Here is a 72,089-nt window from a genome sequence, read left to right as displayed (position 1 = left end):
TGAATTTTTGCTTCATTATCTATGTCCCTTTTTTTTTATTTATTTATTTTTATTTATTTATTATATATATATATTTATTTATTTATATATATATATAATTTAATTTTTATTTAGAGAAGAGAGAAGTGGCTTCTTCTTCTCTTCCCCATGATCAAAAACAGGGGACCCGAGCTCTTCCCGAGCACCTCCCCCCTCATCCGGTCAGGTAGGCCATCTCCGGCCACCCTCCCCGGCAACCTCAACGACGGCGAGGCCACCGTCCCTGTGGCAGCCCCACCCCTCCTTGCTGCCGGCGATGGAAGGAGAAAATCAATGCAAACAGGGGTGTCCCTGTTTGAGCCCGAACCCGCATCTCGCCGGCTTCCAAGCACACCGATGGTCGGAGAATCGATTCAAAAAGAAGGGAGAAGGAACATACCTTGTTCCGACGGCCAAAAACAGCTCCGACGACCCTTCTCTTCCGATCAACGCTCACGGTGCTTTCTTTGAGAAAATCCCACAAATCCCTCAAATTTCTTCGAAATTTTTTTGTTGAAAGATCCTAAGGGAGAAAAGGAGTCTTTATAGTGAAGGTTTCCTACCCTAGCCAGACTCTTCGAGTCTGATTTTGCCGAAAACGGAAGGAAGAAGACTCTGATTAGGAGTCTTCCTTCTTCTGTAAATTTTTTTTTTTGTTGGGCTGCCAAAGGTTTACAGGCCCAAGTAACTGGGCCGTTACAAAAAGGGCATCAAAGATTTGCATCCACACAGAGGTATGTCCAATGTTCGCTCTTTATTCGTGTTTGACATGACTATTTTCTCTTCGGGTGGTCTTCTCACCTCCCTTCAGCTCAAAAAAGAACCAAAAGACATGACTAATTTCTCTTGGGAGTCAAGGACTTCAATTACAACTAGCTTTAGACTTTTGAGGGTTTTGGATCTGGAAGGCTTTCCTTGAGAGGGTTCTAGACGAAGTGACCATTTTATTCAACTTGCATTACCTGGGTTTAAGGAGAACCTTGGTGAAGGAGCTTCCCAGATCCTTGGGAAGGCTGCGAAACCTACGAACCTTAGATCTTAACGATAGTAAAATTGAGAGGCTGCCTAATGGGATAACTCAACTCAAGAATCTGCGGCATTTGTTCGCATGGAGAATCCATGATCGAGCATTCGCCGAGCTGGCTAGTAATCCTGGTGTTAAAGCACCTGAAGGGATATGGAATTTGAAGAACTTGCAGGCTCTGAAGTCGGTTGAAGCAGATGAAGACATGGTTTGACACATAGGTAATTTGACACAACTGGACATTACAACTAGTGGAGCTGTGTTCCTCCATATCAAAGATGAGCCACCTGGTCAACCTGGACATTACAACCAGCAACGAAGGAGAGGCACTACAGCTGGAAGCTCTAAAGCCACCATCATTCCTCTATCAGAAGCTGGAGCTACGAGGGCAGCTAGAATACGGGGTGCTTCCTCACTGGTTCAGTTCTCTGTCAGGCCTTCGGCAATTGGGATTGTCTTGATCTAGGTTGAGAGAAGACCCGCTACCGTGCCTGCATGCGCTGCCTAATTTGGCTATTCTAGGCATGTACAATGCCTATGACGGACAGGAGTTGCGCTTCCATGCAGGAGGGTTCCCTAAACTCAAATTCCTAATGTTGGGTGGTTCGAACCGGCTCGATTCAATAAGCATGGAGGAAGGGGCATTGCCACGCCTGTCTGAGTTGTTGCTGCTGCGCTGCACAGGGATGAAGCTGCTACCTCAGGGCATTGAACATATAAAAGCCTCCAAGTTTTGTACTTGATGGCGATGCCGCTGGAATTCGTTGACAGAATGCGTGGAGGAAATGGGAACATGGAGGAGAGACAGAAGGTTCGACACATCCCCCTAATCAAACATATATTCCAGAGTGGAGACAAGTGGACAGCAGAGACTCTTTCCTGAAACCCTCTTCAATGAAACTATACGTTGGCAGATGGAAGGTTAGTTTCTTATTCATCTTTTCTTTTCCGGTGTCTAGGCACGCTTTCCAGTTGAGCATTTCGCAATATTTGTTATATTTTCCGAACATTAGTTGTTGAGGCCGACTGTTGCTCTAGTGATTCATTTGAAGCCCTGTTTTAAAAACAAAGATAATCATGGATGATAATCTAAAGACTGTATTTCATCCTTAACATGAGTGGTTAGTTGACATAGGTATTAAATGTGATGAAAATAATTATCGTTAATTCTAATCGGACGGGTGTATATAACGAAATACTAACTAGTAGGAGTCAATTGGAATGTGCCCATGAGCTTAACAAACACATGGCAAACATAAGAGATCTTCAAACTAGAGGAAACCATGCAGTTGGAACTTGGTCCAAACGCATGTCCACTGACGTGCACAGATATATATGCATGGATGCACGCATGCATGCGTGGAGCCATATATGGATGCATTTACACATATATGTACTTTTATTTGTATGTACGTATGTATTTATATGTATGTATATATGTTCTACATTCTATTCTTTGCATTTCATCATGATTCAGTCGTTGCATCGTGTAGAGGTATAAAGGAGTTTCTACTTTGCATATATTGGTGAAGTGAAATTCATGAGGAACTTTTTCATTGGTGTTCTGATATTCTGGTGTCGTAATTTCTACCATGGATATTTTAGATGACATCTGGCTCGCCATTTGGTGTTCTGGTGTCTTAATTTGTTAGATCTGACATGCTTCCTCAATCAGAAGAGTCAGAGACTATGTAAAAAAGATTTAAAATTTTGCTAAAACTAGTTGATAAATTTCACTTTTTTTTTTATTCTTTGCTAGGTTCAAACTGGGGATGGAAAATGATGGATGCCTCTCGCTGGAAAGGGCAATGACTATGCCATCTTGAGGAGTCCACCAAGCAAGTTGGTTCATTCATCATTGCACTGCAAGCAAATTTGAGCAGTCCTGAATTGGCCGCATGTGTCTCCAAAATCCAACAGTCATAATTTCTATTGCCATGTGTGGGTGCGCATGTTTGTTTGTGTTTCTATATCTATTATTGTTTCTGTATGCGAGTTTGTGCATGTGCATGTTTGTGTATCTTTACGTGTATATGCGTATGCTAGAAAGTAAAATGTCACAACATATTATTGTACTTGGTGAGATCACCAATAAAGTTGCACTTGTATGGACATTATAGCTTGTCATGTGGTATTGCTATTAAACAGCTTGGAATTGTAATTTTCTGGTAAAGTTGGAATTGTTATTTATTTAACCATCTTATCTGTCAATTTAAATACGCATACTCCAACTGACTGACTTGAATTCCCTTTTTTTTTTTTTTTTGAGGTTTCAAGGAGGCAGCTGAAGACTGCCACCAATCCTTTTTTATTAGAAGAAGAATACATGTACACAGCATAGTCTAAAGGCGATACAGAGGCTCAGTCAATGCCTGTTAATAGAACAGAAACAATAATGAAAACAAACAAAACAGAGAGCTCAACTTCGTCTTTTATCCACGACAGATTCCCAAGCTTAAGTACACAATATTCAGGATTCATCAGAACCATTCCTGTGCCAACCGGTGCGCTCTGAAACTCTTTGAGACAGAGCACGCAGGGTGTATCGGCTTCTATGAAACCCATCCAGCATCCGTGGCGGCCTTTCGAACAGGTTCCAGATTCTTGCATGCTCACTCTGCAGCTTTGTGGTGCCAAGGTTGGTCCATGTGGAGAACAAGCGCAGGCTTTCGGCAGCCACAGAGCTTACAGATGATCGTTTATTTAGGAAGATACGGCTATTATTTCTTTCCTAAACCTCCATTCCAAACACAGCCCTTCAAAGTTCCTAAAGGATTGCAGTACACCAGTCAATTGATGGAACAATCTCCATATTGCAAGAATAAATGGTCCACCGATTCTGGATTGTGCTGACATAAAACGCATCCACCCAGCTGTTTTCCAAGTTTTCTTCCCAAAATATGTCTTGAATCGAGTCTTTTCTTCCAGCACAACCATAAAAAATTAAACACTCTACCTTCAGCGGCACGGTGAGGTTCCAAAGAGAGGAAGCGAATTTGCACTTCATCCCACGAGAACTGCAATCAACAAAATAGAACTGCAGAGAGAGAAGCATAATGTGCTTTAAACCAGATCGGATCTGCCGGTTCGACTGGTTGGATCAGGATCCGATCGTCTATCCGGCGAATTAATCCTTGAAGGCACCTTATAGTCCAAGTTCCTTCCCAATCTCGGCCGCCATCCCAAGTCCCCACAACCAACTGGTTGAAAAAGCACCTACAGCACCTTTTTTTCCACGATATGGAGATGGCGGAAATTTTGTGCGGGATGAGTGTGGAGGAGAAGATTAATAACCCACCTCTACTGCAATATCTCAGTTAGCGAGGACTTTTTTTTTTTTTGGGTAACAAGTCAGCGAGGCCTTTGTCATGGGGGTCTACGGCTTTTTCTCCATTGATGCCATTGCAACATCGAACAAAGACCTCCACGAGCACCATAATGATTGGCCTGGCTAGCAGACCGGTCGAACTTGTCGACTCGAGAACTAGATAGCTTGCCAATTTGCCGTCCGATCCAATTCTAAAAATCTTGGAGGGGCAGGGTGACGCGTAATGCTCCATTCATGATGTCATGATGCTTCAAGAAGAATAGATCTACATAGCGTTTCTTTTTCAAATATTTACATTAAGACCTATCCTTTCACCAGTATCTGGAGTGAATTGATTGATTGAAAAAATAAATCACAGCCATCCAGTGTAATTGTAATATGAATGGCTTAAATAAAAAGTTATTAGATACTGAGGCACGTATAATGATCTTGAACTTCCAAGTATATATATTGTCCGACCTAGCCTCCACTATTCAGCACACAAACAAAATAAGGGAAAAACAACAATAACAACAAAAGCAACAGGGAGTGACTAATACAAGTGCTCAATTTTCAAACTTGAAAGTAGCATTGTTTGAAAATCCTAAAATCCCTTAGAGTCTGCTTAGATGAGTGGGCTCAAAATCTCATAGAATTCATGGGCTGAGCCAATACAACCGTCCAAATCAGGTTAAGCTAGGGTATATTCAACAAAATCCAGAATGCCTCTAGCATAGGCTAGCTCAAAGTACATAATATCTCAAATCTTTTTGTCACATCCCAAACCTGTCACTTAGGTCAATCACGTGACACATCCGTATAAATCCTACGGCAAGCACTAGAGATCATGCAAGGCCTATAAGATGATTCTATCATTCAAACTCCATGATCAAACCCATCTAATAATATACATCTTACAACTTTGAAAGAAAAGAAAAAATTGGGATTGTGAGCTTTGCAATCTGATAAAAATCCAATCACACTTAGATCAATATAATAACACAATTCAAAATAATGAACGAGCAATTTCAAAGAGAAATCATCAGTCATAAATCTCATGTCAGACATCTAATATAACTCAATAATTATATAAATATATATTATAAATCATATACTATTGCAAATCCATCGTAATTATCATTAGTGGGTTCATATAACTTACAATTCATATTTCATTAACACGATCCAAGTTAATAGTTGCTTTTCAGTTTTAGACTAAATATCTTCATACTTTGGCCTATGACGGACAAACCATAAACCACACTTCGGCCAATGATGATAAACCAAAATATCCATACTTCGACTCACAGTGGCAAACTAAGATTTCTATACTTTAATCTACGGTGGCAAACCAAAATATCTATGCTTCAGCTCGTGGTGGCAAATCACAATATACATGCTTCGATCCAAAATATCATGATTTGGCTATAACTAGTAATCCAAGGTGTCACATTCAGCTCATTACGAACAATCCACATCATGACTAGCCCAAATCCTCTTATATGGTCAATACACTATTCAATAATTTCATATTATATTTTTTGCTCAATTTTAAACATTTGATATTTTATTCTCAACAATCAGAATAGCCACCATATGGTATAAATATAATAAGAAATCATATATTCAACATGAAACCAAAAATCATCATATAATACAAAAAAATCAGATATATGAGTGATTATATAAAAGAATCCTCACCTCTACTAGTTTTTGACTCATGTATAATGATCAATCAACTCCTTGACACCTTCTTATGCGGATAGTTGTACATCCATATACTAAGAATCAAATATAAAAATCATAGATGTTTATAGATATATAGTAAAAAAATGACCATAACATTACAGGTCCAATACCCCTCTCAAGGTCAATTGGTCAATCAAAATTTACCTCAACATCTAGACTCTCTAATGGTCTATATAGATTTTTAGAAAGAAAAATTTATGAAGAGAGAGAAATAATTTAGAGAAAAAAAGTTATAGAGAGAGAAATTAAAAGAGAAAATGGAGAGAGAAACTAAGAAAAGCAAGTGAAGAGAGGAAGCGAGAGAAAAAATCTCTCTTTTTCTTTTTCTTAATTTCCTTTCTTGTTTATGTTTCTTTCTTTCTTCTTTTTTCTCTCCTTTTCTTTCTCTTGCTTTCTGCTTCTTCTTCATGAAAAACAAGAGAAGGGGGACTCTGTGCCAGTTACCTCCCATGGTGGTGACCCACGATGGTAGTGCCCTGATGGCTCCGACAGCGACCCTTTGGGGAAGACCATGGTGGCGATGATGGCCATGATGACCAGCAGTGGATAAAGAAAAAAATAAGGTGGAGCCCAAAATAAGGGACTCTCCTATGCTAGAACTAGCAACCAACTGATGGTAATCAGGCCATCAATGGTGGCCAAGAGACCCAAAGATATGGATGGAAGAGAGGTAGGGGTTGATTACCTTGTTCTAGTGAGGGAATCAATGGCGACTCATCAAGAGATCTCACTAGAAAATCAAGGAAAATCCCATGTGTGTTTTGGTGGCGGATTGATCAAGGATGTGGGGCAATGCTTAAAGAGAATAGGTCGCATTCTTTTTATAGAGAGCATCTTAGGGTATCACTGAAATCCGACAAGCCCTAAGATTTCCTTTCCATCAAATTCGAAAGAGGAGGTGGACTTTTCCATGGAGAGTCCTTCTCTTCCACCTCATATACCTATCATGTGAGGTTCTAAAATTTATTTTTCTATCTACTTTAAAAATTGTGCGAACAAAAACTAAGTCTTGACATTCTTGTCCCTTAAAATAATTTCATCCTCGAAATTAGCATACTATAAAGTAGAAATATTAAGGGTACAAAATTTTTATTTTATCATCAAGCTCTTAAATATTCAAGTCTCCTATAAGAATATTCTCTAAATTAAAACTAATATTTTCAATCAAATTTAAATGACTTGACCACTACACTTTTGTCGTGCACTGTGATTTAAACTAACCAAAGTTATCTAAGTTCACTAATAACTTCCGACTAAGAGACCATTCTATACTAGAAATTGAAAAGATCCAAAATGACTCAAGACTAAGTCGGGCCGACTAATCTTATCTTGAGACACAAAAGATTCAACCTTCTATTACTCCACCCTAACTATACTCATTTCTTATCATGTTCCTTCACAATCTTAAACTGATGCTCTAATACCACTTTTGTCACACCCTAAAACTATCACCTAGGTCGACCACGTACTTGACATGGCTGCATGAATTCTAGGACAAGTCCTAGAGATCATGTAAAGCCTATAAGAAGACTCTAATGCTCGAACTCCATGGTCAAATTCATTTAATATTGTGTCCGACTCTGAAAGGGAAGAAAGAATTTGGGTTAACTTTTACAATCTAGTAAGAATCCTATCGCACTTACACTAATATAATAATATAATTCAAAATAATAAGTAAGCAATATCAAAGAGAAATCATATGTGACAAAATCTTATATTAGGTACCCAATATAACTCAATAATTATATAAACATATATCAGAAATCATGTACTATTGCAAATCTAATGTAATTATAATCAAGAGGTTCATGTGACTTACAATTCACATTTCATTAATATGATCCAAATTAATAGTTATCTGTCAGTTTTGGGAGCTAATCATTGTCATGCTTTGGTCCATGATTAACAAACCATAAACTACGCTTCGGCCCATAGTAGTGACAAATCAAAATATTTATGCTTCGACTAATATTGATAAACCAAGATATCCGTACTTTAGTCCATGGTGGCAAATCAGAATATTTGTGCTCCAGTCCACGATGACAAATCGAGGCATCATGATTTGGCCCATAACTAGCAACCTAAGGTGTCATAATTCAGCCCCTTTTTAGCAATATTCTACATATTCTGCATCATAGCTGGCCCAAATCTCCTTATACAATCAAAACACTGTTTCTTGCTCAATTCAAAGCACTCAATATTTTATTCTCAATAACCAAAATAGTCAACACACAATACAAATATAATAAGAAATCATATATTCGATGTGAAACTAGAAATCATCATGTATAACACAAAAAAATCATATATATAGATGATCATGTAAAGAAATTCTAATCGCTATTGGTTTTCGACTCAAATATAATGATCAATCAACTCCTTGACTCCTTGTACAGATAACTGCATCTCCATATAATCACGATCAAACAAAAAAATCATGGATGATAATAGAGAGTAAAAAAAATGATCATAATATTATATATCCAAGATCCCTCTTAGGATCAATTGGTTGATCTGCATCTATCTAAATATCTAGACCCTCTACTGGTCCATAAAACTTCTAGAGAGAAATTTATGAAGAGAGAGAGAAAGATATAGAGAGAGAAACTAAGGAAAGCAAGTGAAGAGAGGAAAAGAAAAGTGATGGAAGAGAGAGAAACTCTCTCTCTCCTTTACTTTTTCTTTTTTTCTTGTTTTCATTTCTTTTTTATTTTTCTTTCTTTCTGCTTCTTTTTCTTCTCATTCTTTTTCTCTTGTTTTCTGTTTCTTCTTTGTGGAGAATAGGAGAAGGGAGACTTTATGCTGGCCACCTCCCATGGTGGCGAACCACAGTGGAAGTGGGCCAGCAGCTCTAGCAGTGACCCCCAGTGAAGATCATGGCAGCAATAATGACCACAGTGACCGGCGGTGGATGAAAGAAAGAATAAGCAAAATGGAGCCTGAAATATGGGACACTTTCTGACTAGAATCAATGACCAGCGGATGACAATCAAACCATCAACAGTAGCCAAGAGATCTAGAGATATAGATGGAAGAGAGGTAGGGGCTGATTATCTTGTTCTGGTGAGGGAATCAACGGTAGCCCCCCAAAAGATCTCAATGAAAATTTAAGGGAAATCCCATGTGTTTCGATGGCAGATTGATCAAGGATAAGGGGCAATACCTAAAGGGAAGAGGTGGCATTCTTTTTATTTGGAACATCCCAGGATATCACCGAAATCCGATGAGCCTAGGATTTTCTTTTCCATCAGAGTCGGGAGAGGAAGTGGACTCCCATCATTTTTTTTGTTTTGTCGGATTTGAACATGTTGGAATGAGCTGTAGATCCCTGTAATTGGGAATGTAGTCTTCTTAATTAAAGAAAAATATGGTTGTATATAGTTGTAAAATTTTTAAATTGAGATTTTAAAAATTAATAAAAAGGATCCTATAGACCCTAGAGGAAATCAATTCCTCATTCCTTCGAAATCCCATCTTCCTTGCTTCCTCTATCTCTCTTCTTCCATCTCTGTTTGTTAATATGATATCAGAGCCTTAACCCATATATCCCTCTGCAACCTCCACTGATCCTCTGCAACCTCTTCTCCTTTCTGACCCACCCTCCTAGGACCCTTCTCCTCCTACCCAATGATCCTAGCCTCCGCCGTTGCCAATCTCCTTGCATCCGCCTCCTCTCCGGCACTGTCGAGATCTTCGGCATTGAGATCTTCAACGTCGGCACCTCGCCCTTCAGTCCCGCATCGCCTATACTTTCACCATCAATATCCACCCCACCGACCTCCTCGCTGTTTGCCACCGTGATGACCATATAGCACACATCTTTTGACTCCAGCAGTGCCAGTCCTTCACCCTCTCCGGCCCACCTGTTACTCCCATGTCGCTGATGTCTTCACCATCGACATCCATCCCGTCAGCCGTGGCCTCCTGCTGTCTGCGATCCGAAGAAGCTGATGAGAAGATGAACAGTGAAATCTTCTGTTGATTTTCTGTGAGAAAAAAAAACTAAACTAAATTGGAGCAACTACCACATTTGCCTTCAATCCCAGGATGCTGAGGCTTGTTCTGGAGCATCTTCCTTGGGGGTTTCTGAATATATTGAAGTGCCTTTCATGAGAGTAGGTATTTGACGCTTTTTATTCATCATCTGAGTCTATCTCACATCGTTGGTGAGAAATTCTTTCCTCAAGATTGCATTTGTTTACTTGTGAAATATCATTTGAGTGTTCTTTGGCAATGGATAATAAAACTCCTTTAACCATGGAGGATTTGAAAAAGTTAATGATTAGGATGATGGAGTCTCATATCTCGAGTGGTGAGTCTTCAAAGATCACCTTAGAAGCTAACCCGATCAAATTGGATGGATCGGGTACCTACTTAAGTTGGATGTGACATGTTCATCTAATTTTGGATTCTCACAATCTTGAGAGGTTCATAAGTGGTATTGAAAAAAGACCAAAAGGAGATGGGATAGCTATCAGATAGTGAAATTTTAATAACTTTCGGATGGTAGCATGGCTCTTTGCCTCTATGGTATCAAGTGTTGCTCACACGGTAGAAGCACTGACGAATGCTTATGAGTTGTGGTAGGTCGTGGCCACAACTTATTTCTATAAAGGTAATAATATGGATGCCCATAAGATTCAGCAAGAGCTTTGGGGACTTACTCAGGGTGCTCGATCTATAATAGAGTATGTTGGTGAGTTAAAGAAGTTGTGGAATGATTTTGATTTTTATAATCCCTTTACTCCTACTCATCCTGGTGATGTTGATGTGTTCGGCAAATGGATAGAGCATCAATTCCTTATGGATATTTTGGATGGACTTAATCTGGAGTTTGAGTTTCAATGTTCTTCTATTCTTAGTACACAGGAGTAGCCAACTCTAGATAAAGCTATTTCCTTGGTTCTCAGTGAAGAAACTCGATTAGCCACTATGTCTTCTTCTACGAACATAGCTATGCGCTCTGCACTTGTGGTACAGTCAACTACTCTCAAAAGCTCTTCTCCTCTCAATTCTGCCTAAGAGATTCAGTCTCGACCTCGCGGGGTCAAGATTTGTGACCACTGTTATAAGCTGGGCCACATCAAAGCTTTCTGCTATGAGCTGCATGATCGTCCGACTAGAAGCCATGGTTGTAGAGGTGGTCGTTCTGGTAGAGACCGAGGCCAGCATAATCAGGCCCATTTTTCATCTATGGGAGAATTATCAGTCGAAGAAATGCAACTTCTGAAGAAATTCAGATCTAGCATAAATATTTCTGAAAGCAATGCTTCCATAGAGGATTCTCCGGATCAACCAACCAGTTCTCTCTATCAGGGTAATTTTGCCCAAACAAGTATTAGTGATCAAGTTCATGCTCTCAACTGTAGTAACTCTTTTCCATAGATAGTTGACTCTGGAGCATCCAATCATATGACTGGATCCTTTAAAAATTTTATATCTTATATTCTCTATTTCGATCGTGATAAAGTTCATCTTGCTGATGGCTCCTTTACCCTTATTTTTGGGAAAGGATCTATCAAATATACTTTTGAATTATCTTTATTATCTGTTCTACATGTCTCTAGATTTCCTATCAATCTCCTATCCATTAGTGCTATTACAAATGATCTTGATTTTGCCGTAACTTTTTTCAAAACACATTATGTTTTTCAGGAGCCAAAGGTAGAAAGAAAACTTGGGGCTGGTATAATGCATAATGGGCTCTACTATTTGGAGGAAGGAGTTTTCGGAGGCTACTCAGAGACCAGTTTGATAGTGTCATCTTCATAAAAAAGAGACTTGTTACTCCAGTATCGCAGGCTTGGTCATCTTCCATTTACTCTTTTAGCTCGTATGTTTTCAACTACTTTTGAATCATATAATAAAGAGAAGCTAATTTGTGATGCCAATGAACTAGCTAAACACACTAGAAGTACTTATCCAAGCTCTGGCCTACATAATAAAATAATGTTTAAGGTAGTTTACTCTGATGTGTGGGGACCTTGTGGGACCACTACTATTTTTGGTCATCGGTGGTTCATTATTTTTATTGATTGTTTCAGTCATTGTATTTGGGTTTATCTATTAAAAAATAAGAATGAAGTATTTTAGTCATTTAGAGATTTTTATAAAATGATTGACACTCAATATGGAGCAACTCTTAAGATTTTTCGCTCTGATAATGGGACAGAGTATCTTAATAAAGAATTTGAAGAGTATACACATAATAATGGTATTATACATCAAACGACCTGTGTTGACACACCGGCTCAAAATGAAGTTACTAAAAGGAAGAATAGGCACTTGCTTGAAGTTACAAGGTGTTTGATATTTTTTATGAATGTTCCTAAGTTTTTATGGAGAGAAGCAGTACTAACTGCAATGTATCTGATTAATCGAATGCCTCTTCGAACTTTGAACTATAAATCACCTCTTGAATGCCTACAGGGAACTAATTCTTTCATAGTTCCCCCAAGGTATTTGGTTGTGTTTGTTTTATTCAGGATCATCGACCTTCAGTTGGTAAGCTTGATGCTTGTGCCCTCAAGTACATTTTTATAGGCTATTCTTCCACACAGAAAGGGTACAAATATTGGTGTCCAACAAAGCGGAAGTTGCTTATCATTATGGATGTAACATTTCGAGAGTTTGAGCCATTCTATATATCTTCTGCATCCTCTTCTGTCACCTCTGGTGCTGGTCGAGAGGAAGAGTTCTCTACTGAAGGAGGTTCGATTACTATGGATGTTAACAGTTCTACTACTACAGATGGTGGTTCTAACACTCGGGGAGAACCTAGTTCTGAGCCTAGTTCTGCTGGCTCTGACACTCCAGGGGAAGATAGCCTGTTACTCCAGATTCACCTATTTTACCTTTCCTTTCAGAGCCTGTTACTCAAGATTCACCTATTTCACCTTCCCTCTCAGAGCCTATTGCGCATTCTCCAATCTCCAGGTCTTCCTCTTCTATCCCAACAGCTTCATCTTCTACGTCCCCTTCCAAGATGAATGGTAATTCTCCCGTATCTCCCATTCATTTTATATTAGATAATGATGATTTGAATGTTCCTATTGCTTTACATAAGCCTACTCGTCATGCTAGTATTCTCGCTCGACTTAAGGATGGAGTGGGGTATAAATATAACATCACTAATTTTGTATCTTATCAGTCTCTCTCTCCATCTTATCAGAATTTCATAGCTTCTCTGTCTTCTATCTCCATACCCGAGAATTAAAAAGTTGCTAAGGAAGACCCCAAGTGGAAAGCCGCCATGCTTGAAGAGATACGAGCACTAGAAAAAAATGATACATGGGAACTTGTATCTTTGCCGGTCGGAAAACAAACTGTGGGATGTAAATAGGTTTTCACAGTTAAGCAGACACCTGAGGGAACTATTGAATATTACAAAGCTCGTTTGGTAACAAAAGGATATACACAGACTTATGGCATCGATTATGATGAAACTTTTGCATCCATTACAAAAATAAACTCTATAAGGACCTTCATATCGTGTGCTACTAACTTTGGATGGGATCTGTTCCAGCTCGATGTAAAGAATACTTTTCTTCATGAAAAACTTCAGGAGGAGGTGTATATGGATATTCCACTAGGGTTTGCTACTGCTCAGACAGCGGGCAAAATATGCCGGTTACGACGTACTCTTTATGGTCTAAAGCAGTCACCTCATGCTTGGTTCGATCACTTCCGACAGGCAATTATTCAGATGAGGTATAAACGGAGCAATACTGATCACATACTCTTCTTTCGGCACAATAAGGGTAAAATTACTATTTTGATTGTCTATGTTGATGATATTGTGATCACAGGAGATGATTCTGAGGAGATAACTCGTTTGAAGGATCAGCTGGCATAGGTATTTGAGGTGAAGGATCTTAGGCATCTTTGATATTTTCTTGGGATAGAGACTGCCCGTTCTTCAAAAAGAATTTCTCTCCCAAACAAAATATATTCTGGATCTTCTTACAGAGATCAGTATGTTAGGATGTCGACCTATTGCCACTCCTATTAAGCAAAATCATCGGCTAGTAGCTGATGCCGGTGTTCCTGTTAATCGAGAACGTTGCCAACGGTTGGTGGGGCGTTTGATTTATCTGTCTCATACACGGTCGGATATTGTATTCGCCGTTAGTGTGGTAAGTCAGTTTATGCATGACCCACGTTCTGTTCATATGGATGCTGTGATACGAATACTTCGATATCTTAAAAGTTGTCCTGGCCATGGTTTGCTTTATTCTTATCATGGCAACCTATGGGTAGAGTGCTACACAAATGCTGACTAAGCTGGGTCACTTGATGACCATCGCTCTACTTCATGTTACTGTACTTTTGTTGGAAGTAATCTAATTACTTGACGAAGCAAGAAACAGAATATGGTTGCTCGATCTACTGCAGAGGCAGAGTATCGAGCTATGGCAAATGGCGTGTGTGAGATTTTGTGGTTGCGGATCTTGTTATTGGAACTAGATCTTTAGCGGTTGTCACCCCTTATGCTGTATTGTGACAACAAGGCAGCAATCAATATTGCTAATAATCCAGTTCAGCATGATCGGACGAAACACATTGAGATCAATCAACATTTTATCAAGGACAAGCTTGATGCCAGAATCATTTGTATGCCTTATGTGCGATCTGTTGGTCAACTGGCAGATATTTTGACTAAAGATCTTAGTTTACAGTTTTTTTCATTTATTTGTGACAAGATGGATCTTTATGATATCTATAACCCATCTTGAGAGGGAGTGTTGGAATGAGTTATAGATCCCTCTAATTGAGAATGTAATCTTCTTAATTAGAGGGAAATATAGTAGTATATAGTTATAAAATTTCTAAATTGAGATTCTGAAAATTAATAAAAAAGATCCTGTAGATCCTAGAGGAAATCAATTCCTCATTTCTTCAAAATTCCATCTTTTTTTCTTCCTCAATCTCTCTTCTTCCGTCTCTGTCTGTCAACAGAACAAAACTCAGGTTCTTACACATTTTTTCTCCCAATGAAATTCAGGCAGCTCACTTCAGTGGCATTCTTGGCTTTTGTAAATATAGTCTAGCTAGTCTGATTTGGATGGTTATATTGGTTTATTCCATGAATGGAATTTTGGATCCATCCAGCTAAAGGGATCCTTATTTGAATTGTCCTACCTTAAATAAATATAGACATCTCGAGGAAGATTGCTTGCTTATGAAACTTGGTAGTGTAGTCTTGGACAGATTGTTCATACTTCTGCCATAAGTACTACCACTTGATCTACCGATCCTCTCCATAGCCAATTAGATAAAATTGCCTCTTGATTAGGCTCTCGAATTTGCTCTACATTAGATTAGAAACTTCATTGTTTCTCATGTACAAATTCCACCATATGAGAGCATTGATAAAAAGTTGAGACAGACAAAAGCTACTTTCTGGATACTAGCTAAAGTATCCATAGATACTGAAGTAGGACTTTAATTAGTCTAGCCAGTTATCTAGCTTTTCTATGTCAACAGTCCCATCATAAATGCAGATATCGACTTGAGCTTCAATCTAAAATGATTGAATAGAAAGATTTTTCGTACCTCTAGGTTGTTCATCCTCTTTGCTGGATGGAGGATCGTCATCTCCAAATGTTGGAGATACTTTCACCATCAGAGTTATTAGCACTTGTGCTTACATTGAAGGTGTCACCAATCTTGAGACGATCTCGATGAGTTAGATAATCTTATTCTCTAATTGTGTGAGATCCTTTCATCGCATCATCCATTGAGGAAGAAGTAGCAACCATACTTGTCTTTGTCCTCTAATGTAGTTGAAGCATGGATAACCCTTCTCCTGATTGTTTGTATTGATCACATATCTAGACTATGAACTAAGGCACCTATAGATGTAGAGGACTGACTCTTTGATACCAATTTGATCCAATTGGAAAGAAGGAAGATTTCTTTCAACCCACTCAACTCGAATCTCTCAAAGAAAAGATAGAAGAAGAGGAGAATTTTCAAAAATAGAGATCAAGTCTCTTTTCTTTTTTATTTTATTTTTTTATTAATTAAAAATAAGATACATATCCTTTATTTATAATAATGAGATCCATCCTAGCATAAATTAGATTAGATTCCTTTTCTAGTTCTAAAGAGACTCTTTCATCTAAAATAGATGCATCTAACAAATCCCAATGAATCAAGTGGGATTTTTAGCCATTTTATTCTATTTCTTCCAGGGTGAAGTACACAGCAAAATGAAATCGATAAAGCATGAGTTCGAACTCATGGAAGCCTACATAAGATACGTGGATACAAGGAAAGATGTTGACAAACGATGGGAAGGATGGGTGAAAATCCTAAGGGATCTGGTCCACCAACTCGAAGACATCATCGACGAATATGCTTTTCTAGTGGGAGAGCAACATCGGCGTGGATTCTATGATTCCCTCTTTAGAACTTTCAGACACTTCAAGTATATCAAGGCTTGGCGTGGTATCCGAAGGAAGTTACAGGATGTTGAGGCCATACTTGACGACCTCTCAATGCAGAAAGTGCGTTACGGCGTCCAAGAGGGTACAACTTACACTGATGACTCTGCTGGAAGATGTCAACATGGTAAAGAGCCTCCTTATGCCTTCGATGAAGATGAGATTGTGGGTTTTGAGACATACAAGAGCCTACTAGTAGGATGGCTGACTGATGAGGAACCACTGCGCACCATAATGTCAGTATGGGGAATGGGGGGTCTGGGAAAGACCACTCTCGTCAATGATGTCTACAGAAGCCAAGAAGTCAAGCGGTATTTTGATCGCAGAGCATGGGTGCGCGTCTCCCAGAAATGTACGGCCGAAGATCTAATGAGAAGACTCATCGAAGACCTCTACAATGAAAATCGTGATATTCTTCCAGGCAACATTGACACAATGCCTTGCGACACTATGGCGGAGGTACTTCATGCTTATTTGCAGCAAAAGAGGTATCTGATCATCCTAGATGATATGTGGCATATAAATGGTTGGTTTGTTGAATTAAGTCCAGTGCTGGTAGATAGTAAATGTAGAAGTAGAATTGTTATAACAACTCGGAATCATGATGTAGCTTCCATAATAAAGCATTCTGGAAATATAAAGATAGAAGTTGTCCTTCAGATCTAGAGTACTGGTCTAGAAAAATCTTGCAGAGGTGCCACGGCTTGCCTCTAGCTATTATGGCTGCAGGAAGCTCGCTGTCATACCGAGAGATGGAAGAGTTGGAATGGAGGAAATTCTGTGAGGGTCTCGATTGGGAAGAGACTAATATGCTAATGTCCGAAAGGGTAAGAAATATATTGAAGCTCAGTTTCGAAGATCTGTCGTATCATTTACGGAACTGCTTTTTATATTGCACCATCTTTCTAGAGGATTATCTCATAAAGAGGAAGAGGCTAATCCGGTTATGGGTTGCAGAAGATTTTGTTGAGAAAAGGGAAGGAATATCAAAAGAAGAGGTTGTAGAGGAGAACCTCAATGAGCTCATTCGTCGATGTATGCTTCAGGTTGTGACAAGGAATCGTTTTGGCAGACCAAAGTTGTGCAGAATGCATGATATTGTGAGAGAGTTAACTCGGAAAATATCTGAACAAGAATACTTCTGCATGGTTTACAAAGGTGAAGAAACTGAATCGATCGGCAAAACTTGCCGCTTATCCGTTCAAAAGTATCACGACCCAAACCCAGCACCTGAGTTGGGCACGTGACACGGCCACACAAACCCTAGAGCAGCGCCCTGAGGATCATGTAAGGCCTAATAATTTAACACTTCAAAATTTTAAATAACCAAGTAAATACCAAATCAATCAACCGAGTCACAACTTCAAATCAAATATAAACTTGTTCAATACAATTATTCAAATGTTCATTGGTATCAGAGAATTTAAGCTAACTGAATTACTAAAGGCTTGAGTTCTCATTTGCTCTCGTCCAAACCATCCAAACTAAGCATCCTGTGAGTCTGAAAAAAAAATAAGAAGGAAATATGAGCTTCTCCAGCTCAGTAAGAATCACTGCACATGTACATCAAGCCAGTAGATAAAAATAATATTTCTGAAATCAATACAATTTGTGAAGACTGATATGTATATAATAACTGAAATATTATCATAAATATGTATTTAATAATATGGATCATCATATATCATCAAGTGAAGTCTTCATTCATTGTTGAATTACATATTATATGTTGCATCTTTTCACATTTTCGGTTTGTCAATCTTTTATCCCTTTTTGGCTTTGGACTGACCCAGACCATACCTCAATCTCTTTCCAATCCAATTTTTCTTTCATATAAGCCTTTCAAGACTGTCCCAGGATGAGCTCCTGGCTGGCTGTCCCATGTATGAAAGCTCGTGAGAGGCTGTCCCAGGCATAAGCTCCTGACGGACTATCCCAGGCATGAGCTCCTGGCCGGCTGATCCATTTGTCGAGGCTAGTCCAAACCATATCCTTTTTATTTAATTCTTGATTTTATCAAATTATTTTAAATTACAGAATGATGAAATTGATATGTCATATCCATAACACTCATACCATCAATCAAAAAAATCTTTTAATAACATACTCATATTTTAAAAAAAATCATATAAACCATATATCAATATCTTGAGCATAGAAAACTCATCGATTATAAATTCAATATTGCAAATTCAACATATAAGACTAACAAATAAATAACATATATATAGTGATGATCATGTATAGAATTCTTACCTCGATCAATGAGAAATCAAATTCACAGCCTTATAATCTAAAAATCAAAACCCTACTCGTTGTCCCCCTGGTCGTTGGACTGTTCTCCTATCAAACAAATTAATTTAAGCAAATTAATTTCTAAAAAAAATTGTATATTGAGGTTTATCGAAACTCTTACCTATGTCTCCCTTTTTTTTATTTATTTATTTTTATTTATTTTTATTTATTTATTATATATATATATATTTATATATATATAATTTAATTTTTATTTAGAGAAGAGAGAAGAGGTTTCTTCTTCTCTTCCCCATGATCAAAAATAGGGGACCCGTGCTCTTCCCGAGCGCCTCCCCCCTCATCCGGCAAGGTAGGCCATCTCCGGCCACCCTCCCCGACAACCTCAATGACGGCGAGGCCATCGTCCCTATGGCAGCCCCACCCCTCCTTGCTGCCGGCGATGGAAGGAGAAAATCAATGCAAACAGGGGTGTCCCTATTTGAGCCCGAACCGGCATCTCGCCGGCTTCCAAGCACACCGATGGCCAGAGAATCAATTCGAAAAGAATGGAGAAAAAACATACCTTGTTCCGACGGCCAAAAACAGCTCCGACGGCCCTTCTCTTCTGATCAACGCTCATGGTGCTTCCTTTGAGAAAATCCCACAAATCCCTCAAATTTCTTCGAAATTTTTTTGTTGAAAGATCCTAAGGGAGGAAGGGGGTCTTTATAGTGAAGGTTTCCTACCCTAGCCGGACTCTTCGAGTTCGATTTCGCCGAAAACGGAAGGAAGAAGACTCTGATTAGGAGTCTTCCTTCTTCTGTAATTTTTTTTTTTGTTGGGCTGCCAAAGGTTTACAGGCCCAAGTAACTGGGCCGTTACAATCTCCCCTCCTTAAAATAATTTCATCCTCAAAATTTACATACCTGAGTTTTCGAAGAGTTGTGGATACTGGATCTTCATTTCTATCTCAAGTTCCCATGTAGCCTCTCTCTCACTATGATTGCTCCATTGGATCTTCACATAAGGAATACTTCGATGCCGTAACACTTGATCCTTCTTGTCAACAATCCGTACTGGATATTCTTCATAAGTCAGATCTTTCTGAAGATGCAAGGGTTCATAACTCACCACATGACTTAGATCTGAAATATACTTTCTCAACATTGATACATGAAACACATTATGTACACCACATAAAGCCGACGGTAATGCTAACCGATATGCAACCTCTCCAACTCTGTCTAAAATTTCAAAAGGACCAATATACTTTGGACTCAACTTACCACGAACTCCAAATCTCATTACACCCTTAGTAGGAGAAACTCTTAGAAAAACATGATCGCCTACTTGAAATTCCAGCTCCCTTCTTCTATTATCAGCGTAGCTCTTTTGCCTGCTCTGAGCTGTACGAAGTCGTTTCTGGATTATGTGTACTTTTTCCACTATCTGTTGTACTATTTCTGGTCCCAATAGTTTTCTTTCTCCCATCTCATCCCAACAAATAGGCGATCTACACTTCCTTCCATATAATGCCTCGAAAGGAGCCATCTGAATGCTTGCTTGGTAACTATTATTATAAGCGAACTCAACCAATGATAAGTGATTATCCCATGCTCCACCTAAGTCCATAACACAAGCCCTCAACATATCCTCTAGGATCTGTATGGTTCGTTTTGATTGTCCGTCAGTTTGAGGATGAAAAGCTGTACTGAAATTTAACTTGGTACCAAGGGCTTTATGAAGACTCTTCCAAAATTGAGAAACAAATCTACTATCTTGATCTGACACAATAGTAACTGATACTCCATGCAGTCATACTATCTGCTCTATATACAAGCCTGCCAATCTTTCTAAGAAAAGACCAATCCGAAAGGATAAGAAATGCGCTGATTTCGTCAATCGGTCAATAATTACCCATACAATATTATTATTTCGAAGTGTTTTAGGTAACCCAGTTACAAAATCCATAGTAATATGCTCTCATTTCCACTGAGGAATAAGAAGAGACTATAATGGTCCTGCTGGTCTTTGATGTTCGGCTTTTACTTGTTGACATACCAAACATTGGGCAACAAATTGTGCAATATCCCTTTTCATACCAGACCATCAAAAATTTCTTTTCAAATCTTGATACATTTTTGTGCTTCCAGGATGCATGGTGTAAGCCGAAGAGTGAGCCTCCTCCAGGATCTCGTCCCTTAATCCAAGAATCATGGGAACACATAGTCTGTTATCAACCCTCAATGACCCATCCTCATGTGTCCAAAATTTTGTCTGTATACCGGATTCCACTACTTCTATGACCTTTTGTAACTCTGAATCCTCCTTTTGAGCTGCCTTAATCTTTTCAATCAAAGTAGGCTGTTGTACAAGATTTGCAAGCTAAACTTGAGAATCATGTAGTCGTATTTCAATTCCTGATTTCTCCAAATCTAGCAATATAGGCTTTTGTGAGGTAATTAGAGCAGCCAATTCACCAAAAAATTTTTTACTTAGAGCGTCGGCTACAACATTCGCCTTCCTGGGATGATAATTTATTGTCAAGTCATAGTCCTTCAATAGTTCCAACCACCTTTTTTGTCTCAAATTTAACTTCTTCTGAGTAAAGATATATTTTAAACTTTTATGATCTGTGAAAATCTTGCAATGCTCTCCATATAAATAATGCCTCCATATTTTTAAAGCAAAAACCACAGCTGCTAATTCTAAGTCATGAGTAGGATAATTTCGCTCATATGACTTCAATTGTCGAGAGGCATAAGCTATCACCTTTCTTTTTTGCATCAAAACACAACCGAGACCTTTACAAGAAGCATCGCTATATATAGTGAAACCTTCTGTCCCGGATGGAATGGTTAAGATTGGAGCAGTCACCAATCATCTTTTTAACTCTTGAAAGCTTTGCTCACATTCATTTGTCCATTCAAACTTTACTTGTTTCTGTGTAAGACGAGATAGAGACATGGCAATACAAGAGAAACCTTCCACAAACCTTCGATAGTAGCCAGCCAACCCCAAAAAGCTACGTACCTCTGATACATTAGTAGGTCAGCTCCAATCAACTACTGCCTCCACTTTTCTTGGGTCAATCGAAATACCATCCTTGGAGATGATATGTCCGAGGAAAGTAACACTGTTCATCCAAAATTCATATTTTTGTAGCTTTGCATACAGCTTCTTTTTCCTCAGAGTTTGTAATACAATCCTCAAATGTTCTTCATGCTCGAGTGAGCTTTTCGAGTAAATCAAAATATTATCAATAAATATAACTACAAATCAATCCAAGTATAATGCAAACACTCGATTCATAAGATCCATAAAGGCTGCCGATGCATTGGTCAAACCAAATGGCATGACTAAAAACTCATAATGACCATATCTAGTCCGAAAGGTTGTTTTTGATATATCTCTAGGCTGTATCTTCAACTGTTGGTAGCCAGAATGAAGATCAATTTTTGAGAAGACCTGTGCCCCTTGCAACTGATCAAATAAATCATCGATTCATGGTAAAGGATATTTATTTCGCACTGTTACCTTGTTTAATTCTCGATAGTCTATGCAAAGTCGAAGGCTACCATCTTTCTTCTTCACAAAAAGTATTAGAGCTCCCCAAGGTGATACACTAGGTCTAATGAATCCTTTGTCCAACAGCTCTTGTAATTGCTTTTGTAATTCCTTCAATTCTGCTGGAGCCATTCGATAAGGGGCTTTAGAAACTGAACTCGTATCAGGAATCAAGTCAATAGAAAACTCAATCTCTCGATCAGGAGATAGTCCAGGCAGGTCATATGGAAAAACATCAGTAAATTTCTTCACGATAGGAATATCCTGTAACTTGAGCTTATTATCTTGAGTGTCTAATACAGTGGCTAGAAGTCCTTCACATCTTTTTCTAAGAAATTTCTGGGCATAGATAGCAGAGATGAACTTCTGGTGAAAGAAGGATTTGGTATTCATGAAACTAAACTCTGACTGATCTAAAATTTGAAATCTTATTATCTTTTTGAAGCAATCAACTGTAGCATGATATGCTGCTAACCAATCCATCCCCAGGATTAGGTCAAAGTCCTTCATCTCTAAGACTAATAAGTCTGCTTTCATCTTCCTATCTTCAATACTCAGTATACAATCTTTGCAAATTGAATTAACCAAGATCACCTCTCCACTTGGTGTGCAGACACAAAGATCATTTTCTAAAGGTGTAGGAGATATCTCATCGGTCTTCTTAATAAAACTAGTTGCTATAAAAGAGTGGGTAGCTCCAGGGTTAAATAGGGCATAGACATCGTTGGATGCTATTTTAATCATATCTGTCAGATATTTACATAATATACATTTATCATTCAGGGCTATATGTCCATATATATCTAAGCATATAATATTTTATGACATATATAAAAGAACTTTTAGGAGATCGGTTCAGTACCTGTCACCACTGAGTTAGAAGCATTAGCATCCTGTTGTATAAGTGCATAGACTCGTCCTTGGATCTTTGATTTTTATTGTCCCGCATCTTATCTTTGTACATCTTGGGGTGCCCGATTTACGGGGGTATTCTGATAATTTTGAGGCATCTGCTGTCTCTGTGATTCTCCTCCACTGCGGTATACAACTGCTTTGTGGCCATCTCGTCCATATTTGTAACATTGTCCCCCAGGCCATGTGCAATCTCGTTTAAGATGGGATCCTCCACATCTATAACATATAATGCTCCCCTGAGATTGAATTTTACTTTCAATGGCAGTCTGGCTTTGTTTTGGGGTCTTTGGTTTGAAGGCTTTGATACTTTGATCTTGAGAATCAATTGCTTGACCTCTTTTCTTCATACTTTTCTCTCCTGTTGCTTGAGCATCATTGAGTCTTTTTCTATTATTAAGCTTTTGTTTACAACTTCCTTATAAGTGGGCAGCTCAAAAATAGTCACTAGTTGTTGGATTCTCTCCCTTAATTCAATCTCAAATTTTCTGGCTTGAATATTTTCCTCAGCTATCAATGTTGGGGCATATCTCAATAATTCTTCAAATTTGGCTGCATATTAAGCAATTGTTATGTGGCCCTGAACCAGTCAGTCGAACTCTCAAAATTTCTGGAGTCGGATACTCTGAGGAAAATACTTCTCATAGAAGATCTTTCTAAATTCTTCCCATGTAAAAGGTACATCATTTGGCCCCAACTTTCTAATTTCCATCTCCCACCAATCGGCTGCCTCACCTTGTAACATAAAAGTGGTAAAAGTGACCTTATCTTCAGCAGGACATCTCAAAGCATGGAAAACTTTCTCTATTGCTTTTCGCCAGCTTTCAGCTTTCATAGGATCTGAGGTCCCTGAGAATGCCGGTGGTGCATACTTTTTGAAATCTAATAAATTGATTTGACGTTCATACTGATTTTCAGCTTCTTGTTGCTGCTGGGACTGTCGCTTCTGAAATATTTGTTGTATGATCTGCTGTTGTTGTCCTTGCTGCACCTTTAATATCCTCCTCATATCTTCCCTTGCAGCCACTTGTTGTTGAACCAGTACTTGCATTAACTGAGCTGCAGTAACTTGTTCCCCAAATTGAATTTCAGGTTCTCCTAGAGTTTCTTCCCCGGGAGTGACCTCTGCAGGCTCAGTAGGATGTTCTTGTTGTGGTGCATCATCATCCGATGAGGGTGGAGCATTTTCTTGTTGCATAGCTGGCTCCCAAGCATTAGAGCCATCTGCAAATCGAGTAGGTCTTCGATTTCGCCCACAGTCAGTCCCTCGTGCCATGACAACCTACACAGTTTCACTTTAGTCAGGAACTTAAGAAAAATATCTCATATTAGTCAATTTCCATCTAAAAATCTACCCATATACTCTTTCTCTAAAATGAACCTTAGGATTTCTAAACCTAGGCTCTGATACCACTCTGTCATGACCCAAACCCAGCACCTGAGTTGGGCACGTGACACGGCCACACAAACCCCAGAGCAGCACCCTGAGGATCATGTAAGGCCTAATAATTTAACACTTCAAAATTTTAAATAACCAAGTAAATACCAAATCAATCAACCGAGTCACAACTTCAAATCAAATGTAAACTTGTTCAATACAATTATTCAAATGTTTATTGGTATCAGAGAATTTAAGCTAATTGAATTACTAAAGGCTTCAGTTCTCATTTGCTCTCGCCCAAACCATCCAAACTAAGCATCCTGTGAGTCTCTAAAAAAAAATAAGAAAAAAATATGAGCTTCTCTAGCTCAGTAAGAATCACTGCACATGTACATCAAGCCAATAGATAAAAATAATATTTCTGAAATCAATAAAATTTGTGAAGACTCATATGTATATAATAACTGAAATATTATCATAAATATACATTTAATAATATGGATCATCATATATCATCAAGTGAAGTCTTCATTCATTATTGAATTACATATTATATGTTGCATCTTTTCACATTTTCGGTTTGTCAATCTTTTATCCCTTTTTGGCTTTGGACTGACCCAGACCATACCTTAATCTCTTTCCAATCCAATTTTTCTTTCATATAAACCTTTCAAGGCTGTCTCAGGATGAGCTCCTGACCGGCTGTCCCACGTACGAAAGCCCGTGAGAGGCTGTCCTAGGCATAAGCTCCTGGCGGGCTGTCCCAGGCATGAGCTCCTAACCGACTTATCCATATATCAGGCTAGTCCAAACCATATCTTTTTCATTTAATTCTTGATTTTATCAAATTATTTTAAATTACAGAATGATGAAATTGATATGTCATATCCATAACACTCATACCATCAATCATAAAAATCTTTTCATAACATACTCATATTTAAAAAAAATTTCATATAAACCATATATCAATGTCTCGAGCATAGAAAACTCATCGATTATAAATTCAATATTGCAAATTCAACATATAAGACTAACAAATAAATAACATATATATAGTGATGATCATGTACAGAATTCTTACCTCGATCAATGAGAAATCAAATTCACAGCCTTATAGTCTGAAAATCAAAACCCTACTCGTTGTCCCCCTGGTCGTTGGACTGTTCTCCTATCAAACAAATTAATTTAAGCAAATTAATTTCTAAAAAAAAATTATATATTGAGGTTTATCAGAACTCTTATCTGTTGGAAATAGTGTCCCAAAGTCAATCATCAGTCTGTTGATGGTTGTGCTCCTTTTGTATTAGTACATGAATTATAAATAAATAAAAGTTATTTTGGTATTTTTTCATCATAAATGTTTCATCTTCTAATGAACTCCTGTGTTGTGGTGAAGTCCTTAGGACTATTTAGACTCGACAAAGGAGGATTTGTCGCTTAGTCCTTAAACCTGTTTGCGACCAAATGATACGTTGTTACCAAGGACGATAATGTTTATCGAGCATAGGTCGTTGTGTGCCATATGGGTTGGTTGTCCTCATAACCAAGGAGTGTGGAGATACTGGTATGGCATATAGATGAGATATAATGGTACATCTGCACTGAACGTGATCGACTCTGGAGCTATTTCTGCTGTCAAGATTTGCTCCGATGGGATATGGGTATAAATGTCCCTCCGACCTGAGACCGCCACGGTGACTTGCAAGCAACTCACTGCACTTAGGCACTGGACTACCTGAATTTCTAATTCAGTGATGGAAGGCTGCTGGGTGTAGTCAAGTACTTTACTTGTCGGTGCGTGTGTCAAGATGAGATTGACCACTCCAGTTTAGGAGCTGTGTACAGTCATGTTTCAATTTAGCAAAACTTTGACTAGGATAGTCCTAGTGAGGAGTCACAGGACTAATTGAGTTGAGCACGATTCGGATGATCTCATCAGGGTTGGCAGTTTAACCCTGAGTCATCCTAAACACAGGGGTCAAAAGGGATGAATTATACGGTAACCATATTCACGTAGGTTCTGAATGTTGCGATTGCAACTATTCAACCTATCTGGTCGTCGGGTACCATTGCTAGATGGTCACTTCGATTAGTACAGGAATTGGTTCCTGTGCTACCGGCTTAGGTTCGAACCTGCGGGGTCACACACATTAGAGGTTCCTTTCTGATCTGATGGATAATTATGAGTCTTATGTGTCTGGGACTCTATGATTGAGAACTAGGATTCTCTGATCATGAGTTCCACACATTTTGGATATCGGGGACAAAATTTTGAATTTCAAATTTTGAATTTGAAATTTGAACTCTTTGATCAGGGTTTCATAACGATGGTCTTTGATGCCTAATTGCCCATCAGATTTGGACTCAATATTTATGAGAGGTTTAATTAGTGATTTGATCACTAATTAACTCAATTTGATTAAATAATTATTTTTAGATCAAGTCCAATTGAATTGGATTCAGTTTGGATTGACCCGATTAGGTTAAGTGTTGATCTAATCGCTAAGGTGGCTTAGTCCCTGATTTGATCAGGGGTTAGGTTTAGTTAATTTCTGATTTGATTAGGATTTTATTGAGCCTAATTAAGCCTAATTGTGTTGGGTTTAATCAGGTCTAATTGTGCTTAACCTATTTTAATTAGGTTGGCTCAATTTGAATCAAACCACCTTGTTTTAAATTCCTTACGCCACCCAACTTTCTTGCGCCCATTTGAATTCATGAGAAGAAATTTTCTCATGAATTTTCTCCCACGCAAACCTCTCTCACGTCCATATTTCTGTGCGTCAATTATTTGGATTAACTTGGTTTGTTACCCATCCAAATTCAAAGGGGTTTTGAATTTGAATGGATAACCAAATAACCATGCGCAAGCTTATCCTCTTTTGTGCACCCCATATTCCACACGAGAAATGGTTTCTTGTGAAAGTCTCCACGCACAAAAAAGGAAAAAAAAGGGCCACGCCATCTCTTCTTTCTCGCACAAATGGATGAGGATAAGATTGGTTGACACTTGAATTCAAATTTGATTTGAATTTAAGTGAGCAACCACCGCTTCTTATCCACTAACACGCTTTCAACATCTCTTGCGATGTTTTATAAAATGAGAAAGGGAGGGGGCATGGGCAATGAAAGAAAGAAGAGATAAGGGGCGTGGGGAGGTTCTGGAAAAATTTTGAAGTGTTCAAAATTTATCGAGAGGAGAGAAAAAGGAGAGAGAAGTGGGCGCAGGGTTTTTGGTGTGTACCCTAGGGTTTCTACCTAGGGTTCGAGAAGTGAGATTGGTGTGCCACGAGTGTCGTGAGTCCACCAAATTTCAGGAAGAAATCCATCAGCCTCTCAACCAACCGTGCAAATGATCCAGAGCATCCGAGGAGTCGGCACACATCAATCGAAGGAGTTTGATCAATATCAGCCATCAAAAGGGTGAAATCACGAACTAGTGTGACTGTGACGTGACGATCAAAGCCCTCCGATGGTGATCAGATTACGGTGATCGACTACCCGCAAAAGGTGATGTGTTTTGAACACACTACAGTAAAAAGTTTACTATTTCAAATTTGAATTTTAAATTTAAATGCATGCTGTTGTATCATATTTAGATCATAGTGTAGGATTAATTAATATTAATTAATGAGATTAATTAATAATTCCACTGTAAAATAATAATTTTGAAAAAATTTTAAAATTATCATTTTGCCCCTACACTGAATTTTCGCTTCAAATGGTATCAGAGCATGGTTCTAGAATATGATATGCATATGCATGTGTAGATTAAGGTGTAATCTATAAGTTTAAATTTAAAATTTAAAATTTAAAATTTAAAATTTGTTAGAAGTTTCAAATTTGAAATTCAAAATTTGAAATTTGAATTTTGAAATTTGAATTTTGAAATTTGAAATTTGAAATTTGAAATTTGAAATTTGAAATTTGTTTGAAATTTTAAATTTGAAATTTAAAATTCAAAATTTAAAATTTGAAATTCAAAATTCAAAATTTAAAATTCAAAGATTGAAAATTCAAAATTTGAAATTTGGTTGAAATCTCAAATTTGAAATTTGAAATTTGAAATTCAAAATTTAAATTTTGAAATTGATATATTTAGATATACTTGATCCAAGTAGCAAGTAATCTAATTGGGTTGGTTGCCATGACCGTCCGGTCATAGGAGAAAAGTAGGGTTTAAAGGCCCTCTCTTCCCATTCGATGGGGTCTCCTATGGCGGTAGGGGTGCTGATGCAATTATATCCCATGTCGATGAAGCAGCAAAAGGACTTAATTATAAAATTTATCATGAATGTGTTAGATTAGATCTAAAAAAAAATTATGATTTATTTTGAGTTATTTTCTGTTATGAAATGAGCAATAGGATTGCTGTTTATGAAATGTGCTGACCCGTTTGTGAAATGAGTCAACACATTTGGTGAACAGAAAATAAAATCTTTCAAAATTTGAAAATTATTTTCGAAATACCAAACCCTGACCCATCAGTCCAAGTACTTAATTAAAAGAATTAAGTGTTGTCTAGTAGGTCTAGAATTGTGAATTAAGACCTAAGACAATTGCATAAACTTGTGGGTCAATGGGTTAGATGAATTAGGTCCATAATTGGGTTAAACCTAAGGTTAGCTTAAAAAATGGACTAAATGGAGTAATTGATCAAATCTAATCAAAAGTTGAATTAGATTAGGTCAAGGATACTCTAGACTCAACTTCAATAGTTGTAGTTGAATGGGTCTATGTCTTTAACTAGACCAAGATGGACTTAATTCATGGCTACGAGGTGGAACCCTATTTACTAAGTTGATCAAAATTAAAACTAATGAATCGGTTGGTGTCTAAGGTAAGTTCGGCAGTTTTGACCAGTGGTTCTTAAGCGGGAGCTACTCGCATTGATTCGATCATGGACGAATTAATGGCAAATCCCCACCACTGATCTCACTTACCTGGACAATCTGGTAAGTTAGATTTTGATTAGATCACTTGGTGATTAGAGCTCACCCATGTCATTAGGTAAATCAGTGTGACTGATTTAGGTGCTCCTAATGCCAGCTTTAATTAAATTTTTTTTTAATCTAACTTGGTGAAGTCAGTGGGAGGATTGAAATTGGCTGGATGATTTCTTCTCTACTATCCTTTAATAAAATCTTCAAAAATTATTAGGTCCCTAAAATGATTAAGTTATAATGATAACTAAGTCAATGCCTCCCATTAAGTGAGTGATAATGAGTCCATTAGTTCAATGATCATTGGAGGCCGAAAGGCCTGGTGCTCATTGGCTAATGGAATTATCATTCATAATATGATAATTTGGTTGAGTCTTTCTGATGGTGGTTAGGTTGGCCGGCGAAAGTCGGGCCTGATCATTTATTGGTCTGATTCACCAAATTAAGTCATGTTAATGGTTGGACCTAACCAGATCTTTTCAGTGGAGGCCAAAGCCTACTGATTAGGTTCTGGGGCAAAATCAATTACTAGAAGTTGTTTAGAGAAACAACTGGTTAAGAACCTATCCATAGATGCACATGGATTGACCAACCAAAGTTGGGCTCGTGTGTAGTCTGTGTGGATTCTAGTACCCATTAAGGAATTAAAGTAATTTCTTGAATTGGAGGTTGAGGCTATCAGTTCATAAAAATATTGGAAAAAATTTTAGACTAAAGTTCAAGTCTTTAGTATTAATTTATGTACTAATAGAGGTCTGGTTTTTCTTTATACAGCTATGGCCACTACCCTGTCGCTCCGGTCATTATTAGATAATGACAAGCTCATGGGACCTAATTTCGATAGCTGGTATCGAAAATTGAAAATCGTCCTTGAGCATGAGCGGATCCTTTATGTAGTAACGGATCCAGCACCTGAGGAGCCAGCTCCGAATGCTAGTAAGACAATCCGAGATACTTACCAGAAGTGGCTCAATGACCGCACCACCATCCGATGTATTATGCTGGTAGCAATGAATGACGAGTTCAGCCGCAGGTTTGAGAATGCCCAGCCACAGGAGATGCTTCAAATGTTGAACGACTCCTTTGGCACGCCTGACGACGTTGAAAGGCACAAAACTAGTTGTGCCATTTTCAATGCTTGAATGAGAGATGGGGCCTCAGTCACTGATCATGTACTGTACATGATCGAGATGATTGAGTGCCTAAGCAAATTGGGTTTTCCTCTGCATGAGCAGCTCGGTAAGGATGCGATCCTTAATTTCTTGCCCAAGTCCTTCCTTCCATTCCTTACTCATTTTCAAATGACAAAGCCTGTAGTAAACTACCACGGGTTGTTGGGGTTGCTGCAGAACTTTGAGAAGGATCACCAGCTCCATAAGGAGTCGATGAATGTAGTGGGAGGGTCTTCTTCTCGTCGTCGACCCTTTGGAAAAGGGAAGAAGAACAAGAAGAAAAAGAACAAGAAGGTGCAGCCTCATGCTGGGACGGTTGCATAGGGTCAGACCAAGAAGCGCAAGCCCGACCAAAGTCAGGCGGAGTACTTTTTTTGCAAGAAGCAGGGGCATTGGAAGAGGAACTATCCTCAATACATTGCCTCCCTAGACCCGAACAGGCCAAAGAAGAAGCAAGGTAATTATATGATAACTCCTTGCAACTTTTCCATTTGTGATACTACTGCCTGGGTATTGGATACTGGAAGCCCTTATCATATTTGTAATTCGATGCAGGGTCTGCAGGTCAGTAGGAGATTTGATGAAGGCGAGAGGTTCCTGAACGTTGGAGATGGAAGCAAAGTTCCAGTTCTAGCTTTAGGAATCATGAGTCTTATAATCAATTCTCGTAATGTAATTCTGAGTGAATGTCACTATTGTCTAAGTTTTTTATTAAATATTATTTCTGTAGGCCTTTTGGCCATGTACGGTTATGATTTTTTAATAAAAAAAAATATTTGCAATATCATTTTGAATGGTATTACAATATTTGTTGGATAATTAAATAATAAAATTTACTTACTATTACAGTCTGTTAATGTGGTTCAAAACTTCGGTAAACATCCTAGAATAGATAATGTGTCAGAAGTCTACCTTTGGCACTGTAGGCTAGGTCATATCAATAAGAACAGGATAAACAGGTTGGCTCAAGAAGGAATTCTTGAACTTGGTGATTGTGAATCACTTCCAACCTGTGAGTCTTGTCTTCTTGGAAAGATGACCAAATCACCTTTTACTGGAAAAGGTGAGTGAGCCAGTGAACTCTTGGGTCTGGTACATTCTGATGTATGTGGACCTATGAGCTCAAGTGCAAAAGGTGGATATTTCTACTTCATAACCTTCACAGATGACCTATCGAGGTATGGGTATATCTACTAAATGAAGCATAAGTCGGAGTCGTTTGAAATGTTCAAACTATTCCGAAATGAGGTAGAAAAATAAACTGGAAAGTGTATTAAAATTCTTCGATCTGATCGAGGAGGTGAATACCTTTCCAATGAGTTTCTGACGTATCTAGGAGAGAATGGGATTCTCTCTCAGTGGACTCCTCCTGGAACACTACAGCATAATGGTGTGTCTGAAAGGATGAATCGGACCTTATTGGACATGGTTCGATCCATGATGGGATTTGCTGGTCTGCCAATCTCCCTCTGGGGGTATGAGCTCGAATCAGATTGTTACCTTCTAAATAGAATTCCGAGTAAGTCTGTAGCCAAAATACCATATGAGATATGGATAGGACGTAAGCCAGTACTCTCGCACCTTAGGATTTGGGGGTGTTCAGCTTATGTTAAACGTTTAATTACAGACAAGCTTGGACCTAGGTCTGACAAGTATAATTTTATAGAGTACCCAAAAGAGACCAAAGGGTATTATTTCTACCTTGCTGATGAGCAAAAGGTGTTTGTCAGCCTTAAGGCAATCTTTTTAGAAAAGGAGTTCCTTAGTGAAGGAACTGTTGCCTCTAAGGTCGAACATGACGAAGTTCGATAGGTGAAAAAACTGACACATGTTACTAAACCTGAACCGGATTTGATTAAATCAGATCCGGAGCCCATTGATTATGCACCCTTAAGGCGGTCTGGTAGAGTACCACATCAACCGGACAGATACTATGGTTTCTTGGTCCGGGATGGCGATCCTGTCGAACTTGATGAAAATGATGAGGATCCGATTACCTACATGGATGCAATGCAGAGACCTGACTCTGAGAAATGGCTAGAGGCCATGAAATCCGAAATGGAGTCCATGAAGGTCAACGATGTGTGGACATTGGTTGACTCATCCGAAGGAGTGAAACCCATAGGGTGTAAGTAGGTCTTCAGAGGAAGAGGGGCGCAGACGGAAAGGTGGAGACCTATAAAGCCCGTCTGGTTGCCAAGGGATATCGTCAACGTTATGGTATAGACTATGACGAGACATTTTCTCCTGTAGTAATGCTCAAATCCATTCGGATTATGCTTGCGATAGCTACCCATCTAGACTATGAAATCTGGCAGATGGATGTGAAGACAGCTTTTCTAAACGGAGAGCTGGACGAAGAGGTGTATATGATACAACCTGAAGGGTTCACATCCACAGATGAGTCTAAGGTATGCAAGCTACAAAGGTCCATTTATGGACTTAAGCAGGCATCTCAAAGTTGGAACATACATTTTGATAGGATGATCAAAATGTATGACTTCATTAAGAATGGAGAAGAGCCCTGCATTTATAAGTGGGCTAATGGTCCAGTAGTAGTATTTCTTGTATTGTATGTGGATGACATTTTCTTAATCGGGAATGTTGTCCCTGCATTATAGGGAATAAAGATTTGGCTATCGTCACAGTTCTCCATGAAGAATTTGGGAGAAGCTTCCTACATCCTAGGGATGAGGATCTATAGAGATAGATCCAAAAGGTTGCTTGGCTCATCCCAGTCCACGTACATTGATACTATGCTGAAAAGGTTCAGCATGGAGAATTTCAAGAAAGGCTATCTACCGATAGGCCATGGAATTTTTCTCTCGAAAAGGGATTGTCCGACAACACCTCAAGAGAGAGCGTATGGGTAGGATTCCATATGCTTCGACAGTGGGATCTATCATGTACGCCATGGCATGTACACGACCAGATGTGGCATACTCACTAGGGGTAGTGAGTAGATACCAATCTGATCTAGGGGAGAATCACTGGAAGGTTGTTAAAACCATCTTGAAGTATTTAAGAAATACTAAGGACCAGTGGCTTGTATATGGTGAATCGGACTTGAGACTTATAGGGTTTACAGACTCTAGTTTTCAATCTGATCGCGATGACAGCAAGAGTGTGTCAGAATTTATTTTTACCCTTAATGGTGGGGCTGTCTGCTGGAAGAGTTCCAAGCAGCACACTGTGGCTGATTCAGCATGCGAGGCGGAGTATATTGCTGCATCAAATGCTGCCAAAGAAGCGGTGTGGCTGAGAAAATTCATCATCGAGTTCGAAGTAGCACCCTCCCTTATTGGTCCAGTTTTGCTCTACTGTGACAGCTCTGGAGCCATTGCTCAGGCGAAGGAACCGAAGGCACACCAGTGGACGAAGCATATTCTGCACCGCTACCATCTCATCCGGGAGATCGTGGATCGAGGTGACGTCGACCTTCAGAAGATCGACGGAAAGAAGAACCTGGCCGACCCATTCACTAAAGCCATTGCGGTGAAGGAGTTCAACGACTACAAGTCGAAGATGGGTATTAGATACTGCACCGATTGGCTTAGGCCAAGTGGGAGATTGTTGGGAATAGTGTCCCAAAGCCAATCGTCAGCCTGTTGACGGTTGTGCTCCTTTTGTATTAGTACATAAATTATAAATAAATAAAAATTATTTTAGTATTTTTTCATCACAAATGTTTCATCTTCTAATGAACTCCTGTGTTGTGGTGAAGTCCTTAGGACTATTTAGACTCGACAAAGGAGGATTTGTCGCTTAGTCCTTAAACCTGTTCGCAACCAAATGATACGTTATTACCAAGGACGATAATATTTATCGAGCATAGGTCGTTGTGTGCCATATGGGTTGGTTGTCCTCATAACCAAGGAGTGTGGAGACATCGGTATGGCATACAGGTGAGATGTAATGGTATATCTGCACTGAACGTGACCGACTCTGGAGCTATTTCTGCTGTCAAGATTTGCTCCGATGGGATATGGGTATAAATATCCCTCCGACCTGAGACCGCCACGGTGACTTGCAAGCAACTCACTGCACTTAGGCACTGGACTACCTGAATTTCTAATTCAGTGATGGAAGGCTGCTGGGTGTAGTCAAGTACTTGACTTGTCAGTGCATGTGTCAAGATGGGATTGACCACTCCAGTTTAGGAGCTGTGTACAGTCGTGTTTCAATTTAGCAAAACCTTGGCCAGGGTAGTCCTAGTGAGGAGTCACAGGACTAATTGAGTTGAGCACGATTCGGATGATCTCATCAGGATTGACAGTTTAACCCTGAGTCATCCTAAACACAGGGGTCAAAAGGGATGAATTATACGGTAACCATATTCACGTAGGTTCTGAATGTTGCGATTGCGACTATTCGATCTATCCTATCGTCGGGTACCATTGCTAGATGGTCACTTCGATTAGTACAGGAATTGGTTACTGTGCTACCGACTTAGGTTCGAACCTGCGGGGTCACACACATTAGAGGTTCCTTTCTGATCTGATGGCTGATTATGAGTCTTATGGGTCTGAGACTCTATGATTGAGAATTAGGATTCTCTGATCATGAGTTTCAAACATTTTGGGTACCGAGATCAAAATTTTGAATTTGAAATTTGAACTCTTTGATCGGGGTTTCATATCGATGGTCTCTGATGCCTAATTGCCCATTAGATTTGGACTCAATATTTATGAGAGGTTTAATTAGTGATTTGATCGCTAATTAACTCAATTTGATTGAGTAATTATTTTTAGATCAAGTCCAATTGAATTGGATTCAGTTTGGATTGACCCGATTAGGTTAAGTGTTGATCTAATCGCTAAGGTGGCTTAGTCCCTGATTTGATCAGGGGTTAGGTTTAGTTAATTCTTGATTTGATTATGATTTTATTGAGCCTAATTAAGCCTAATTATGTTGGGTTTAATCTGGTCTAATTGTGCTTAACCTATTTTAATTAGATTGGCTCAATTTGAATCAAACCATCTTGTTTTAAATTCCCTGCGCCACCCAACTTTCTTGCGCCCATTTGAATTCACGAGAAGAAATTTTCTCGTGAATTTTCTCCCACGCAAACCTCTCTCACGCCTATGTTTCTGTGCGCCAATTATTTGGATTAACTTAATTTGTTACCCATCTAAATTCAAAGGGGTTTTGAATTTGAATGGATAACCAAATAACCATGCGCAAGCTTATCCTCTTTTGTGCGCCCCATATTCCACACGAGAAATGGTTTCTCGTGAAAGTCTCCACGCACAAAAAAAGAAAAAAAAAGGGCCACACCATCTCTTCTTTCTCGCACAAATGGATGAGGATAAGATTGGTTGACACTTGAATTCAAATTTGATTTGAATTTAAGTGAGCAACCACCTCTTCTTATCCACTCACACGCTTTCAACATCTCTTGCGATGTTTTATAAAATGAGAAAGGGAGGGGGCATGGGCAATGAAAGAAAGAAGAGATAAGGGGCGTGGGGAGGTTCTGGAAAAATTTTGAAGTGTTCAAAATTTACCGAGAGGAGAGAAAAAGGAGAGAGAAGTGGGCGCAGGATTTTTGGTGTGTACCCTAGGGTTTCTACCTAGGGTTCGGGAAGTGAGATTGGTGTGCCACGAGTGTCGTGAGTTCACCAAATTTCAGAAAAAAATCCATCAGCCTCTCAACCAACCGTGCAGATGATCCGGAGCGTCCGAGGAGTCGGCACACATCGATCGAAGGAGTTCGATCAACATCAGCCATCAAAAGGGTGAAATCACGAACTAGCATTCGTGAGGAACCGATCAGACAGGAGCTTCATGTGGATGATCCACAGAGGTCAGACACTAGTGTGGTTGTGACGTGATGATCAGAGCCCTCCGATGGTGATCAGATTGCGGTGATCGACTACCCGCAAAAGGTGATGTGTTCTGAACACAGTACAGTAAAAAGTTTACTGTTTCAAATTTGAATTTTAAATTTAAATGCATGCTGTTGTATCATATTTAGATCCTAGTGTAGAATTAATTAGTATTAATTAATGATATTAATAAATAATTCTGCTGTAAAATAGTAATTTTGAAAAAGTTTTAAAATTACCATTTTGCCCCTGCACTGAATTTTCGCTTCATTATCTATGTCCCCCTTTTTTTTATTTATTTATTTTTATTTATTTATTATATATATATATTTATTTATTTATATATATATATATAATTTAATTTTTATTTAGAGAAGAGAGAAGTGGCTTCTTCTTCTCTTCCCCATGATCAAAAACAGGGGACCCGAGCTCTTCCCGAGCACCTCCCCCCTCATTCGGTCAGGTAGGCCATCTCCGGCCACCCTCCCCGACAACCTCAACGACGGCGAGGCCACCGTCCCTGTGGCAGCCCCACCCCTCCTTGCTGCCGGCGATGGAAGGAGAAAATCAACACAAACAGGGGTGTCCCTGTTTGAGCCCGAACCGGCATCTCGCCAGCTTCCAAACACACCGATGGTCGGAGAATCGATTCAAAAAGAAGGGAGAAGGAACATACCTTGTTCCGACGGCCAAAAACAGCTCCGACAACCCTTCTCTTCCGATCAACGCTCACGGTGCTTTCTTTGAGAAAATCCCACAAATCCCTCAAATTTCTTCGAAATTTTTTTGTTGAAAGATCCTAAGGGAGAAAGGGGGTCTTTATAGTGAAGGTTTCCTACCCTAGCCGGACTCTTCGAGTCTGATTTTGCCGAAAACGGAAGGAAGAAGACTCTGATTATGAGTCTTCCTTCTTCTGTAAATTTTTTTTTTTTTTGTTGGGCTGCCAAAGGTTTACAGGCCCAAGTAACTAGGCCGTTACAAAAAGGGCATCAAAGATTTGCATCCACACAGAGGTATGTCCAATGTTCGCTCTTTATTCGTGTTTGACATGACTATTTTCTCTTCGGGTGGTCTTCTCACCTCCCTTCAGCTCAAAAAAGAACCAAAAGACATGACTAATTTCTCTTGGGAGTCATGGACTTCAATTACAACTAGCTTTAGACTTTTGAGGGTTTTGGATCTGGAAGGCTTTCCCATTGAGAGGGTTCCAGACGAAGTGACCATTTTATTCAACTTGCATTACCTGGGTTTAAGGAGAACCTTGGTGAAGGAGCTTCCCAGATCTTTGGGAAGGCTACGAAACCTACGAACCTTAGATCTTAACGATAGTAAAATTGAGAGGCTGCCTAATGGGATAACTCAACTCAAGAATCTGTGGCATTTGTTCGCATGGAGAATCCATGATCGAGCATTCGCCGAGCTGGCTAGTAATCCTGGTGTTAAAGCACCTGAAGGGATATGGAATTTGAAGAACTTGCAGGCTCTGAAGTCGGTTGAAGCAGATGAAGACATGGTTCGACACATAGGTAATTTGACACAACTGAGAACCTTGAGAATAACCAGAGTAAGAGGCATGCATTCAGTGGAGCTGTGTTCCTCCATATCAAAGATGAGCCACCTGGTCAACCTGGACATTACAACCAGCAATGAAGGAGAGGCACTGCAGCTGGAAGCTCTAAAGCCACCATCATTCCTCTATCAGAAGCTGGAGCTACGAGGGCAGCTAGAACACGGGGTGCTTCCTCACTGGTTCAGTTCTCTGTCAGGCCTTTGGCAAATGGGATTGTCTTGATCTAGGTTGAGAGAAGACCCGCCACCGTGCCTGCATGCGCTGCCTAATTTGGCTATTCTAGGCATGTACAACGCCTATGACGGACAGGAGTTGCGCTTCCATGCAGGAGGGTTCCCTAAACTCAAATTCCTAATGTTGGGTGGTTCGAACCGGCTCGATTCAATAAGCATGGAGGAAGGGGCATTGCCAAGCCTGTCTGAGTTGTCCCTGCTGCGCTGCAGAGGAATGAATCTGCTACCTCAGGGAATTGAACTGTTAGGATTTGACGCCTCGAGATTCAGTCCACATTGATCCCACAGCGAGGTTCGCGGCGAAAAACGGAGTCCAACGAGACTAAGATCACCTGAAATAGAGCTCGGATGGAGGAGATACGAGCTTTCGAAGTCGGCACGAGAATCGAGACGGCGGAGGACCGCCGACGACCGGCGGCGGGCGGCAGCGGCGCGGCCGCAGGCGGCGGCGCGCGGGACGCGCGTCCCAGGCCCGCGTGGGACGCGGGACCCAGGCCTGCGCGGGACGCGAGTCCCAGGCCCAGGCCCGCGCGGGACGCGCGACCCAGGCCCAGGCCCGCGCGGGACGCGCGACCCAGCGGCCTGCTGGCCCATCCCCGGTCCACCGTGGACCGGGTGGTCCACGGAGCGATCTGTGGACCGCGTGGGCGTTTCCCACGCGTTTCTCGCGGTCCACGGCCCTATTTCGTGGACCGGAGCGCGATCTAAGGGTCGAGGACGCTCCCGGTCTTGATCCAACGGTCCGGAGGGGTTTTTGGCTTTGTTTAGGATTCCTAATCCTTCTCTAATCAAGGTTTAAAGCCTGTTTAAACCTATAAAAAGCCTGTGAGGTAACAGAGAAGGGGGGTTTTTCGGTTTTCTCGCCGCCGTACGAACCAGAGGAGAGAGAGAGAGGCGTGAGGCGCTGTGAGAGAGGAGCAGGAGGCTCCTGGACAGCGGTCACCAGGCTCTTCAGGGGTTCAGGGGGGTCTCCAAGAGAGAGAGAGCTTTTGTGAGGGAAACTTCATGTGAGAGAGAATTGGGTGTACAAGGGTTGAGGGTGAGGTCTCCTCTTGTAAAATTTTCTTTTCATAGTGAAGTTTGCATGCCCCGTGGAGGCAAGCCCTTTTGTGGCTGATCCACGTATTTTGATTGTTTTTCCTTCTGTTTTGTTTCTTCTTTCTTCCTGCTGCATCGCGTGTTACTGAAAGGATCTTGGGAGGTGGTGTCCTGGCCAGACATCCACCCAACAAGTGGTATCAGAGCAAGTCGGTACAAGGACGCAGATTGCAGTGGTGGTGAGCAAGACTGAAGATGGAGAAAACAGGAACAATCAAGATGGAGATCAACAAGTTCGATGGTAAGAGCAATTTCTCCTTGTGGCAGGCAAGGGTGAAGGACGTGCTCATCCAACAGGGGTTGATCGATGCTCTCTTGTGCAATGAGAAACCGACCACCATGGAGGTGCGGGATTGGAAACAGCTACAGATGCAGGCGGTGAGTACCATCCGTATGTACCTGACGGATGAGGTGGTGATCCATGTGCTGAGCGAGACTTCCCCGACGGTGCTGTGGTCGAAGCTCGAGGAGTTGTACATGGCGAAGTCTCTCACCAACACTCTTTTCCTCTGGAGGCAGTTTTACCAACTGCGGATGACTGAGGGACAGAGCGTGCAGGAACATCTGAGCCACTTCCAGAAGATCCTCACCGACCTTCTCAGCGTTGGCGAGAACGTTGAGGAGAAGACCAGGGCGCTGGTTTTGCTGGCGTCGCTTCCTTCTTCGTACGAGTCCTTGGTGACTGCTCTTTTAGTGGGGAAGAGCACTATCAAGATGGACGAGGTCACCGCGGCGATACTCCAGAACGAGGTTCTCAGGAGGGAGAACCCAGCTACGAGCTCAGGTGTCGATAGCTCAGCTTTGGTGGCTTCTGGAGGTGCAGGAGGCGGTAGACGGAGCGACAGGAGATCGCAACGAGGGCGGTTTAAGTCCAGGAGGGACTTGAGCAAAACCAGGTGTTACCGGTGTGAGGAGTTGGGGCATCTAGCCAGAGATTGCCCTCAACTGAAAAATCGGACGGTGGCTGCTGTAGCGACGGCCGGCAGTGATTCAGATGGAGATGTCCTGGAGATATCTGACGAGGTATCTACTTCTTCCCAGCAGTGGATATTAGATTCTGCATGCCCCTATCATGTGTGTTGCAGAGAGGAGCAGTTTGACTCCCTGGAGAACAGTGAGAGCACTGTATATCTGCCGGATGGATCGAGCTGTGCGATCAGAGGCATTGGGACGGTCAGCTGGAGGACACATGACGGTGCAGTGAGGAGATTGGGGGAGGTCCGATACATACCCGATTTCAGGCGGAATCTTATCTCACTTAGCAGACTGGATTCGAGAGGCTACAGGACGGTAGCTGGTGGAGGAATCCTGAGGGTGCTACGCGGCGATAGGATTGTGCTGGAGGGGAAGAAGGGGAGCAGAGGACATTATTACCTGGCAGGGAGCCCAGTGCGAGGTGGAGCATCGGGAGCCAGATGGAGCCCAGAGCGAGGTGGAGCTCCAGGAGGCGGATCGGGCACGAGACAGGAGACTCGGGAGGACGAGAGGCGACGTCGCAAGGTAAGATTCCTATTGCCGCAGGATGATGCCCCGAGCAGGTCTCAGGTCAGGAGGAGCACAGCATACGACGGAGATGGGATCGAGCAGCCTGGCTTGACTCCCATGTTTGCCCATCCATGATCAGCAGGCGATTGCCCCAGGGCATGGGGGCGAGGAGATCCAGAAGCTCTCGGAGTTTGAAGGAGACCGAATATCGAGTCGAGGTGGAGATTGTTAGGATTTGATGCCTCGAGATTCAGTCCACATTGATCCCACAGCGAGGTTCGCGGCGAAAAACGGAGTCCAACGAGACCAAGATCACCTGAAACGGAGCTCGGATGGAGGAGATACGAGCTTTCGAAGTCGGCACGAGAATCGAGACGGCGGAGGACCGCCGACGACCGGCGGCGGGCGGCAGCGGCGCGGCCGCAGGCGGCGGCGTGCGGGACGCGCGTCCCAGGCCCGCGTGGGACGCGGGACCCAGGCCTGCGCGGGACGCGAGTCCCAGGCCCAGGCCCGCGCGGGACGCGCGACCCAGGCCCAGGCCCGCGCGGGACGCGCGACCCAGCGGCCTGCTGGCCCATCCCCGGTCCACCGTGGACCGGGTGGTCCACGGAGCGATCTGTGGACCGCGTGGGCGTTTCCCACGCGTTTCTCGCGGTCCACGGCCCTATTTCGTGGACCGGAGCGCGATCTAAGGGTCGAGGACGCTCCCGGTCTTGATCCAACGGTCCGGAGGGGTTTTTGGCTTTGTTTAGGATTCCTAATCCTTCTCTAATCAAGGTTTAAAGCCTGTTTAAACCTATAAAAAGCCTGTGAGGTAACAGAGAAGGGGGGTTTTTCGGTTTTCTCGCCGCCGTACGAACCAGAGGAGAGAGAGAGAGGCGTGAGGCGCTGTGAGAGAGGAGCAGGAGGCTCCTGGACAGCGGTCGCCAGGCTCTTCAGGGGTTCAGGGGGGTCTCCAAGAGAGAGAGAGCTTTTGTGAGGGAAACTTCATGTGAGAGAGAATTGGGTGTACAAGGGTTGAGGGTGAGGTCTCCTCTTGTAAAATTTTCTTTTCATAGTGAAGTTTGCATGCCCCGTGGAGGCGAGCCCTTTTGTGGCTGATCCACGTATTTTGATTGTTTTTCCTTCTGTTTTGTTTCTTCTTTCTTCCTGCTGCATCGCGTGGTACTGAAAGGATCTTGGGAGGTGGTGTCCTGGCCAGACATCCACCCAACATGAACATCTAACAAGCCTCCAAGTTTTGTACTTGGTGGCGATGCCGCTGGAATTCATTGACAGAATGCGTGGAGGAAATGGAAACCTGGAGGAGAGACAGAAGGTTCAACACATCCCCCTAATCAAGCATGTATTCCAGAGTGGCGACAAGTGGACAGCAGAGACTCTTTCCTGAAACCCTCTTCAATCAAGCTTTACGTTGGCAGATGGAAGGTTAGTTTCTTATTCAGCTTTTCTTTTCCTATGGCAAATCATGCTTTCCAGTTGAGCATTTCGCAATATTTGTTATATTTTCCGAACATTAGTTGTTGAGGCCGACTATTGCTCTAGTGATTCATTTGAAGCCCTGTTTTAAAAACAAAGATAATCATGGATGATAATCTAAAGACTGTATTTCATCCTTAACATGAGTGGTTAGTTGACATAGGTATTAAATGTGATGAAAATAATTATCGTTAATTCTAATCGGACGGGTGTATATAACGAAATACTAACTAGCAGGAGTCAATTGGAATGTGCCCATGAGCTTAACAAACACATGGCAAACATAAGAGATCTTCAAACTAGAGGAAACCATGCAGTTGGAACTTGGTCCAAACGCATGTCCACTGACGTGCACAGATATATATGCATGGATGCACGCATGCATGCGTGGAGCCATATATGGATGCATTTACACATATATGTACTTTTATTTGTATGTACGTATGTATTTATATATATGTATATATGTTCTACATTCTATTCTTTGCATTTCATCATGATTCAGTCGTTGCATCGTGTAGAGGTATAAAGGAGTTTCTACTTTGCATATATTGGTGAAGTGAAATTCATGAGGAACTTTTTCATTGGTGTTCTGGTATTCTGGTGTCGTAATTTCTACCGTGGATATTTTAGATGACATCTGGCTCGCCATTTGGTGTTCTGGTGTCTTAATTTGTTAGATCTGACATGCTTCCTCAATCAGAAGAGTCACAGACTAGGTAAAAAAGATTTAAAATTTTGCTAAAACTAGTTGATAAATCTCACTTTTTTTTTTATATTCTTTGCTAGGTTCAAACTGGGGATGGAAAATGATGGATGCCTCTCACTGGAAAATGATAAATCTCAAGATGGCAATGACTATGCCATCTTGAGGAGTCCACCAAGCAAGTTGGTTCATTCATCATTGCACTGCAAGCAAATTTGAGCAGTCCTGAATTGGCCGCATGTGTCTCCAAAATCCAACAGTCATAATTTCTATTGCCATGTGTGGGTGCGCATGTTTGTTTGTGTTTCTATATCTATTATTGTTCCTGTATGCGAGTTTGTGTATGTGCATGTTTGTGTATCTTTACGTGTATATGTGTATGCTAGAAAGTAAAATGTCACAACATATTATTGTACTTGGTGAGATCACCAATAAAGTTGCACTTGTATGGACATTATAGCTTGTCATGTGGTATTGCTATTAAACAGCTTGGAATTGTAATTTTCTGGTAAAGTTGGAATTGTTATTTATTTAACCATCTTATCTGTCAATTTAAATACGCATACTCCAATTGACTGGACTTGAATTCCTTTTTTTTTTTTTTTTTTTTTTTTTTGAGGTTTCAAGGAGGCAGCTGAAGACTACCACCAATCCATTTTTATAAGAAGAATACATGTACACAGCATAGTCTAAAGGCGATACAGAGGCTCAGTCAATGCCTGTTAATAGAACAGAAACAATAATGAAAACAAACAAAACAGAGAGCTCAACTTCGTCTTTTATCCACGACAGATTCCCAAGCTTAAGTACACAATATTCAGGATTCATCAGAACCATTCCTGTGCCAACCGGTGCGCTCTGAAACTCTTTGAGACAGACAGCACACAGGGTGTATCGGCTTCTATGAAATGCATCCAGCATCCGTGGCGGCCTTTCGAACAGGTTCCAGATTCTTGCATGCTCACTCAGCAGCTTTGTGGTGCCAAGGTTGGTCCATGTGGAGAACAAGCACAGGCTTTCGGCAGCCACAGAGCTTGCAGATGATCGTTTATTTAGGAAGATACGGCTATTATTTCTTTCCCTCCAACATGACCATGCATTAATTGAAGTTATCAAAGGAAGAAATTAATTGAAGTTATCAAAGGAAGAATGAGGAGCTCGGAATAAAATAATATTATATATTTTGAAGGTACTTAAAGGCTCAAAATGCTCATTCTTCCATTATAAAATGACCCCATGGATATTTATAGCCACTAGGGGAACTTATTAGACACAATACATCACTAAATATGCATTTATAACACTTCTTCCCAAGGGTCACATCCATATTCCGAGATTAACTCATAATTACTCATGCATATTCTAGATAATAGGAGTTTCTATATGACTCTTGGACTTCCAAAACTCTTAGACTTCCAACACTAATAATAGTACAATTAAGTTTATTTACTAACACTCCCCTTAAACTTAATTGTATTCCATCCTTCATGCCAAGTAAGTTCTTGAGCTTGTAAAAATGATTTGCTGCAAGTGGCTTGGTGAAGATATCGGTTTACATTCGATTTGAAGCTGTGACATCGGTTGATTGATTTGGTATTTAATTGGTTATTTAAAATTTTGAAAGTGTTAAATTTTAGGCCTTACATGATCCTCAGGGCATTGCTCTAGGGTTGTGTGGCCGTATCTCGTGCCCAACTCAGGTGCTGGGTTTGGGGCATGACAGTGGTGTCAAGGTTGGTCCATGTGGAGAACAAGCACAGGCTTTCGGCAGCCACAGAGCTTACAGATGATCGTTTATTTAGGAAGATACGGCTATTATTTCTTTCCCTCCAACATGACCATGCATTAATAGCCCCGATCAGCATCAGTATTGCTGATTGCGCTGCTTTGGAAAAATTCCTAAACCTCCGGTCCAAACACAGCCCTTCAAAGTTCCTAAAGGATTGCAGTACACCAGTCAATTGATAGAACAATCTCCATATTGCAAGAATAAATGGTCCACCGATTCTGGATTGTGCTGACATAAAACGCATCCACCCAGGTGTTTTCCAAGTTTTCTTCCCAAAATATGTCTCGTATCGAGCCTTTTCTTCCAGCACAACCATAAAAAATTAAACACACTACCTTCAGCGGCACGGTGAGGTTTCAAAGAGAGGAAGCGAATTTGCACTTCATCCCACGAGAAGTGATGAACTGGTGATGAGATGAAAGAGTGAAGATCCCCTTGCTACCTAAATTCCATATGATTTTGTCTTCCTTAGTGTCAAGGGTTGCAGGCGAGCAGTTGATTCAATTCCTAACGAACCTCTAATTGCCGAGGGTTTGAACATCCGAATCTCGATGCCGAAGTTTTGGAATTAAAAAAAAAAAATCTGTCATCGTGCCGTTTCTCTGAGCTGCGGGCATATATGCTGGGAAAAATCCGTTTGAGTGGTGCGTCGCATAGCCAATTATCCTTCCAAAAAGAGATATTGCGACCATTATTGCCGATTCTAAACTTTATTTGATTCCAAAATGGTGGGAGCGCCTTGATTGCATCTTTCCAAAAGTTGGAGGATCTCTTTGGCGGTTTCGAAGCCGGGGATAGCTTCGCCTTCTCATGATGCGCAAACTCCATCTGCCTTTCTCCAGATACCAGGGTCCCTTGACAGGCATCTCCAGCCTTATTTTGCTAACGAAGCATTGTTAAACTGGCTAATATCCTTAACACCACCCAGCCCCTCTTCATCCTGTAGTTGCGTGGACGTGTTCTTCCGGTTAACTTTACAAGCGATTCCATGTGCCTTTAGGAGTTGCCCGTCCAAAGGAAAGGTCTTCTGTATTTGTCTATTCTTTTGATGAATCATATCCCAAGTTTGAATATGAACATGTAGTATAGAGGCAGCGAGGTGAGCACCAAATTGATCAACGTGAGTCTACAACCAAAAGAGAGATACTTACTTGTCCACATAATAACCCAATCCAACTGGCTAGGCTTAGTGCCATTAAGAGGCAATCCCAGATATTTAAGAGGTGTCGGAATATGTGGAAATTAAGCCATGTGCACCATCCATCTTCGTGCCTTTGCACTTCAATCCTTCATCCTGGCCGCGACTTGAATTCAAGAAGCAAGATACCATGCACCTTTTTTTTTTTTTTTTTTGTTTTTTTTGGGATGACATACACGATTCATGCGAAAGAGTGAATGATACAACCGCATCCTATGCTGTAGTGACGGTGTGGTTTTGAGGGAATGAAAAACAAATGGGCGAGGGAGTTCAGATAGAGCTGGTACAATCAACAAAATAGAACTGCAGAGAGAAGCTTAATGTTCTTTAAACCAGATCGGATCTGCCGGTTCGACTGGTTGGATCAGGATCCGATCGTCCATCCGGTCCAATTCAAAGAGATATTCACAAGTGATCAAAACTTGGTCAAACCTGAAAGAAGCTCACCGACCGGTCAGACCAGCCCGTCGTGTCCAATTTGCAAGAAGCGAAGCGGCTTTTTTCTGTGCTTTCCTGGCTTCCGTGCCCTCTTCTCCAATTCTCCGACCGTTCTCACCCTGCTCTGGTCATCCCAGTCTGCCCCAATCTGTCCTATCCAGCTCATGCTCCGCTACCAACGACCCCAAGGATGAGGTCTAGCACCATGATTTCCCCCGCTAATTTTTTCTACTAATATTGTACATATCATCAATACATATAGACTGTATTGGTACTGGAGAGGGAGCCAAGTACAAGATTCCCCCAATCTGAATGCTGCCACCGTCCTCCTCATCAACATGTAGAATTACTTCGCCTCCATGGCCACCACTATCCTCCTCGTCCTCCATTCCACAATCACCCTCTACCGCATCGTTGGCATCCCCTACTCTTCACCCGCCACTGTTGCCACTTTCTTGCTGACTTGTGCCGTTGGAACCGGACTAAAAAGAATTCTTGATTTAAAAATTTAAATAAAATTAATAAATTTTTATTTTAAAATAATTATAAATAATTTATGAAATGTCAAAAAATAATAAAAAAATGATCAAATCTGAAAGCGTGAAAGACACTATTTTAATATGTATTCCCATTTTTTGTGTTAAAAAATTAAAAAAAATCATCTTCAGATATGATCTGAATCCTCCGCTTGCGAATACAACTGTGGAAGAGGTTGATGAAGATCCTTTCAGCATCAAGAAAAATATCACAAAGAAAAAATATTTGAAGAGAAAAGTCAAAAGGAGAAATTTAGACGGGTCCTATAAAATCAAGTTTTAAGATGATCCTTTTACAGCTATCCAATATGATTGTTTTGATTTTTATTGATTCATTAAAATCTTTAATGAAGAGCCTAATAGTTAGAAAATAAAAATGAGATTAAATGTATGAATGTTTGGATTTTTATTGATTCATTAAGATCTGTGAACGGGAGTCCAATTATCAGAAATTAAAAATATATTAATAAAGAGATTAATGGTAGCATAAATATTTAAACTATAAAAATAAAAGATGTGGTTAAAATATTTGGAAAAAAAATTTGGAAAAATTTTAAATTTTTCTTTTTGAATTTCTCTAACATGTGAATCACTCGGCAAATGGTGTGCCGGCGACCTAATCCTTGAAGGCACCTTATGGTCCAAGTTACTTCCCAATCTCGGCCGCCATCCCAAGTCCCCACAACCAACTGGTTGAAAAAGCACCTGCAGCGCCTTTTTTTTTTTCCACGACATGGAGATGGCGGAAATTTTGTGCGGGATGAGCGTGGAGGAGGCGATTAACCCATAGCGAGGCCCTTATTTTTTTTTTTTTTTTTTGGGTAACAAGTTAGCGAGGCCTTTGCCATGGGGGTCTACGGCTTTGTCTCCATTGATGCCATGGCAACATCGAACAAAGACCGCCACGAGCGATTGGCCTGGCTAGCAGACCGGTCGAACTTGTCGACTCAAGAACTAGATAGCTTGCCAATTTGCCGTCCGATCCAATTCTAAAAATCTTGGAGGGGCAGGGTGACGCGTCATGCGCCATTCATGATGTCATGATGCTTCAAGAAGAATAGATCTACATAGCGTTTCTTTTTCAAATATTTACGTTGAGACCTATCCTTTCACCAGTATCTGGAGTGAATTGATTGATTGAAAAAACAAATCACAGCCATCCAGTGTAATTGTAATATGAATGGCTTAAATAAAAAGTTATAAGATACTAAGGCACGTATAATGACCTCGAACTTCCAAGTATATATATTGTCCGACCTAGCCTACACTATTCAGCACACAAACAAAATAAGGGGAAAACAACAGTAACAACAAAAGCAACAGGGAGTGACTAATGCAAGTGCTCAATTTTCAAACGTAAAAGTAGCAGAGTTTGAATATCCTAAAATCCCTTAGAGTCTATTTAGATGATTGGGCCCATAATCTCATAGACTTCATAGGCTAAGCCAATGCAACCATCCAAATCAGATTAGGCTTGGGTATATTCAACAAAATCCAGAATGCCTCTAGCATAGGCTAGCTCGAAATACATAATATCTCAAATCTTTTTGTCACATCTCAAACCTGTCACTTAGGTCAATCACCTGACACAACCGCATAAATCCTAGGGCAAGCCCTAGAGATCATGCAAGGCTTATAAGATGATTTTATCGTTCAAACTCTATGATCAAACCCATCTAATATTATACATCTTGCAACTCTGAAAGAAAAGAAAAACTTGGGGTTGTGAGCTTTGCAATCCGATAAAAATCCAATCACACTTACATTAATATAATAACACAATTCAAAATAATGAACGAGCAATTTCAAAAAAAAATCATAAGTCATAAATCTCATGTCAGACATCTAATATAACTCAATAGTTATACAAACATATATTACAAATCATATACTACTGCAAATCTATCGTAATTGTCATCAGTAGGTTCATGTAACTTACAATTCACATTTCATTAACACGATCCAAGTTAATAGTTCTTTTTCAATTTTGGACTAAATATCTTCACACTTTGGCCTATGATGGGCAAACTATAAACCACACTTCGGCCCATGATGATAAATCAAAATATCCATACTTCAACTCACAATGGCAAACCAAGATTTCTGTACTTCAATCCACGATGGCTAATCAAAATAGCTATGCTTCATCTCATGGTGGCAAATCAGAATGTCCATGCTTCGATCCAAAATATCTTGATTTGATTATGAATAGTAATTTAAGTTGTCACGTTCAACTCATTACCAACAATCCACATCATAACTAGTCCAAATCCTCTTATACGGTCAATATACTATTCAATAATTTTGTATTATATTTCTTGTTCAGTTTTAAACATTTGATATTTTATTCTCAGCAATCAAAATGATCACCATATAATATAAATATAATAAGAAATCATATATTCAACATGAAACCAAAAACCATCATATATAAGACAAAAAAATCATATATATGAGCGATCATATAAAGGAATCCTCACTTCTACTAGTTTTTGACTCATGTATAATGATCAATCAACTCCTTGACACATTCTTATACAAATAGTTGTACCTCTATATACTGAGAATCAAATATAAAAATTATAGATGATTATAGATATATAGTAAAAAAATGACTATAACATTATAGGTCCAGTACCCCTCTCAAGGTCAATTGGTTGATCTAAATTTACCTAAACATCTAGACCCTTTATTGGTCTATATAGATTTCTAGAAAGAAAAATTCATAAAGAGAGAGAAATAATTTAGAGAGAGAAATTAAAGAGAGAAAATGGAGAGAGAAACTAAGAAAAGCAAGTGAAGAGAGGGAGGGAGAGAAAAAATCTCTCCTTTTCTTTTTCTTTTTCTTTTTTTTTCTTTCTTAATTTCCTTTCTTATTTATGTTTCTTTCTTTCTTCTTTTTCTTCTCCTTTTCTTTCTCTTGTTTTCTGTTTCTTCTTCATGGAAAACAAGAGAAGGGGGACTCTATGCCAGTCACCTCCCATGATGGTGACCCATGGTGGTAGTGGCCCGACGGCTCCGACAATGACCCTTTGGTGATGACCATGGCGGCAGCGACGACTACAATGACCAGTGGTGGATAAAGAAAAAAATAAGTAAAATGGAGCCCAAAGTAAGAGACTCTCTTATGCTAGAACTAGCAACCAATTGGTGGTAATCAGGCCATCAACGATGGCCAAGAGACCCAAAGATATGGATGGAAGAGAGGTAAGGGTTGATTACCTTGTTCTAGTGAGGGAATCAACGGCGACCCATCAAGAGATCTCGCCAGAAAATCAACGAAAATCCCATGTGTGTTTTGATGGTGGATTGATCAAGGATGTGGGGCAATGCTTAAAGAGAATAGGTCGCATTCTTTTTATAGGGAGCATCTTAGGGTATCATCGAAATCCGCCAAGCCCTAGGATTTCCTTTCCATCAAACTCGAAAGAGAAGGTGGACTTTTCCATCGAGAGTCATTCTCTTCCACCTCATATACCTATCATGTGAGGTTCTAAAAATTATTTTTCTATCTACTTTAAAAATTGTGCGAACAAAAATTAAGTCTTGACATTCTCGTCCCTTAAAATAATTTCATCCTCGAAATTAGCATACTATAGAGTAGAAATATTAAGTATACAAAATTCTTATCTTATCATCGAGCTATTAAATATTCAAGTCTCCTATAAGAATATCCTCTAAATTAGAACTAATAATTTCAATCAAATTTAAATGACTTAACCATCATACTTTCGTCTTGCACTTTTATTTAAACTAACCAAAGTTATCTAAGTTCACTAAATAACTTCTGACTAAGAGACCATTCTATACTAAAAATTAAAAAGATCCAAAATGACTCAAGACTAGGTCGGGCCAACTAATCTTATCTTGAGACACAAAAGATTCAACCTTCTATTACTCCACCCTAACTATACTCATTTCTTATCATGTTCCTTCGCAACCTTAAACTTATGCTCTAATAACACTTTTGTCACACCCCAAAACTATCACCTAGGTTGACCATGTACTTGACATGGCTGCATGAATCCTAGGGCAAGCCCTAGAGATCATGTAAAGCCTATAAGATGACTTTAGTGCTCGAACTCCATGCTCAAATCCATTTAATGCTGTGTCCGACTTTGAATGGGAAGAAAGAATTTGGGTTGACTTTTACAATCCAGTAAGAATCCTATCACACTTACATCAATATAATAATATAATTCAAAATAATAAGTAAGCAATATCAAAGAGAAATTATATGTGACAAAATCTTATATTAGGTACCCAATATAACTCAACAATTATATAAGCATACGTCAGAAATTATATACTATTGCAAATCTATTGTAATTATAATCAATAGGTTCATGTGACTTACAATTCACATTTCATTAATATGATCCAAATTAATAGTTATCTATCAGTTTTAGAAGCTAATCATGGTCATGCTTTGGCTCATTATTGACAAACCATAAACTATACTTCAGTCCATAGTAGTGACAAATCAAAATATTTATGCTTCAATCAATATTGATAAACCAAGATATCTATACTTCAATCTGTGGTGGTAAACCAGAATATTCATGCTCTGGCCCACGATGGCAAACCAAGGCATCATGATTTGGCCCATGACTAGCAACCTAAGGTGTCATAATTCAGCCCCTATTCAGCAATATTCTATATATTCTACACATAGCTAGTCCAAATCTTCTTATACAATCAAAATACTATTTCTTGCTCAATTCAAAGCACTCAATATTTTATTCTCAGCAACCAAAATAGTCAACATACGATACAAATATAATAAGGAATCATATATTTGATGTGAAACTAGAAATCGTCATGCATAACACAAAAAAGTCATATATATAGATGATCATGTAAAGGAATTCTTATCGCTATTAGTTTTCAACTCAAATACAATGACCAATCAACTCTTTGACTCCTTATACAGACAGCTGCATCTCCATATAATCATGATCAAACAAAAAAATCATGGATGATAATAGAGAGTAAAAAAAATAATCATAACATTATAGATCCAGGACCCCTCCTAGGATCAATTAATTAATCTACATCTATCTAGATATCTAGACTCTCTACTAGTCCATAGGATTTGTAGAGAGAAATTCATAAAGAGAGAGAAAAATAATCTATAGAGAGAAAGATATAGAAAGAGAAAGTAGAGAGAGAAACTAAAGAAAGTAAGTGAAGAGAGGAAAGAGAAAGAGATGGAAGAGAGAGAAACTCTCTCTCTTTTACTTTTCTTTTTCTTTCTTGCACTTCTTTTTTATTTTCTTTCTTTCTGCTTCTTTTTCTTCTCATTCTCTTTCTCTTGTTTCCTGTTTTTTCTTTGTGGAGAATAAGGGAAGGGGGACTTTATGCTGGCCACCTCCCATGGTGGCGAACCATAGTGGAAGTGGCCCAGCAGCTCTAGCAGTGAGCCCTGAGTGAAGATCATGGCAGCAATAACGACCACGGTGACTAACGGTGGATGAAGGAAAGAATAAGCAAAATGGAGCCTGAAATATGGGACACTTTCATGGCTAGAATCAATGACCAACTTGTGACAATCAAATCATCAACAATGGCTAAGAGATCTGGAGATATAGATGGAAGAGAGGTAGGGGCTGATTATCTTGTTCTGGTGAGGGAATCAATGGTAGCCCACCAAAAGATCTCAATGAAAATTTAAGGGAAATCCCATGTGTTTTGACGGCGGATTGATCAAGGATGAGGGGCAATACCTAAAGGAAAGAGGTGGCATTCTTTTTATTGGGAACATCTTAGGGTATCACCGAAATCCGATGAGCCCTAGGATTTTCTTTTCTAATTTGAACAAAACTCAGGTTCTTACACTTTTTTCTCCTAATGGAATTCGGGCAGCTCACTTCAGTGGCATTCTTGGCTTTTGTAAATATAACCTAGCTAGTCTAATTTGGATAGTTGTTTGGTTTATTCGATTTTGGATCCATCCAGCTAGAGGGATCCTTATTTGAATTGTCCTATCTTAAATAAATTATAATTCTGAATTCCAATTACATAACCCAGTACGTTGTCGAGTCATGTTCTGACTAGTGATCCGGCACCTATTCACTTGCATTCAGAATTGGACGAATTTTTTTGTTGTTGTTTTTTTTTTTTTCTTGATGTAAAGGGTTTGTTGTTTTTTGTTTTTTTTGTTTTTTGTTGCAAATGTCAAATAGGATTAGATGCCCGCTGACTTTGGCGTGCCACCTTTGAGTTTGCAACCCATCATTTTGCTGGCCTTACAGTCTGTACCCTTTATTCGTGTCTAGCTGATCTGAATCTGCTAGTTTTAGTGGACGTTACTGTCCCACAACTGCTCCCAATTCAACCACCGAAGATGGAAAAGGAGTACATAAGGCAAAAGAGGATTTAGACCTTCTAAATTTCAGATTAGTGAACTCAATATTAATTTTTAAATTATTCCGTCCATTTCTATAATTTCCTTTTTCACTGCCGGTCTTTGTGTTATGTGAAGTAGATACGTGGCCGGTCTGATGCTAGAACTTAAACAATATGATTAAATATTAATCACATCTACCCAAAACTAACTACATTTTGGAGAATGCCACCATGTATGACATGTTGAGGGAACCAGCATATACGCAAGTAATGGTTCCAATGGTTCTTTCCCAACGTCCTGTAACTGATGTCTCTTCCTGGGAGACATGGACGGTTCAATTTTAGATTGTTTTAGTATTAGAAATTTTTGGCGGGTCGTATTGAGAACTTCAAAAAGAATCTAACCAAAAAACCTATGCATAATTAAGTTTGGTGAACCCAAAAAAAATTTACATATATTCAGGAGAAGCACTTGTCCATAACTCTTTACTTTTGTTGGCTATTAACCCACTTTAACTATTCCAATCTCTCCTCATTGACTTTTTTCACATAAAGTATCGGTCTCTCTCTCTCTGTGGATGGTTGTAATTGACACGTAACAGTGAACTGGCAAAATATACTAAAACTGAAAATAATTTAAACTTAATCATGCTGATAAGTACTCAAAAGTCCTCTTATATAGTTGCAAACCAACTTAACAGGCAACAGACTCTCCCTCCCTCCCTCCCTCTTCATGACCTTCTTCAAGATGATGTCCGAGTCCCAACAAACTTCTCTGCAACTCCCTACCTTCGACATCTCTCAACCCTTGCTACCATCCATTCTCTCCTCTCTCTCCCAAGCATGCAGGGAATGGGGCTTCTTCCACATCACCAACCATGGCATCTCCAGAGACCTCTATAACAGAATCCACACTCTCTCCAACCATGTCTTCAACCTCCCTTTAGATACCAAACTTAGAATAGGACCCTCATCCGTCATCAAGACTTATACTCCTCATTTCATAGCTTCCCCCTTCTTTGAAAGCCTCCGAATTTCTGGTCCCAACTACTTCACCTCAGCGAAGGGGTCAGGTGATGCCATCTTTGAACCACCTAATGTTGAATTCTGGTAAATATATTAACTTGTTTATTCTACCATCATAATGATATGTTCCATGACTTGTTATACGTGCATATTCTTCATGTGAGGTTGCTCTGTCTTGCAGTAACGTATTGCAGGAATATGGGGACAAGATGGTAGATTTATCGAAGAGAATAATGATGATGGTCTTGAAGTGTTTAGGTGAAGGCTTTGAAACCAAGTACAACGGATCCGAGTTTAGTGCATGTCATGGATATTTAAGGATAAACAACTACACTCCTCCTCTTGAGAGCAGCTTAGAAGAGGTCGAAGGGCTCGGAATGCACACAGACATGAGCTGCATAACAATTTTGTATCAAGATGAGATTGGTGGGCTTCAAGTAAGATCGAAGGAAGGGGAATGGATGGACATAATGCCGAGGGAGGGGACGCTGGTGGTGAACATTGGAGACCTTTTGCAAGCTTGGAGCAATGGGCGTCTAAGATCATCAGAGCATCGAGTCATTCTGAAGCAGCCTGTCAACCGCTTCTCTCTGGCCTTCTTTTGGTGCTTCGGGGATGACAAGATGGTATCAGCTCCCGAAGATGTGGTGGGGGAAGGGAAGCAAAGGGTCTACAAACCATTCATTTGCCGAGATTATATTAAATTTCGGGAGAACAGCGAGAAAGGCAGGTTTGATAAGGTTCAGTACACAGTGGAAAACTTTGCTGCGGCTGGAACTGCAGATTCTGAAAAGGCTGCGTTCATGTGATCCATAAACATATATATCATCTGAGGAAATGTTCTGTAATCTGATTGTGTACTTCTTGTTATCAGTATAGTTGCTGGGGATGTATCGCTGAAATTTTCTGAAATAATATATAGAATTTGACAAGATTTATATTAGCCTTTTGCTTGAAATGTTTACCTGGCTGAACAACCAAGTTAAACTAGTCTTCAAAAAAAAAAAAAAAGGTTAAATTGATAACATTGAAGCTACAATGTAACCCTCTTGTTAATATTTACTTGTTAATAAAATGGGTGGCCCTTACCTCCCTGTTTCTCCAGAAAAAAAAAAGGAAAAAAGGTTAAACTAGTCTTCCAGAGAAATAGCAGGTGTCCAAGGTTCTTGGTTCCAAATAGTTTGTTTACTTATTTAATATTTGATGCAACAATACAATTTTTTATTGCAAATTGAGTACAAGTACAATGTAAGAGCTTTATCTTAAAAATTTGATCTGGTCCATGAATCACAGACGTGGCAGCTACGGTTTCAATCATACTATTGGTTTCGTCAGTTGCTCTTACTCTTCCATATATAATTATCAACATGGAAGTAGATCAAGGAAATTCGGAAAAATTGCTGTATTTAATATTTTTTTAATTTTCATGGACTGTGGTGGTTATTTTCAAATTAGGCCTACTTTGTCCATTAGCTCTTAGACAAAACCAACCTGTGGAGGTACTTGGTTTAGATTCAACCACTCTGATTCTCCAAAACACTGCTTGTGAGTAATATTATTGAGCTTGTCTGGGCTGGTTCGAGATTTGTCGTTAGTGGCCCGATCATCTTGGTGGGACCGGCAAACAGCTGATTTGGCCAATGGGATCCTGACATGTGCCGATTGGCTGACTGGCATCTCAGGCTGGCTTGGGAGACAAACATGTATATAGTCTATATGCCTATTTGATGGGGTGCCTAAAATTGCTTCACTTGAGAATGAAGATGGTAGAAGCCAATATCATATAAAGCAAGAAAGCCACGGGTTCTACATTGATGGCAATGAAGACTTCCAATGCTCCAAAACATAGAATTAAATATATGCTTAGAGGAAGTTAAGCCCCAGATAAATGTCCGAAGGCCAATGCAACTTGTCTCATCTACTTGTTTCAGATTAATGTTCAATATATGCAAGGAGCCAAACCAAGGAAAATTCTATGGTCAGGGCCTCACTTCCCGGGAGCGAGTTGGTGATATGATTCTCTCACTACAACTAGAAGTGTTTCACGAGGAATTAAGAATGGTTAACAAATGAGTGGTTGGTTAGTTGATAACTAATAGGTGTCCTGTTGGTCAAAGTTTTTGGCATCCTTTCATATTGAAGGCATGCAAGTTAAGGCATCCTTTCACAATTGAAGGCGTGCAAGTTGAATTCTTTTGGGAGGCCATGTGTGGAGCAGGCATGCATGGATGAGGCCCCTGGCTTAGCATATTGGCAAGGTTGTTGGCTACTTTCAGTTCATAGGACCAAGAAACCAGGAAGTTTGTCAACTGGGTACTAGAGCTTTGAAGTTGAAGGGCTGTTTGTTTGCCAACTTTTATTAAAAATAGGTTTACACAACCTAAACTAGGTGAGTTTTATTTAGATGCTTGTGTGCTTAATGGTTGGTTTTTTTTTTTCTTTTTCTTTTTCTTTTTTATCTGAATATGCATGGGGAAGTAAGAACTTCCCCTGGATTTATTTCAGGAGAAGATATTTACAAAATAGTTTTGCAGAGAACAGACAAATAGGACTCCATCTGAAAATATGCAAAAGATTTAACGGCCCAGTTACTTGGGCCTGTAGCCCAGACGGCCCAACAAAAAAAAATAAAAATAAAAATAAAAATACAGTGGAGGAGGAAGACTCCTAGCTGGAGTCTTCTTCCTTCACGATTCCGGCAAAATCGGACTCAAAGAGTCCGGCTAGAGTAGGAAACCTCCACTATAAGATCCCCATCCTTCCTTTAGGAATTTACAACAAAAATTTCAAAGAAAATCAAGGGATTTGAGAGATTTTCTCAAGGATTACTGTGAGTGGTTGATCGGAAGAGAGGGAGGTCGTCGGAGCTAACTTTGGACGTCGGAGCAAGGTATTCTTCGTTCCCTATTGATCCTCCGATCGTCGGTGAACTTGGAAGCCGGCGAGGTGCCGGTTCGGATTCAAATAGGGATACCCTGTTTATGTTAATTTTTTTTTTCTTTTCCGCCGCCGGCAACAAGGATGGTGGCACTGCCACCGAGATGGTAGCTCGCCGCCATCGAGTCTTTGCCGGAAAGGGTGGCCGGAGGTGGCTCACCTGGCCGAATGTGGGGGAGGCGCTTGGAAAGAGCGCGGGTTCCCTGTTTTTGACCGTGTGGAAGAGAAGAAGAAGAAGCCTCTTCTCTCTTCTCTAATAAAAAAAAGATAATATATAAATAAATATATATATATATAATATAATTATATATATAAATACATACATATACATATAAAATAAAAAAAATAATAAATAAAAATCAAATATATATATATATATAATATAAGTATATATATATACATACATATATATATATAATAAAAAAAAAAAGAGGGGACATGGGTAAGAGTCAGATAAACCTCAATATATATATATATATTTAGGAAATTTATTGGTTAAATTAATTTGTCTTGTTTGATAGGAGAATAGTCCAACGACCTGGGGGACAACGAGTAGGGTTTGATTTTCAGACTATAAGGCTGTGAAATTGATTTCTCATTGATCGAGGTAAGAATCATTATACATGATCATCATCACATGTATATATTATTTTACTGTTAGTTTTGCATCGTTGGATTTGAGATCAATGAATTTATCATATGTAAAATGTTGATATTTACTTGTGTGGTTGCGAGCATGAATATGTTTTCATCAAAGCATATGATGGCATGATTATATAGTTATGACATATTTATTTTGAGTACACTGCAAAATTTGAATTGATTAATGAAGTCAAATATTATAATTTCATGAAAAATAAAGAGAAAGAGAAATGTGGTTTGGACTGATCTTGTCATGTAGAATAGCTTGCCAGGAGCTTATACCTGGGACAGCCCTCACAGGCTTATGTGTGGAAGAATATGATCTGAGAAAGATCATGAAGAATCTGATCCGAGAAAGATCATGAATGATTTGATCCGAGAAAGATCAAGGCCACTTTGATCCGAGAAAGATCATAAATAGTTCGATCCGAGGAAGATCACAGAAATCGATCCGAATAAAAGATCGTCGCATGATCCTGGTTAGTCCAAAGCCAAAAAAAAAAAAAAGGAATAAAAGGCTGTCATTCCGAAGATATGAAAAATGAAACATATAATATGAAATTCAATAATGAATGAAGATTTCACCTGATGATGTATGATGATACATATGCATATTTATGACGATATTCCAGTTATTATATACCTATGAGTTTTCTAAATTGTATTGGTTTTAGAAATATTAATTTTATCTACTGGTTTGATGTACATGTGCAGTGATTCTTACTGAACTGGAGAAGCTCATATTTCCTTCTTATTTTTTTTAGACTCACAGGATGCTTAGTTTGGGCGGTTTGGGCGAGAGCAAATAAGAGCAGAAGCCTTTAGTAGTTTAGTTAGTTTAAGTTTTCTGATACCAATGAACATTTGAATAAATTGTATTGAACAAAGTTTACATTTGATTTAAAGTTTTGACTCGGTGGATTGATTTGGTATTTACTTGGTTATTTAATTTTTTTTTAAGTGTTAAATTAATAGGCCTTACATGATCCTAGGGTGCTGCTCTAGGGTTTGTGTGGCCATGTCACGTGCCCAACTCAGGTGCTGGATTTGGGGCGTGACAGAGTGGTATCAGAGCCTAGATTTAGGAATCCTAAGATTTATTTCAGAGAGAGTATATGGGTAAACTTTTAGATGGAAATTGACTAATATGAAATATTATTCTTAAATTCTTGACTAAAGTGAAACTGTGTAGGTTGACATGGCAAGAGGGACTGAGCGTGGGCGAAATCGGAAATCTACTCGTTTTGCGGATGGTTCTAATGCTTGGGAGCCAGCTACACCACAAGAAAATGCTCCACCCTCATCGGATGATGAAGCACCACAACAAAAACATCCTACAGAGCCTGCAGAGGTCACTCCCGGGGAAGAAACTCCAGGAGAACCTGAAATTCAACTTGGGGAACAAATTACTGCAGCTCAGTTAATGCAAGTACTGGTTCAACAACAAGTGGCTGCGAGGGAAGATATGAGGAGGATACTGGAGGTGCAACAGAGACAACAACAGCAGATCATATAACAAATATTTCAGGAGCGACAATCCCAGCAGCAACAAGGAGCTGGAAATCAGTATGAATGTCAAATCAATTTATTAGACTTCAAAAAATATGCACCACCGGCATTCTCAGGGACTTCAGATCCTATGGAAGCTGAAAGCTGACTAAAAACAATAGAGAAAGTTTTCCATGCTTTGAGATGTCCTGTTGAAGATAAGGTCACTTTTGCCACGTTTATGTTACAAGGTGAGGCAGCCGATTGGTGGAAGATGAAATTGGAAAGTTAGGGCCAAATGATGTACCTTTTATATGGGAAGAATTTAGAAAGATCTTCTACGAGAAGTATTTTCCCCAGAGTATCCGACTCCAGAAATTTCGAGAGTTTGATCGATTGGTTCAGGGCCACATGACAGTTGCTCAATATGCAGCCAAATTTGAAGAATTGTCAAGATATGCCCCTGCATTGATAGCTGAGGAAAATGTTCGAGCCAGAAAATTTGAGAATGGGTTAAGGGAGAGAATCCAACAACTGTGACTGTTTTTGAGCTGCCCACTTATAAGGAAGTTGTCAACAAATGCTTAATAATAGAAAAAGGACTCAATGATGCTCAGATAGCAAGAGAGAAAAGTATGAAGAAAAGGGGTCGAGTAATTGATTCTCAAAGTCAAAGTAGCAGAGCCTTCAAACCAAAGATCCCAAAATCAAGCCAGACTGCCACTGAAGGTAAAGTACAACCTCAAGGGAGCCTTATATGTTATAGGTGTGGAGGACCTCATTTTAGATGAGATTGTACGTGGCCCGGGGATAATGTTACAAATGTGGACGAGATGGTCATAAAGCAATTATTTGCCGCAGTGGAGGAGGAGTACAGAGTCAGCAGATGCCTCAAAATTATCAGAATACCTCCGCAAATCAGGCACCTCAAGATGTACAAGGACAAGATGCGGGACAACAAAAATCAAAGACCCATGGACGAGTCTATGCACTTACACAATAGGATGCAAATGCTTCTAACTCAGTGGTGACAGGTATGATCAAAATTGCATCCAACAATGTCTATGCCCTATTTGATCCTGGAGCTACCCACTCTTTTATAGCAACTAGTTTTATTAAGAAGACTAAAGAGATGTCTCCTACACCTTTAGAAAATAATCTCTGTGTCTGTACACCAAGTGGAGAAGTGATCTTGGTTAATTCAATTTGCAAAGATTGTGTACTAAGTATTGAGGATAGGGAGATGAAAGCAGACTTATTAGTCTTAGAGATGAAGGACTCTGATCTAATCTTGGGGATGGATTGGTTAGCAGCATATCATGCTACAGTTGACTGCTTCCAAAAGACATTAATGTTTCAATTTCCAGATCAGTCAGAGTTTAGTTTTAAGAGTACTAAACCCTTCTTTTACCAGAAGTTCATCTCAGCTATTCATGCTCAGAAATTTTTTAGAAAAGGATGTGAAGGATTTCTAGCCACTGTATTAGATACTCAGAATGAGAAACTCAAGTTAGAGGATATCCCTATTGTGAAAGAATTTTCTGATATTTTTCCAGATGACCTGCCTGGACTACCTCCTGATCGAGAGATTGAATTTTCTATTGACTTGATCTCTGGTACGAGTTCAGTTTCTAAAGCCCTTATCGAATGGCTCCAGCAGAATTGAAGGAATTACAAAAGCAATTACAAGAGTTGTTGGATAAAGGATTCATTAGACCTAGTGTGTCACCTTGGGGAGCTCCAGTACTTTTTGTGAAGAAGAAAGATGGTAGCCTTTGGCTTTGCATAGACTATCGAGAATTAAACAAGGTAACAGTGCAAAACAAATATCCTTTACCACGAATCGATGATTTGTTTGATCAGTTGCAAGGGCTCAGTCTTCTCAAAAATTGATCTTCGTTCTGGCTACCATCAGTTGAAGATACAGCCTGGAGACATATCAAAAACAGCCTTTCAGACTAGATATAGGCATTATGAATTTTTGGTCATGCCATTTGGTCTGACCAATGCACCGGCAGCCTTTATGGATCTTATGAATCGAGTGTTTGCATCATACTTGGATCGATTTGTAGTTGTATTTATTGATGACATTTTGATTTTCTCGAAAAGCTCACTCGAGCATGAAGAATATTTGAGGATTGTATTACAAACTCTGAGGGAAAAGAAGCTGTATGCAAAGCTACAAAAATATGAATTTTGGATGAACAGTGTTACTTTTCTCGGGCATGTCATCTCCAAGGAGGGTATCTCAGTTGACCCAAGGAAAGTGGAGGCAGTAGTTGACTGGAGCCGACCTACTAACGTATCAGAGATACGCAGCTTTTTGGGATTAGCTGGCTATTATCGAAGGTTTGTGGAAGGTTTCTCTAGTATTGCCATGCCTCTATCTCATCTAACACAGAAACAAGTAAAGTTTGAATGGACAGACGAATGTGAGCAAAGCTTTCAAGAGTTAAAAGATGATTGGTGACTGCTCCAATCTTAACCATTCCATCCGGGACAGAGGGTTTCACTATCTATAGCGATGCTTCTCGTAAAGATCTCGATTGTGTTTTGATGCAAAAAGAAAAGGTGATAGCTTATGCCTTCGACAATTGAAATCTTATGAGCGGAATTATCCTACTCATGACTTAGAATTAGCAGCTGTGGTCTTTGCTTTGAAAATATGAAGGCATTACTTATATGGAGAGCATTGCGAGATTTTCACGGATCATAAAAGCTTAAAATATATCTTTACTCAGAAGAGTTAAATTTGAGACAAAGAAGGTGGCTGAACTATTGAAGGACTATGACGTGACAATAAATTATCATCCCAGGAAGGTGAATTTGTAGCCGATGCTCTAAGTAAAAAATTTTCTAGTGAAATGGCTGCTCTAATTACCTCACAAAAGCCTATATTGCTGGATTTGGAGAAATCAAAATTGAAATACGACCACATAATTCTCAAGTTCAGCTTGCAAATCTTGTACTACAGCCTACTTTGATTGAAAAGATTAAAGCAGCTCAAAAGGAGGATTCAGAGTTACAAAAGGTCATAGAGGTAGTGAAATCCGGTATATCTACAAAATTTTGGATGCATGAGGATGGGTCATTGAGATTTGATAACAGGCTATGTGTTCCAAGATTTCAGGATTAAGGAACGAGATCCTAGAGGAGGCTCACTGTTCGACTTACACTATGCATCCTGGAAGCACAAAAAATGTATCAAGATTTGAAAAGAAATTTTGGTGGTCTGGTATGAAAAGGGATATTGCACAATTCGTAGCCCAATGTTTGGTATGTCAACAAGTAAAAGCTGAACATCAAAGACCAGCAGGACCATTGCAGTCTCTTCTTATTCCTCAGTGGAAATGGGAGCATATTACTATGGATTTTGTGACTGGATTACCTAAAATGCTTCAAATAATAATGCTGTATGGGTAATTGTTGACCGATTGACGAAATCAACACATTTCTTACCCTTTCGGATTGATCTTTCCTTAGAAAGATTGGCAGCTTGTATATAGAGCAGATAGTACGACTGCATGGAGTACCAGTTACTATTGTGTCAGATCGAGATAGTAGATTATTTCTCAGTTTTGGAAGAGTCTTCATAAAGCTCTTGGAACCAAGTTAAATTTCAGTACAGCTTTTCATTCTCAAACTGACGAACAATCAGAACGAACCATACAGATCCTAGAGGATATGTTAAGGGCTTGTGTCATGGACTTAGGCGGAGCATGGGATAATCACTTATCATTGGTTGAGTTTGCTTATAATAATAGTTATCAAGCAAGTATTCAGATGGCTCCTTTCGAGGTATTATATGGAAGAAAATGTAGATCGCCCATTTGTTGGGATGAGGTGGAGAAAGAAAAACTGTTGGGACCAGAAATAGTGCAACAGACAGTGGAAAAAGTACACATGATCCAGGAACGACTTCGTACGGCTCAGAGCAGGCAAAAGAGTTATGCTGATAATAGAAGAAGGGAACTGGAATTTCAAGTGGCGATCATGTTTTTTCTGAAAGTTTCTCCTACTAAAGGTATATGAGATTTGGAGTGCTGGTAAGTTGAGTCCCAAAGTATATTGGTCCTTTGAAATTTTAGACAGGATTGGAGAGGTTGCATATCGGTTAGCATTACCACCGGCTTTATTTGGTGTACATAATGTGTTTCATGTATCAATGTTGAGAAAGTATATTCCAGATCCAAGTCATGTGGTGAGTTATGAACCTTTGCATCTTCAGAAGGATCTAATTTATGAAGAATATCCAGTACGGATTTGACAAGAAAGATCAGGTGTTACACATCGAATTATTCCTTATGTGAAGTCCAATGGAGCAATCATAGCGAGAGAGAGGCTACATGGGAACTCGAGACAGAAATGAAGATCAAGTATCCACAACTCTTTGCAAACTCAGGTATGTAAATTTGAGGACGAAATTTTTTTAAGGGGGGAGATTGTAACGGCCCAGTTACTTGGGCCTGTAGCCCAGACGGCCCAACAAAAAAAAAAAAAAAAAAATAAAAATACAGTGGAGGAGGAAGACTCCTAGCCGGAGTCTTCTTCCTTCACGATTCCGACAAAATCGGACTCAAAGAGTCCGGCTAGGGTAGGAAACCTCCACTATAAGATCCCCCATCCTTCCTTTAGGAATTTACAACAAAAATTTCAAAGAAAATCAAGGGATTTGAGAGATTTTCTCAAGGATTACCGTGGGTGGTTGATCGAAAGAGAGGGAGGTCGTCGGAGCTAACTTTGGACGTCGGAGCAAGGTATTCTTCTTCCCTATTGATCCTCCGATCGTCGGGTGAACTTGGAAGCCGGCGAGGTGCCGGTTCGGGTTCAAACAGGATACCCTGTTTATGTTATTTTTTTTTTCTTCTTTCCGCTGCCGGCAACAAGGATGGTGGCACTGCCACCGAGATGGTAGCTCGCCGCCGTCGAGTCTTTGCCGGAAAGGGTGGCCGGAGGTGGCTCACCTGGCCGGATGTGGGGAGGCACTCGGAAAGAGCGCGGGTTTCCTGTTTTTGACCGTGTGGGAAGAGAAGAAGAAGAAGCCTCTTCTCTCTTCTCTAAATAAAAAAATAATAATATATAAATAATATATATATATAATATAATTATATATATATACATACATATACATATAAAATAAATAAAAATAATAAATAAAAATCAAATATATATATATATAATATAAGTATATATATACATACATATATATATAAAATAATAAAAAAAAGAGGGGGACATGGGTAAGAGTCAGATAAACCTCAATATATATATATTTTTAGAAAATTTATTGGTTAAATTAATTTGTCTTGTTTGATAGGAGAACAGTCCAACGACCTGGGGGACAACGAGTAGGGTTTGATTTTCAGACTATAAGGCTGTGAAATTGATTCTCATTGATCGAGGTAAGAATCATTATACATGATCATCATCACATATATATATTATTTTACTGTTAGTTTTGCATCGTTGGATTTGAGATCAATGAATTTATCATATGTAAAATGTTGATATTTACTTGTGTGGTTGCGAGCATGAATATGTTTTCATCAAAGCATATGATGGCATGATTATATAGTTATGACATGTTTATTTTGAGTACACTGCAAAATTTGAATTGATTAATGAAGTCAAATATTATAATTTCATGAAAAATAAAGAGAAAGAGAAATGTGTTTGGACTGACCTTGTCATGTGGAATAGCTTGCCAGGAGCTTATGCCTGGGACAGCCCCCACAGGCTTATGTGTGGAAGAATATGATCCGAGAAAGATCATGAAGAATCTGATCCGAGAAGATCATGAATGATTTGATCCGAAAAAGATCATGGTCACTTTGATCCGAGAAAGATCATAAATAGTTCGATCCGAGGAAGATCACAGAAATCGATCCGAATAAAAGATCGTCGCATGATCCTGGTTAGTCCAAAGCCAAAAAAAAAAAAAAAGGAATAAAAGGCTGTCATTCCGAAGATATGAAAAATGAAACATATAATATGAAATTCAACAATGAATGAAGATTTCACCTGATGATGTATGATGATACATATGCATATTTGTGACGATATTCCAGTTATTATATACCTATGAGTTTTCTAAATTATATTGGTTTTAGAAATATTAATTTTATCTACTGGTTTGATGTACATGTGCATGATTCTTACTGAGCTGGAGAAGCTCATATTTCCTTCTTATTTTTTTTTCAGACTCACAGGATGCTTAGTTTGGGCGAGAGCAAATAAAGCAGAAGCCTTTAGTAGTTTAGTTAGTTTAAGTTTTCTAATACAATGAACATTTGAATAAATTGTATTGAACAAAGTTTACATTTGATTTAAAGTTTTGACTCGGTGGATTGATTTGGTATTTACTTGGTTATTTAAATTTTTTTTAAGTGTTAAATTAATAGGCCTTACATGATCCTAGGGTGCTGCTCTAGGGTTTGTGTGGCCATGTCACGTGCCCAACTCAGGTGCTGGATTTGGGGCGTGACAAAAGACCTTCCGGTGCAAGAGAAGAAGAGAAAGGAAAGAGTTACAGGCAATAAAAAAAAAAAAAAAAAGGCAAGGTCAGAAAATCCAGCTGCTGAGATTGAGCTTAAAGACTAAATTAAAAAACCATGAAAGAAACAGAATATTTAGGATCCCTGCTTAGGATAGAGTGATTGAAGATGCTAAGGATCCTTGCTTGGGAAAGAGTTACAAAGTTGCCTGCATGTTTGAGTGGATGAGGAGCCTTTTAGGAGGAATTGACTTTCACTTATTTTTTTTCCTTCAAGATACGATGTAACTATACTTCTAGATCCTTTGTAATCTCCATTATATATGTATATTATTCTTTTTTTTTTGGTAATATATATATTATTCTTTTCAATAAAGAACAAGTGGCTGCTTTCCCAACCTCCTTCAACCATCAAAAAAAAGATGATGCTAAACAATTTTAAGATGGTCTGGTTTCAACTTCTCGCTGCATAAGACTTCCCAAAGGGTAAAGGTAAGAAGAGCTTTATGTAACGTCGAGTTGATGGAACTTTTCTAATGTTGGAAAATACAAGATTGCGTCCCAACCAGATGTGCCTACACACTACCAATACTAATTGTTCCCATCCCTTTCTCAACTCCCTCTTAATTTTTCTTGCTCTCCATGATGTCCACAGGTCAGTGATATTCTTCGGCCAAGCAGCAATATTGAGGTAAAATTTAAAAAAGAATTAGGTGCCCTTAGCAAAATGACAACAAACAAGTAGATAGGAAATGGTTTCGGGTTTAGAACCACAGAATCGACAATTAAAGTTTGAGACCTAGCCTTTTTTAACCAAACCTCACCAATGTTGAATCTATTCTTCAAAGCCGGCCACATGAATACTCTAATTTTTTCCGGCACCTCAGCTTTCCAAATTTTTTGTAGTATGGCCAGAAGAGACCTCCTTGATTGATGAACTTATAGGAGTTAACTATAAAGCTCACATGGATTGTGAGCTTCCAGATAGGTCCATCTATTGATCTCGAATCAATAGTATGAAGAAAAGCATCCACTTGTACCGATTTGAGTAGGTTAAAAGGACCAAAAAATTTAAGGGACCAGCTCCTTTTCTTCCAACTCCGAGTGAAGCAATAGAGATATTTGTTCTAACTGATCTTGCATATATCTCTTGGAAAAGTAAAGCCAAAGGAATCGAGCCAATCTAAGTGTCCTCCCAAAAGCGCACATTATCTCCATTGCCCAACTTATAAGCAATGCAATTCCAAAGGCATTTAAATCCTTGCTATAATTGTCTTTCCAAATGGAGGAGAGGGGGAGAAGGATTTCCTTACTTTAACCCAAATTTTCTTCTAGAATAATAAGTACTTCTAATCTAACCAGCCCAACGTGCAGCATGACCTCCAATAAATTTCCAAGCCATTTTGACAAAAGGGAGTAATTTTTTTTTTTTGATGGAAATGGAGGAAACCAAAAGGGAGTAATTTAAGTTGGTGAGATTTTTAATGCCAAGGCCATCCTCCTTTTTGAGTAAATTTTGGTTGCAATGGTGATACCATATCACCGTTGTAACAAACAACTAACAATCGAAAATGGGTGAAATACAGAGGGTTAGTACAGGTATTATCCACGAGAATCGATGAAATACACAGAAACCGATAAAATATAAAGATTTTTATTGATTTTTATAGATTTAATATGGTATCACCATTGCAACGAATATTTTTTCCTTCTTTTTCTCCCTACAAACATTTTTTCCAATTTACAAGGCTGATGAACCCGTTGATTGTCTCTTTGCTTTTCCATAAGAAGGATCTTCTCAATTGTTCAATTTTTTTAATAATCACTGGAGAAGTTAAATACGGCCATGAAATAGAAAGGTAAAGTTACAAGAACAGAATTAATCGAGGTAATTCTACCACACATTCTTAAAAGTTTAACCCATCCAAGAAGCCAGTCTGGAGTTTGATGGTTGGTTTTAAAACCAAAAATATGAGTACAATGAAGAAAAAAGTCCCTCCTCTTTAGGTAAAACATGTTTTGCATAGATTTCGTGTTTACGAGTATGATCAAAAATTCACGTCCTTTTTTGGGATAATTATTACAATTCACATTACATCCTTGGCAAGAGTGAAAATACAAATAGTGATCAAAACCAAGTCATGTTATCAAGGATGCAGGGTATTGAAGGAAATATGGTTAACAGAAGAAGAAAACCACTGGAATTTTGTAGAGTCAATTGCCTCAATGGCTCTTCTAGTTAGGATGTCAAGTGGCTTATAGTCAATGCCACTTAATTCTGGAGAGTGTTCTGTTGGTGATACTTTCATAAGTAAATTCATGACATTAGTCACCAGGATGATGGAAGTCTTCCATTGTGGCCAACGTCGTTTAGCATACAGAGAGGTCCAGGCAAACAAGTTAATTATTTATCTTGAGCTGGATTTATAAGGGTAGTTTACACATGAGCAATGCTACAATAACTCAGAAAAATCATCAAAAAAGTCAGTCCGGTGCCTTGGACCATCACTTTGCTTCATTTAATGGCATATTCCGGGATGCCATTCAAAAGGAGTAATAGCAATACATCCAAGGATTTAAGTTCCAACAGAACGTCTTGCAGGACATCGGGACAGGTATCATCGCATGTATTGGGATAGTACTGCTAGTATCCCAATGGTTGGATCAGGACGTCTTAGAATATTTTCTATTCAAATATCGAGATGAGGTGGGATAGCAGTGCCCCCTCCCGTCCGCCACCGCCGCCCCAAAACGAAAACTGAGAGTTTTCCATCCCATGAGATTTAAAATCTGGCAATACACTGCACTAGCTGAGTGCAGTGATATTGAGTTAAACTTTTTCCTTTATATATATATAAGACATAGATCCTTCTACTCACCTGTAAGCTAGCCTTAGGGCTCGTTCCATCAAGCGAAACAAAGAGAAAGGAAGATTTAATCAGTAGATTGCCTTGCATGTCCCATGAGCATCTAGAGACTTTAGCATCATGACCGGAGAATAAAAAGGGAGAAGAGGAATACCTTGCTCCGACATCCAAAGAAAACTCCGACGACCCCCCCTTTCTTCCGATCAACCACCACGGTATTCCTTGAAAAAAAATCTCTCAAATCCCTCGATTTTCTTTGAAATTTTTGTTGTAAATTCCTAAGAGAGGATGGGGGATCTTTATAGTGGAGGTTTCCTAACCTAACCGGACTCTTTGAGTCCGATTTTGCCGGAAACGGGAAGGAAGAAGACTCCGGCTAGGAGTCTTCCTCCTCCTCTGTATTTTTTTTTTTTTTTTGTTGTTGGGCCGTCTGGGCTACAGGCCCAAGTAACTGGGCCGTTACAATCTCCCCCCCTTAAAAAAAATTTTGTCCTCGAAATTTACATACCTGAGTTTTTCAAAGAGTTGTGGATACTTGATCTTCATTTTTGTTTCGAGTTTCCATGTAGCCTCTCTCTCGCTATGATTGCTCTATTGGATCTTCACATAAGGAATAATTCGATGTCGTAACACCTGATCTTTCTTGTCAACAATCCGTATTGGATATTCTTCATAAGTCAGATCCTTCTGAAGACGCAAAAGGTTCATAACTCCACCACATGACTTGGATCTGGAATATACTTCTCTCAACATTGATACATGAAACACATTATGTACACCAGATAAAGCCGGCGGTAATGCTAACCGATATGCAACCTCTCCAATCCTGTCTAAAATTTCAAAAAAACCAAATATACTTTGACTCAACTTACCACGCAACTCCAAATCTCATGATACCTTTAGTAGGGAGAAAATTTCAGAAAAACATGATCGCCTACTTGAAATTCCAGTTCCCTTCTTCTATTATCAGCATAACTCTTTGCCTGCTCTGAGCCGTACGAAGTCGTTCCTGGATCATGTGTACTTTTTTTCACTGTCTGTTGCACTATTTCTGGTCCCAAACAGTTTTCTTTCTCCCACCTCATCCCAACAAATGGGCGATCTAACTTCTTCCATATAATGCCTCGAAAGGAGCATCTGAATGCTTGCTTGGTAACTATTATTATAAAGCGAACTCAACCAATGATAAGTGATTATCCCATGCTCCGCCTAAGTCCATGACATCAAGCCCTTAACATATCCTCTAGGATCTGTATGGTTCGTTCTGATTGTCCGTCAGGTTTGAGGATGAAAAGCATGTACTGAAATTTAACTTGGTTCCAAGAGCTTTATGAAGACTCTTCCAAAACTGAGAAACAAATCTACTATCTCGATCTGACACAATAGTAACTGGTACTCCATGCAGTCATACTATCTGCTCTACATACAAGCCTGCCAATCTTTTCTAAGGAAAGCCCAATCCGAAAGGGGTAAGAAATGTGCTGATTTCGTCAATCGATCAACAATTACCCATACGCATTTATTATTTCGAAGCATTTTAGGTAATCCAGTCACAAAATCCATAGTAATATGCTCCCTATTTCCACTGAGGAATAAGAAGAGACTGCAGTGGTCCTGCTGTCTTTGATGTTCAGCTTTTACTTGTTGACATACCAAACATTGGGCTACAAATTGTGCAATATCCCTTTTTATACCAGACCACCAAAATTTCTTTTCAAATCTTGATACATTTTTTGTGCTTCCAGGATGCATAGTGTAAGTCGAACAGTGAGCCTCCTCTAGATCTCGTTCCTTAATCCTGAAATCTTGGGACACATAACCTGTTAACAAATCTCAATGACCCATCCTCATGCATCCAAAAATTTTGTCTGTATACCGGATTTCACTGCCTCTATGACCTTTTGTAACTCTGAATCCTCCTTTTGAGCTGCTTTAATCTTTTCAATTCAAAGTAGGCTGTAGTACAAGATTTGCAAGTTGAATTGAGAATCATGTAGTCATATTTCAATTCTTGATTTCTCCAAATCTAGCAATATAGGCTTTTGTGAGGTGATTAGAGCAGCCAATTCATCAAAAATTTTTACTTAAAGCATCGGCTACAACATTCGCCTTCCGGGATGATAATTTATTGTCAGTCATAGTCCTTCATAGTTCTTCAACCACCTTCTTTGTCTCAAATTTAACTCCTTCTGAGTAAGATATATTTTAAACTTTTATGATCTGTGAAAATCTCGCAATGCTCTCCATATAAGTAATGCCTCATATTTTTAAAGCAAAAACCAATCTGCTAATTCTAAGGTCATGAGTAGGATAATTTCGCTCATATAACTTCAATTGTCGAGAGGCATAAGCTATCACCTTTTCTTTTTGCATCAAAACACAACCGAGACCTTTACGAGAAGCATCGCTATAGATAGTGAAACCTTCTTCCCGGATGGAATGGTTAAGATTGGAGCAGTCACTAATCATCTTTTTAACTCTTGAAAGCTTTGCTCGCATTCGTCTGTCCATTCAAACTTTACTTGTTTCTGTGTTAGAGAGATAGAGGCATGGCAATATAGAGAAACCTTCCACAAACCTTCGATAATAGCCAGCTAATCCCAAAAAGCTACGTATCTCTGATACGTTAGTAGGTCGGCTCCAGTCAACTACTGCCTCCACTTTCCTTGGTCAACTGAGATACTCCTTGGAGATACATGCCCAGAAAAAGTACACTGTTCATCCAAAATTCAATTTTTGTAGCTTTGCATACAGCTTCTTTTCCTCAGAGTTTGTAATACAATCCTCAAATATTCTTCATGCTCGAGTGAGCTTTTCGAGTAAATCAAAATGTCATCAATAAATACAACTACAAATCGATCCAGTATGATGCAAACACTCGATTCATAAGATCCATAAGGCTGCCGGTGCATTGGTCAGACCAAATGGCATGACCAAAAACTCATAATGCCCATATCTAGTCGAAAGGCTTTTTTGATATGTCTCCAGGCTGTATCTTCAACTGATGGTAGCCAGAACGAAGATCAATTTTTGAGAAGACCTGAGCCCCTTGCAACTGATCAAACAAATCATCGATTCGTGTAAAGGATATTTGTTTCGCACTGTTACCTTGTTTAATTCTCGATAGTCTATGCAAAGCGAAGGCTACCATCTTTCTTCTTCACAAAAA

The 72,089-nt window shown here is 39.5% G+C and overlaps 2 protein-coding genes across 2 annotated transcripts; both read left to right on the top strand.

The window, feature by feature from the left end:
* The first annotated feature begins 16,342 nt into the window (after window positions 1-16,342).
* LOC105042896 (disease resistance protein RPM1-like) lies at window positions 16,343-43,377 on the top strand. The gene is made up of 6 exons (XM_073256111.1): window positions 16,343-17,152; window positions 17,239-17,753; window positions 37,007-37,177; window positions 37,599-38,336; window positions 38,385-38,633; window positions 43,242-43,377. The coding sequence occupies exons 1-6, from the start codon at window positions 16,343-16,345 to the stop codon at window positions 43,375-43,377; spliced, it is 2,619 nt and encodes an 872-aa protein (XP_073112212.1).
* Window positions 43,378-54,192: 10,815 nt separating this feature from the next.
* LOC105042894 (gibberellin 20-oxidase-like protein) lies at window positions 54,193-55,417 on the top strand. Its single transcript, XM_010920255.4, has 2 exons — window positions 54,193-54,577; window positions 54,675-55,417. Exons 1-2 carry the CDS (start codon window positions 54,201-54,203, stop codon window positions 55,300-55,302), a joined length of 1,005 nt encoding a protein of 334 aa, XP_010918557.3. The 5' UTR covers window positions 54,193-54,200; the 3' UTR covers window positions 55,303-55,417.
* Window positions 55,418-72,089: the final 16,672 nt, after the last annotated feature.

Source organism: Elaeis guineensis, chromosome 4 (assembly GCF_000442705.2).
Source record: "Elaeis guineensis isolate ETL-2024a chromosome 4, EG11, whole genome shotgun sequence".
Lineage (NCBI taxonomy): Eukaryota > Viridiplantae > Streptophyta > Magnoliopsida > Arecales > Arecaceae > Elaeis > Elaeis guineensis.
This window is presented reverse-complemented; position numbering and strand designations above follow the sequence as displayed.

Bases quoted from the DNA above. Each gene is read 5' to 3' on its own strand.
- LOC105042896 (XM_073256111.1), top strand. From the start codon at position 16,343: ATGGAAGCCTACATAAGATACGTGGATACAAGGAAAGATGTTGACAAA. The intron at 37,178-37,598 runs GTTTGAGCCCGA...GCATCCACACAG, and splicing joins ACACAAACAGGGGTGTCCCT to AGGTATGTCCAATGTTCGCT. The intron at 38,634-43,241 runs GTTAGGATTTGA...ATTCTTTGCTAG, and splicing joins CTACCTCAGGGAATTGAACT to GTTCAAACTGGGGATGGAAA.
- LOC105042894 (XM_010920255.4), top strand. From the start codon at position 54,201: ATGACCTTCTTCAAGATGATGTCCGAGTCCCAACAAACTTCTCTGCAA. The intron at 54,578-54,674 runs GTAAATATATTA...TCTGTCTTGCAG, and splicing joins CCACCTAATGTTGAATTCTG to TAACGTATTGCAGGAATATG.